This window comes from Pituophis catenifer, unplaced genomic scaffold (assembly GCF_029215685.1).
Source record: "Pituophis catenifer annectens isolate HBS135680 unplaced genomic scaffold, rPitCat1.0.hap2 SCAF_1, whole genome shotgun sequence".
Classification (NCBI taxonomy): Eukaryota; Metazoa; Chordata; class Lepidosauria; order Squamata; family Colubridae; genus Pituophis; species Pituophis catenifer.
The window spans coordinates 215426490-215498578 of NW_027256881.1; the positions used below are offsets into that span (position 1 = coordinate 215426490).

Consider the following 72089-nt stretch of genomic DNA (forward strand, 5'->3'; position numbering starts at 1 on the left):
TATTTCTACATGTTTTACTTTTTATAATGTAGAAATTCTATAATAGGTTTTCAGTGTGTGGTGCATGCCTTGGGCTTTCCTTTTCAATGAAATCACTAGACTATTTTTGTCACTTGTAGTATTTGAATTTATTTACAAATGTACACAATCAGATAAGGTGGACAGTTAGATGGAAAATGTATATTTCTAATAGAAATTGCAAAATTCACTATCTCATTTTCTGATTCTTCCACAGGCAAATATCACAGATGGCAATTAGTCCTGGTAGTAAAGCTCCTATAAGCATGTATATTCAATGTGGACATAGTTTTACTATAGTTTGATCGTTTCTACTACCACATTAAGCTTTATGATCCCAGAATGAAGGAAGCAACTTATAAGTCTATAAAAATGCAGCAGGAGAGAATTACACCCTGAAACCAGCCATGGAGGAAGGAGAGCCACTGAAAAAAAATGCCTGCCACTCCTAAATCTCTACCAATTCAGAAGGATAAATGACTGAGTGTATTGAAGGCCACCGAAAAATCAAGCGGGGTCAGGATCAGGGGTGAAATCCAGCAGGTTCTGACTGGTTCTGGAGAACCGGTAGCGGAAATTTTGAGCAGTTCGGAGAACCGGAAAATACCACCTCTGGCTGGCCCCAGAGTGGGGTGGGAATGGAGATTTTGCAATATCCTTCCCCCAGGAGTACGGAGGGAATGGAGATTTTGCAGTATCCTTCCCCTGCCATGCCCACCAAGTCACACCCACCAAGTCACACCACACCCACCAAGCCACGCCCACAGAACTGGTAATAAAATAATTTGGATTTCACCACTGATCAGGATGGATATCTATCCTAAAGCCAACACAGACCACTAACAAGTGCAATCAATACTGCCTCAAAGCTACAAACAGAATGTGACTGAAAGAAATCCAGATTCCTCAAGGGGTCTTTGGAACTGCAAGTCTATGAGTTTCTCAACAAGCTTTCCTAAAAGGAGAAGATTGGAGACTGGGCAAAAAGTATCCAGTACTTTTGAATCTAGTACTAATTTCTTGAAGAGAGGATGAACCATCACTTCCTCCAGAGGAAGCAGAAATATTCTGTCCTTCAAAGAAGCATTCTCCATGACTTGAATTCAAATCCATGCCATCTAAAACATAGAGAAGCAGAACTCAAAACCCCATGTATCCTGTCCACTTTCTTAATACAATACTTAAATAAATTTGGTATTTTTATTGATTAGCATTTTTTAGAAGTTATATAAAAAGCGATTGAACTCAAACTGTCCTCATATTGCTACTAATATTAATTTGTAGTTTATTATATACAGGATATACCAAAAACAGACACTGTAGGACAATCACAGTATGTTTTCTTAAGGAAATATTTAGAGAAAAATAGCAAGCCATTAACATTTAAGGGAAATTACTTGATACAGTTTCTACAGGACCTGACTTTTGATACTTCTTCTATATTTATTTCTAACTGTCCGTTTCAAATATATCTACATCTAAGTACATGTGAAGTTATGAAGTTATGAATGCTGTTTATTAGAACTGTACCCCACCTTTCCTCGAGGTGGCTTTCATGGAAATGTCCCCTTAAATTTATCCCACAACAACTCTATGAGATAGGATGGGTTGGGAGTGACTGCTCCAATATAATCTAATGATTTGAGGAGGACTTAAATTTGGAACTCCCCAATCCAAGTCTACCGTCTTAATCATTAAACCACAGGGGACACGTATAAAAAAATGGAAAACACAAGTCCCATCCAACATGAGTCCATCATGGTATAAGAACTTGTTTTAGAAGATTTCAGCTTATCATGTCTAAAAATGCCAGAATAAAGACTTGTCTAAGACAACACAAGAGATTGATCTCAAAACACAGAGTGGTTCTCAGAACAAGACAGAGTTTACATGTTAACTAGATGAGGCATTTCAATAGAAAAGTTACAAGTCAGAACCCATCAAGCTATGATAGACATCTGCCTCAATTTGTCTGGAGCGCACACCTGGTCTGACCAACTAATTTTGAATTGGATACGTATGCATGGATATATGTGTGTGTGTGTGTGTGTGTGTGTGTGTGTGTGTAAAATATATAGTGAAACTATATTTAGTGAATTAGTGAAACTTTTAATTCAGAAAGTATGAACAATAGCAATTGTTCATTGTATTTGTTTGTTTCTATGTAACTTGAGTCACTGAATAAATAAGAATTAACAACTTTGGAAGTGTTATGAAGATTCTCTATGTGACAGTGCTATGGTAATACAGTCTGTCTCGCTTCTCCAAAATGACAGACGGTGTGTTATTATACAAATTGCTGTCTAACACGTCCTTGAAAAGAGAAGATGGAAAGAAAAAAGGCATGATCTTTTACAATCTAATTAACAAAATGGAACCTGTGCTAAGGTAAATTTGTCCAGCCAGTCTGTCCTGCTTCATCAGCTCTTACAGCAATCAGGTTTTCTTTCTTTGGGAGCTGAGACATGTATACATATGTCCATTTGCATAAAACCCATAACACAGCTGTCAGAAACAAGGTTAATATGGTAGACAAAATAAACTATACTGTGTTTTGGATTATGGAGAAGGAGGACTTTCTTCCTACAATATAACTCTCCTTGTTATAACATATCCCGCAGCATGGTCCAAGAGGCCTTCCTGAGTTAAGTCACAGTGAATCCAAATTTTAAAAGAGACACTGAGAAGCATACAACCATTTAAATCATCTTTTTCATTTCTACTTATGTATGATCTTAGCACTTTATATTTTTCTGCCTCCCTGGATTGCTCACAGGTAGTATGAGGCAGGGAAACTACCTGCTATAAAAAGGCACATAATGGTCTTGAAACACACACATTCTAATTTCTTTGACATTACTCCTTAGATACGTTTAGGCCTGTGGCCAAAAAAGGAAATCTTGTGTATAATGGGATAATAAATAACACAATAGGGCCAAAATAAAACAAAACATATTAGATTGGATGTTAACCCTAACCTTAACCCTAACCCACTCCTACACCCAAAGTAGCAAAATGGGACATATTTATTACGTAGAAATATTTTCCTTCCATATTCTCAGAGAAATAAGCCCCAATGTATTTAAAAGATTTGTCAGAGGTATGCTATGCATGAAGCTTTAATCCTTTCCTTAAGGAAAATAGTCATTCTGTATAGCATTACTATAGTAGGATCCATTACTTTTTCACATGTCATGCCAACATGAGCAGCACTTCCCAAGAGGAGTCTCGGGAGTGCACACTGATATCAGATAGAGTCGAGGAGCAGCAGGTGACTGGAAGAATGTGCTTCAAATAACAATTGCAATATTTTCTGACTTATTTGAACAAGGGGATACTGCATCAATGGGTTTTTCTTCCTTCACTCTGTGGCCAGTATTTCCTATGACCTTGGCCAAAGGTTAAGGAAGGAAAAAAAGAAGAGACACAGGAAAAGCACAATGGCCACTCCTTGCAGTTACCTGTATACTATTAAAACTTTTGTGTCTGTTTGATGCTTTGCAACCTTCAACTGGGAGAAATGCTGCCTTGCAGAGCAAATCTTTGCCAAAAAAGGTAACTCAAGGCACCTTATAGAATGCCGAGTCCCATTAGTCTTGAGGAAATGAAATGTGGGAGAAAATTTTTTTGCTACTTTAGTGCCAACTCCACTGCTATTGTTCAGTGCCTCAGGCAGCAGTGACATGATCCTCATTTTCACCATTCCATGGTAGCTTCCTATAAGTCAATAGGAAATCAGGAAGGAACTGATGTAATTGCTGATCTTCCTACACTCCCTGCCACCTTCTCACTGGCAAAGTCTTTGTCTTGAGGAAGCTTGCAGGAAGAAAGTCAATGGAGGGATGGTCTAATCAATGTGTTGGCAACCCACGGCTCCGGAGCCACATGTGGCTCTTTCACCCCTCTGCTGTTGCTCCCTGTCGCAACAGAGGGATGAAAGTGCTGTTGCCTTGTCATGGCCACCAACAAAGAGGGCTGGGAGAGAATGGCGGGGGTGGATCTTGCGGGGTGGGGGCCATCTCCCAAGCCTGACCTTCTTCCTCCGTTGTTGGCTGGGCCAAGAGAAAGAAGGTGGCGGTGTGGGGAAGATCTCCCCTCCATTGGCCAAGCACCAAGCACCGAGCACAAAAGCCCAGCATGGGGGGGGGGCTGGCCCAGCAGAAGCACCCCCATTGACAAGTTGGGACAGTGGAGAGGCCTGGCCCGGCTCTTGCAGCTGTCCCGCTATTCAGCACCTCCAACACAAGCTGCCACCTTTGAAATGTGCCACGCCTTTGAGGAAGCCGGGCAGCGATTGCTGGGGCTGTGCTTGCTGAGGACGGGGGCAGTGGAGGCATCAGGGCTCTCCCCCACTCCTTGACAAGCCGGGCCTGGAGTAGCATGGAGAGTTGCAGGCCGAGCACCAGAGGGTCAGAAGGTGTGCTCCGACATCGCCCCAACACATGTTTCCAGAGCATGCTCCTCTGTCCCGAACTGGGATCGAGTAGGGGGTAGGTGGAAAGGAGCAGGGAACTGGGAGCAGGGTAGGGGGGGCTTCTAGGAGGAAAAGACCAGCTGGCTTTCCTTTTGATGTGTGGCAGGGAAGACCCAATATCCCCTCCATGGCCTGCCCACTGCTCTTGCAGCGCCTTGCACAGCACAGTGAAGGTGAACTTCACAATGGGGGAGACTATATTTTCCAGCCACTTTGGACCGAATTGCAGGATGTGTATGCATGCCTGTGTGAGTGTGCAGCTGCTTGGGATGATGCTTGTTTTAAGTGTGTGTGGTGATCTAAGGCAGCAACTTCGTGGCACTGTGATGTAACAGCCTGACTCCTTTTGCAACCCAAGGTTTATTTTTGTATCTTTCCAGAGACAGATAGAATGTGGCCGAATTTCCTTACAGTTATTCCCTGGGTGTGTGGGTTGGAAAGTGGGGGTGGGGGATGGGGGAGAGGGAGGGAGGAAGAGAGAGGAAGAGAAAGAAAGAAAGAAAAGAGAGAGATAAAGAGGAAGAGATGGGAGAGACGAGAGGGAGATAGAGAAAGAGGTAAGAGAAAGATATGAGAGGGATAGGGAGAAAGAGAGACAAAGAGAGAGAAACAGAGAAAGACAGAGATACCTGTTTCCCATAGAAAAGAAAACATGGGGAGCCACAAAACCTGGGTAGGTATGGCTGGGGACATCATGTGACTGGGTGGGAGTGAGTGATGTTGAGTTGGCCATGCCCACCCAGGTTTTGTGGTTCCCGGTGTTTTGTTTTCTGTGGGAAACAGGTCCAAACACTCTTTGAGTGTTTAAGGTTGCAGACCCCTGGTTCTAGTCCATCCGCACTCAGTTCCCATAGCCTACTTGATACTTCTCTCACTCCAGCAGCCACTTACCTGCATACTGGGAAGTGAAGGGGAGGGGAGGAAGAGGAAAGAAGAGAGGGGAGGATGGGAGGGAGGGAGGAAAAAAGGAAGTTACAGGGAGGGAGGGAGGAAAATTTCTGATGTTCACTGCCAGCTTCCCACAGTAGGGAAGCCAACAGGAAGATTCATGGTCATTCTGTTTCCCTGTTTAGTAAAGAAATATCTCCAAAACAAACATGGGTCATGGGTTGTGTACTGCATTCTAAAAGAGAAAAAATTATGCGTGGCCAGTATGTCTTTGTTCAAGGAGGCAGTCATGCTTTATTGAAAAGGACCAACAGGACCTAAATGCTTAATTTTGCAAAACCCACAATGACTGGCTATGCATTGTTGACTACTGATCAACAATGGCAGTAGTTGCTTCCTGCATCCAATCTTGGGGCTCCATTGGGAAAACAAGATGTTGGTTGGCCCCTGGATCAACATGACTCCTAATTGTTTCCCTCTAGGAGCAATCCTTGCTCTCAGCAATAATGCTGAAATGAAGAAAATGTGGAATTACCAAAAGCAAATCTTGTGGGCCAAATTCAGCTTCCAGGCTCAAACGTCCAGGCTTAAAACTCTCGCTGCACATTTCTGTCCTTTGAACGTGTACATCTTAACAGTCTACTAGAAGAAGAAAAAAGGAAGCGCCTGAGGATAGGCAATTCTGCTTTAAACTGAGCTAGGGAATTCAATTATATTTCCAAGGTGCCCAGAGCCACCTTTTCTCAAGTCTCGATTCCAGCCCATCCCAGAAAAAGGCTGCGGAGCACAGTCCACAGTCAGGGAGCAAAGCTTCCTCACGTCCAAGCTCCGCTTCTAAAGCATGCGCCGAAGGTGGACCAGTCAGACCTAGCTCCGGTTCCTCGCCGCATTTTCCCGCCAAGGGCGAACGAGCCTCTCAGCACCTACCTCCTCCTTCCCTCTCCGAGAGAGAGAGAGAGAGAGAGAGAGAGACGTCCAGCACTCACCGCGGCATTGCGCGCGACTCCCCTTCCCCTCCCGCCCTCTCCCGCCTCCCCACGGGGAATCTTCCCAAGCTTTCGCCTTTATAATCCAGACAACCTGCACGCCGCGTCTTTCCTAACTCTGCCTCCCTCCCATTCCCCAGACAGCCAGGCAGCCAGCTCACCACCCACCCCTCCTCTCCAGGGGACGCCAGCGCGAAAGAAAGTCGCACCCCAGCGCCGCCTGACTGCGGTGGAGGAGTCAGCTCTACAGACGGTCGCTTGGGGGTGCGGTGTTCTTTTCTGGCCGGGCCGGCCAGCTTCTTGCTCGTTCGCTCGTCCGTCCGCTGCTCCCCTATAGTCTTTCCCTCGCTTTGCGGGCGGGCGTGCGCGCGTGCGGGGCAGGTTCCCGAAGCGGGCGCAAAAAAAAAAAAAAAAAGGAAAAAAAAAAAGAGAGAGAGAGAGAGGCGGCTGCTGCGGCGTCGTGGAATGTCCCTGCGCTCTCCGCCCTGCCTTCCGAAGTGGAGATGAGCCACAGCCAAGGCAAAGGACGCCTCTCTTAAAAGACTCCGGAGCCAGGATGATGGTGCACCTGCCGCAGCCTTTCCCTCTGGTTGTGGTGGCGCAGAGTTTCTTCCTCCCGCTCGTAAGTCCACTTTGCCCGGAGGCGACTCCCTGTTCTTCTTCCTCCCCTTTCCCCTCCTCGTTTCGGCACCATCTGCAGAGGCTGCGAAGCGCTGTGGCGTCCGGATTTTGCGGGTGGGGTGGGGAGAGGTCCGGATTTTGCGGTCGCCTCTTTTACCTTGCCGTTTGATGCGAGTTTATAGGCGTTCCGCGTTAAGTTTTGCTACCCGGTCTGGTTGAATATTAACGCGACGGCTTTGCCTTGAGAACGGGTCTCGCGGCTGTTCCCCGGCCCTTTCCTCTCGCCGCGAGGGAGCCGGGATCGCCCAATGGGGGGGAGGTTCGGCGGGGTGGCGGGAATCCGGGGCTGAAAACTTTCTTCGACGGCCACGGGAGAGCCGCTCGTTCCTGAGCCGGACTTGGGGGGGGGGGGCGTTCTCTGAATACCGCGGGCCTTTTCGGTTCGGGAACCGGGCGGTGCGCTTCCTGAGGCTGTGTGTTGAGGGGAAATAGGGGGCAGCCCTGGCTGCTTTTCCTCCGAGGGAAGCGCTGGGCTTTTGAAGGAGGCAAAACGGGGGTCCCTTCCGCGTTTTTCACTGGGAACCCCGGAGGAGCACCTGTGTTGTCTGACCTCTGAATATAGTCGGAGTTTGGGGTCTAACGGTTTAGAATGGAGGCGCATTCACGACGGAATTACTGTCACTGTGGCGGCAGGATTTAGAAACTTGGATAGGAACTTTTTATTTTTCAATTACCTCGATAAGTAATGGTTTCCCGGGCAGGAACGTGCGATTTTCTTTGGCCAATGCTTAGATTGATAAGAGTTAGTTTACTTCTTGAGTGAATGATCTGTAGTGACAAAATCTCTTTTCTGCACAGGAGGGCTCTGGAGTGATAGGCAAATCTAGGCATTTGGTGATTATGAAGGAGGATTTTGAAAAGTGTTCATATATACAAGCACTTTCTTATTGAAGAATCTTAAGAGCTAAAGACAACTGGATTTTTTAAAGTTCAGCCTAGAAAATGACTAATATAGATACTGTATTGTTTCCTTTGATATAAGACTTACTGTAAACTTGAACTAGTTCGATTTTAGTTAATTGTTTGGATATTAAAACATCCTTCTGTAATTGTTATTCATGCAAATGGGTGCAATGTGCATTTATAATGATGTGACTGAGTTTAATTGGCTTCAGTGCTTTTAGGAAGCAGCTTTGGGTGGAAGTAAATCATTTTTATACAGCCCAGTCAGGCTAAAGGGACAAGTAAACCAGATTGTAGTCTAAAATAAAGAGAAAAAAACTTTATAACTAAGGTATAGAGAGTCTTGAAGGTGGTTGTAGCATTGTATTTTAGAGAACAAATAAAAAAAAACTTCGGATGTTAAATATATGGCATAGAGTCAAAAGAAGAAAATAGCACTGAAATATCCCCTTTTTCCTAAAGAAAAGCATTAAAAAGTTGTATTGCAATTAAAACTTTTGCTTTAAAAAAAGTCAATGTCCCTTTTCAGGAAAATGTTAACTGCTTGCACGCAGCAGGATGCAAAGTTTTATTTTCATCCCAGCTGTATGCAACCTGAAATGGTATGTGTATGGGAGTTTGTGTTACTGTAGTCAATAATGGAATATGTAATAAACCTTGAAGGGATTAAATAGCCTTCTTAAGAGCTGATTCTAATATTACAGTAGGAGTTGATTGATTAGTTTTTGAAAAAGCTTATTTCAAATTCTAATCCCTTTCTAAGACTGTGCTGGTCTTGTAAGATTGTGGGTTTTTTTCTTTCTTTCGCTTTGGTGTTTTATCAGAGCAATGAAATGCAAAGCTGCAGCCTTGTGATAAGGCACATATTTTCTTTCACAGTGGTTTCCTTTAAAAAAAAATACCCAATAAAACCTGGGTAAATGCTTAGAATAGTTACCAGCTAAACATCACATAGTGGTTAAGGATATGAATGGGAAATAGTGAATGAAGCAGGAAAATGAAATTTCCCTGCAAAAAAATCCAGTGGATACATTAGGGACTGATTAAAATTTCCAGCGGGCATTGGTTTTATTTCACATATGATTGAAGCAGTAATATTTTACTGCTTTACATCCTTTCCCTTGTATATGAGTGGTACATTGAAGAATCAAGACATTTAAAATAGAGAAAATTGTCTTCAGATGGTACTATGTATAAGCTATTTATTAGAACTAGTTCATTTTTATGTTTAGGTAATTTGAATCTCACTGAGGAGCATCCTTTTCTTATGCATTTTACTTTAATCAGTTGTCATTCAATCCCATATGTGCATTAGGAATTAAGTTCTAATAAACTCTACATCTAGTCCCAAGTAAATGAATGTAGGATTATGTTGCTCTGTCCAACTCTACCATGAGTTAGCTGTAGTAAATATATTAGATATCTTTGAATATAGTGAAAATATTGTATTGTCAGATAAATAGCTTTGCATAGATTTTGGCAACTCTATTAAAAAAATGCACTAGGTTCCCCCCCCCAGATTTTTCAATGATTAAATGTCTTCCAAATATTGTCAGTATTCAAACATATTGTGAAAACTGGCAAATATAAACATAGAAAATAGCCTGCACATGCTAACCAGCATTACCCTAATGAAATAAATGCTATTTAAATAGTAAACTGAAATTTACTTTATAAATATGATTAAGACTTCTATCAGTAATCTTCATCAAGTGCAGAATTAAAAATAGAATGGTTAAATGTAGTATTTTATAGTCAGTAGAACAAATCACAATCCCATTTCATTTTGTGCATTCTATTTAAGTTTGCAATCCTGATTGCTGATTTAACATACCCTGATTTTTTTTACCACAATTAAGTGGCAGTCTTATCCCTTACTGAACATTAACCCTGTTAGTAATTAATTCTGAGGGAAACAGAAGAAACTTTTAAAGAAATTTATATCATATTATGTTATTGATGTGTCTAAAACACAGAGGCTGTATTTAAAGTAAATAGTAAAACGTGTGCTACAAATTGCATGGAAAAATAAAATTGTACATCTTGCATTTTTCCTCTATGCTGTGAATAGCCACCAAAAGATAATTTTTCATATAAATCGCCATTTGCTAACATGGTGGTCAATATACACCTAGCTATCACCTAAATAGTGACAGAAAGAGATTTGTCCAGAATTAATGTCAGTGACTGCTATTTTTTAAATCTAATATTAATAGTCATTACATTTCCTTTTGTAACAAAATATTCAGTGCCATGTTAATAACTAGAACACAGGAGCAAGACAATTGAAGTCACTATCTACAGGAAAATATCTTATAAAGGAGATTTTTATGACCCATTCTGCAGTTCTGTTGAAATTGAATCAAGCATGTTTATAATTTTCTTAAAAAACACATTATTTTCTTAGTATCTCATTTTCCTACTTATTGTATTTACAAATAAAAAAATATACAAGTGCATATCTCTGGAAAATTAATATTACAAAATGAACTTTAAATAAAGGTTTCTGTTTTAAAAAAATGGCAAGAACAACATTATATGCTACTTCTTGATTTTTCTGTTCAAAGTATATTTTGTTATAAAAATGAATATCAACACGGTTACAATGAATGCAGTTCATTATACTGTAAAGTCCACTAACATTTTAAAATCTTGTATATAATAAAGCTGTGAAAAAGAAACTTATATGTTCTTAAATATTCAGTTCATGGAATGGAACTGCTGATATCTCTATAAGATATAAACATAATTTGGAAATAAGTATTACTTTTCTTTGTTTTGAGTCTTTTCTATAATGGGAAGAAAGGGAGGCTTTGTAAACATTAATATAGTAAATATGCTACTTACTTCTCTCATTTATATTTTATTTGATATTTTGTAATTAAAAACTATTTGTGTTTCAGTTTTGATTTAAAAGGAGAAAGAAATGTGATGCCCAAGATTGATTTTAAAAAAAATATTGCTTTTCTTGTTGTAAATGTAGTTTAGGGTGCTTTATTATTCAGATATTTCTTATCCAAATATATGCATACATTCATGCAAGAAACACCATTTTATAAAAGGAAAATTAGATGTCTCACGTACAAAAGATTAGCCCAGTATTAACCAAGAACATTTTAAAATAGAATATGAAGAATGTGTTACCTAAATATGGACAAAATATTTAATTGTGTTATTAAGCACTTCTGAGGTGTTAATATTCTGAAGATATTGTGAAGAATTAGAAGGAAGTGTATTTAAAATAGAAATTGACAATTAGCATATATGACAATCCAAAACGCAGTTTTCTGTTCCTAGTCATTTCTCTTAGTCCGTTGCCATCTCTTCTTGTTCCTTGACTACACACAGTTCTTCTATGCTGTAATAATCTGCAATTATCCTCCCCAGTTATCACCAGATAGGAATGGCACTATTAATGTTTCCACAGTGCTAATGGAATCTGATATTTGTCTTATATGAAAGAGCTAAAATATTTCAACCATGACAAACAGGTTACCAAAAAAAGATGATTTCTAACATTTTCCCTTAGAAATCATAGAAGCTCTACCACCCATTCTTTTGGTCCCAGGTTTAGTCAAATCTCATTGTGCCAATGCTAAGTGAACACTGCTAACATCTTCATTTGTAGGCCTAAATTCTCCTCCTTAGTGGTTTAATGCCAGTAAGACAAATATGTAGATGTTTGTTAACCATATATTATTTACAATAAAAAAAGTCAACACTCTAAAAAAGAGAGATGGAAAGTGTAATTTTTATTACACTTGACAGTATTAAAAAGAAAACCTGACTACTAAAAGGGGGAAAAAATAGTACCATACAGAGAATCCTTGACAGAGATGATGGTAGAAGAACTCCCTACAAACTAGAATAAAGTCAGAAGTTGCATGAAAATATGATATACAGTGTCATTAGCTATCTGGAGGAATTCTCTAGGGTAGAAGAAGACTCTGATGAATCTTCCCTTTACCCACCAAATCAAGTCTTTCAGAAGAGAAATTATCAAACTGATATTTGCCAGCATCAGCAGCAACTACTGATCTATAGCTGGAAGCTACACATAGTAAAATCTGTAAATTACGGGTTAGTTAGGACTTGAAGCCCTTTTTCTTCTTGTCATGACTGGGAGCAACAAGTCATGTCTGGAGATGTCAGACAGCCTACAATGCTTTTTTTAAAAAAACAAAAATACTCCAGAATTATATGGGAAATTGGGATCGAGGAAATTGGAAGAAAAACACACTTTTCCTGCAACATAACTGGCATCCTCATGTAAACTGCTTTAGACAGTCTTTCTTCTGAAAAAGTGAAAAACTGCAAAGTGGTTAAAGATGTGGAAGTCCTATATGCGAGAAAGTATAAAACCACATAAAATAAGCTAAACACTAATTATTCATAGAATGTAAATCTTAGTCCCAACTCCTTAACCACCACCGATATTGCCTCCCTATGGCACATCAATGATTTCAACTTGAAAGACAGGAAGATTATATGGAAAAGAAATGAAAGAAAGAAAATCAGACTTGTGAGTTTTTTTGTTTGTTTTTGGTCAAACTAAGAAAAAAGAGAAGGATCTAACAGAGCTATATGAGGTAGCCTTGTCTTCATTGCAATTGATGAATACAAGTAGTCCTCAACTTACAACTGCAATTGAGCCCAAAATTTATGTTGCTAAATGAGAAATTTGTTCAGTGCCCCATTTTAAGACTTTTCTTGCCACGTTTGTTAAGTGAATCGCTGCAATTGTTAAATTAGTAACACAGTTCTTAAGTGAATCTGATTTCCCATTGACTTTGCTTGTCAGAAGGTTGTGAAAGGGGGATCACATGACCCTAGGACACTGCCACCGTGCATAAATATGAGTCAGTTGTCAAGCATCCAAATGCAAATCACATGACCATGGGGATGCGGCAGCAGTCATAAGTGTGAAAAATGGTCATAAATCACTTTTTTCAGTGGCGTAAATTTGAAGGGTCACTAAGTGAATGAGGACTACCTATATATTGTACGTAGGGAACTGTAAATTTGATTATGAGTAGAAGCCTAAAATGCATGTCTGACTTGTGCAGTACTGTGTGAAACTAGAAATTTGTACTGTGGTGATAATTGCATGTTGAGCTCCAGTGAGTGATGATAAAGAATTAGGGACAAATGATGGTGGTTTTTTTTTAGGAGATAGGGATATTGCATGATTTTGCATGAGTGCAGCCTAGGGGGAAAACTTTATTAAATAACAAGAATGGATGGGTAGGGATGAATTCAGAGAATACAGAAAAAATCATTGAATTATTTGATGACCCAAGAATGAAAGAAAATGATGGTTGGTGATTATTTTAGGAAAAAGGTTCAAATCTTTCTTTAATACAAATATTAAATAAATGGATGTAAAAGCATAATTAAGTTATTTATGGTGAAAAACCAAGTTACAGTATTTAAACCGAATCTAAATACTGTAACTCCGTTTTTCACCATAAATAATTTAATCAAGTTAAGAGAGGGAGGAAAGAAAAACAAATACTAAAGAGACTCCAGAAGATTGAATGGAATTAAAAATAAGAAAGATGAAAAGATCTGGGATGAAACTGAAGTGAGGAAGTAATGAAAGGACAGTTTTAGAGATTTGTATGGGAATTTTAACAATGTGTCAAAAGTGGAACTGAAACAAATGCTACAAAGGTTAGTGCTAAAATTAATAAAAAATAAAGTAATGCTAGGGAATACTTAAAAATGGTAATGGTGTGGATGGAGACACTGTAACTAGAGAAATGTTTTAAAATAGATGTAAATTTATGGAAAATAATGTCACATGTTTGTTTATAACTTTTGGGGTTTGTTGTACCCACTCAGACTCACTATTGTGAGATAGGCAGTCATATGAATTACGTCAGTAAATAAATAAATCTATATAGAGTACATTTCTTCATGACAATTAGAAAAATGCCATATTGACCTCTTATATAAGATAAAAAGTAATAAAAATGCAAAATGTGTATGGGGATTAGTTTGTTAAATGTGCTTGAGAGGTGTTTGACATAATGCTGACTGAAATTGTACAAGAAATTATAGTGAACAATATTTGCTAAATGTAGTGTGACTTTATGTCAAGTAGGAGATATGTTGAGCTGAGTTTTTGCTGGTCAGCAGATCATTGAATGAATAAGTGGAAAACTGTTTTCTGTATGTTTGTTCGTTTAGAGAAGTTCATGATAAAACATGCGATAAAATAAATAAGCTTGGAGTATGTAATATTTTTCATATAGTTGAAAGTTAGTTGCTGAATATGATAAGCAGCTATGATGGAAATTGGGAATGCATAAAAATGGAATGCTTAGCAAAAAGTTCAGCACTCTGCAGTAAAATATGTGGTATCATTGTTTATTCCTTGACTTATGGTACTCCTCGACTTATGAGCAACCATTAGAAGTTACAATGACGCTGTAAAAATGGACTTTCCAACTGTGCTCAAAGTTATTTACATTGCAGTGTCCTCATATGGTCATGTGATCAAAATTGAGGTGCTTGGCAGCCCTTTTACAATTGCAACCACAGAGGTGCTACAAATCCCCCTCTTGAAATCACTTGAATGAAGCCAATTTTCTATTGCTAGAATGTTGCCTATTGATCAGGGATTTAGGGGTTCCAGGACTTCTTTTTTGTTAATTAACAGGCTCTACAGCCTGTGTGGGCTCCACAGTGAGGCCTTAGCCCAAAGACGACATAGTAAGATCCAATTGAGTCTAATTCTTTTATTTGCTTACACCTGATAGAATCTTGCCAGACTAAAGCTATAACTTTTAAACTTAATGTGTGGCTATCATGAATCTTTTCCTCCCTCTTCCATCCAGTTCAGGACTGGGCATTCTCTTGTTGTGTTCAGAATGTGCTGTCTCCTCTCTGAGAAACTACAGTGCTACTGCCAACATCCTCCCCCCTCCTCAAAATCAGAATCAGAATAGAGCTGGAAGGGACCTTGAAGGTCTTCTAGTCCGACCCCCTGCCGATCAGCTAGGAGAGGCCAGAACGAGGGGTAGCACCAATGAGAATTCTCCCTGCTTGAGCATCATTGGTCTCCGGGCAGAGTACTTTGGGACTTCACCTGAAGGAGGAGAGATATTTCTGTGGAGAAAGAGAAGCAGAGAAAGTGGGAGGGGGGATTTTGGCCTAAATAACCAACTTAGGCTTCTTCTCTGTGCGAAACTCTCTCCTCCAGTGGGTGAAGTCAAGGGAGACTCTGCCCGGAGACCGATGATGCTGCAGAAGGGACAATTCCCATTGTTCCTCCTTCTTTCTGGACACTCGAAGTTCAAAGAAGCCCCATTCCCGGCTCACAGACCAGCTCTTCCAGTTTCCGGCACTTCTGCACGCACAAAGGTCAGCTGATCATCACATGCACATGCGCACCAGAAACCCAGAAAAGGAACTGGCAAAGCTGTGCGTGCCAGGCGACACGGCTTCGTGTACCACTTCAGGCATGTGTGCCATAGATTCGCCATCATGGTCCTATACCATTTCAGACAAGTGACTGTCCAGTATCTTCTTAAAAACCTCCAGTGATGAAGCACCCACAACTTCTGAAGGCAAGCTGTTCCACTGGGTAATTGCCTTCACTGTTAGGATGTTTCTCCTTAATTCCTCTTTCAGCTGCACATTCCATCACGGTATTCCATCAGTGCATCTGTCCTTTTCCATCTTCCACAAAAAGTTACTACTGAGAGAATTCTCCTACAGTCTTTCTTTTAAAAAAATTACTTAAAAAAAAAACAAATTATTCCACTGTGCGTAGGAGTTAAACACTGAAACTGCAAAATATTTCTCTTGCAAAACTTCATATGGGGCCAGGTTACTTGTGGGATCATCCCTTTCCACCTATATCTACTCATCCTATTTTCAGAGGAGAGGTATCTTCTGGGTCCCATCTATTAAGGATTCCCATTTGGCAGGACCCAGGAAGAGCGTATTTTCTGTCATGACACTAGCCCTCTGGAAAGCTTCATTCCTACAGAAATCAAACTTACCCCAACTTTTCCATAAAGTCTTAAAACCTGGTTGTGTTACTGCACATGAGCCCAGAATGTGTAATTGAGCTCATAACCTGATAATATTAACTGCTGATAGGGTTTTTTTTTATCTTGGCTGCTATATATGTTGTTATTTTGTTGTAAAGATTTTATCTTGATTTTATTTATTACCCTGTTTCCCCGAAAATAAGACATCCCCTGATAATAAGCCCAATTGGGCTTTTGAGCGCATGCACTAAAATAAGCCTCCCCCTGAAAATAAGCCCTCCTCGAAAATATTTAAACGCAGAGCTGGAAATCAGGTAAGACGGCACAAGAAGCCCCATCTTGCTCCACGTGCCCCAAAATAATAAGACCTCCCCGAAAATAAGGCCAAGCGCTTATTTCAGGGTTCAAAAAAATATAAGACAGGGTCTTATTTTCGGGAAAACACAATATTAGCCACCCAGAGTCATACATTTGGGATAAAAAAGTTGTAGAAATGAATGAACAAGTGAATGATGGTGATACAATGACACAATGGTGTATCATAGATATTGTTATCCATGCAACAATAAATGGGAATTGCATTAACTCTACTCATAAATAATGGGTATTGTATATTGTACTTTTCTCTTAGCCGTTCCCTCTAAGTTTTTGTTATTTAGGACAACCTTTAATGCAGCAGATGGAAGTACTTTTTCCAGTTTTGACAACCTTGTGCCTATTCAAGCAGAGGAGTCACACTTGAGGGAATGTTGCCTCCCTATAAAACAGAATGCAATTACTTTTAAGTATTTTAACATTCCAAAGTTGCCAGCTGTAAACTTCAAAAAGAGTCCTGTTCTGCAACCATAAACCAACTTACTCAAAATATTTGATATAGAATTTGGCAATTTCTGCCCCAGACCTTTTTCTTTTAATATTGAACAGTATAAAGTTTTTTTTTAATTATTTTTTTAAATTTGTGTATTGTATAAGTTTGTGTATTGTATAATAAAGAAGTAGGGATCAAAATGAGAATGAAATTTAGCTACTTTTTTTCTATTTTTAAATTTAAAATTTCTGAAATACTCTATACTGCAATTAGAAAATACTTATTCGGTGACCCATGAATGGACAGTTATTTAAATACTAAATGTTTGGTATAGTGGTTAAGGCACTATGCTAGAACCTGGGAGGCTTAGCTGGATGACCTTGTGCCAGTCACCCTCTCTCAGACTTAAAAAATAAGGCAATGGCAACCACTTCCAAAACTCTTGTCAAAAAAGAAAACCTGAAGGGATATGCCCAGACAGCCACCTGGAGTCAACACTCTTGAAGGCATACACACACACTATATAAAAGCAGTCTTAGAGCTAGTACATGTAATTGCTACTCTTTATGAGAAAGCTATTGTGTACTTGTGTGGTTTCTTTATTCCAATTAGAAGCTTAATTGCACTATATCATTGATGGCTAACCTTTTTGCCATCATGTGCCAGGAAGGGGGGGGCGGGGGAAGTTTGTGCGTGTGCCCACACCCATAATTCTATGCGCCCTGCACATGCATGTGCAAACCCCCCCTCCCCCCCCCCACTCCTGGCATGTGATGGCCCGGTAGGCCCATTTTTCTTTCTCACCTGGCTCCAGATCCTCTCTATGCATCTGGGGAGGGCAAAAACAGCCTTCCCCACCCCCTCGGAGGTTCTCCAGAGGCCCAAAATGGCCCATTTTCCAACTCTCAGTTGGACAGGAAGTGGCTTTTTTTGCTGTCCCCAGCCTCCAGAGACTCCTAGAGACACTAACTCTTCTCCACCACCACCCCAGGCCCTCCGGAGGCAGGAAACAGCCTGTTTCCCTACTTCTGGTGGACCCAGAAGTCTCAAAAAGGAGCTGAGCTGGCGTGCCAGGCGACATGGCTCTATGTGCCACCTGTGGCACACGTGCCATAGGTTCGCCATCATGGGACTATATAGAAGTCCAGAACAAGACTTAATAACAACAATTACAAGAATAATGATAATATGGCAACAGTGAGATTGAGTATTATAACCCACAATATATGTTATATTGCATATCCCTAAACAGTTGTGAATTCTGCCTCAGAATTCTAGTCATACTAAAACAATGTATTTGGGAACTACTAGTTTGCAGTAAGTGAAATCGAAATATAGGGCTAGAAATTAAAAAAAATACTAAAAATAGGCCCAAAAGTGTGCAGATTAGTGGATAAGGAATAAAAAAAATATTTATTTCCTTAGGGAAAAATGATTTGTAAAAGAAATGATAATCATCCGTTCCTAGTTTCATTAATGGCTAGCTCAAATTCTGCAGAGTGTTGTACTACTGATTGACTAATCAGTTTGGTTCTCCAGAGGTTTGGTTTATAAAATCATCAGTAGAAAATTGATAAATGTAAGAAGGCCTAGAGAGAATGGGAAAGGAGGAAAGGAGCTGGTGTAGTTAATTACTTCATGTCTTTTTGTAGAAACAATCCATTAATATGTGAATTGAGAAAAGAAGGGGACTTTTAATATTGAGGTAGAGTCATCAGACACATCTGCAAATATTATTAGCCCAAAGAGCAAAGATGTTGCAAATTATACAGAACTCATTTTGTCAATTGCATAACTGGTATTTTACAGTATCTGCTGATGTCTCCCATATATTCTAATAGTACAGTATAAAGAAGAGAATTTATCTAAGTGGATACTTTCAATCTACAAAATACTAAATTTATATACTGTTTAATCTACCTGGATATCCTCCATTTTTAACTAAATGTGATAACCAAATAGCACAAACTGAGTATATGAAGATTTGAAAAAGAATTTTAACATTACACTAGATTGTCAATCCAGAATCAAAGATTCCTTAGGCTAAGGCAAATTCAAAATCATGGCAGCTATCAGTAAAATGTTGTAGTCAAATTCTTTTATAAATGTTCTGGTGGCCTTTGGAAATCTGTTACGATTTAATTGTCCCACAGAACTATTGAGTACAGTTGTTTCCCTGTGTATAATATATAATATAATAGACCATCTTATTATAATTTTTATAATAAGCAAGTTTCTACTACAAATACAGCAAAGCATCATTTTCCAAATCAGTCCCTTGGTCTATCATTTGTTTTTTCACATTCTATATTTTCTCTATTTTATCAGATAAATTTTGTTTGTCATTCCTTCATTAACATATTTTAGAAATAATCTACCCCTAGAAACAAACATCGATGCTGGCAGTGTAAATAACTAACTTCTGGCTCCATTCTTCAAAGATTTTGTGTAATATTTCTCATGTTACAACATTTGTATCATTATATAAATCCCAGTATAAATCCCATCAGGTTTTGTATGCTTTTTTCCTTAAATTTTTTTTGTTCCCCTCTACAGTCCAATTTCTAAAATCATTTTTTTTTCTTATGACTTGCTATTATCAGGATAACCAAAATAAGTCTTATCTCCTATGAAAAACTTTATTTTTTTTTATAGTTGATTCCAAAAGCATATTGTAAAAGTCAATATTTGAAATTTATCTGGACCCTTAATTCTTTTTATAACTTTCATGGAACAGAATCTTATTTAGTTTTTTGCTGTTTATTCTTTAAATTCATAAACTTGTAATTACTTTTTCTTTTGTTCAGGATTAAAGATAAACTTACTCAATAAAGACTTCTCAAACTTTTAATTCCAAAGTTCTCTAATAGCTTTAGAATAGCTAATGTGCAATTTCCAAATGTGATTATAAGGTAAGGTTTGTGAATGTAGTGTATTTTAAAGTCTCTCCCACAGTTGCAAGCAAGGTAGCTGATCTCACCTTCTACCACTAAAATCCACTGTAATGTTATGTAAGACTATAGTATGTGATAAGAGGAAGAGAGCCTACGGAGTTGCTAGAGCTGCTTAGGAAACGCTCAGACAAGAGATGTGGAACTCCAGTGGCTTAACAGTCAGAGGAAGAAACTTAGTCCCTCAGGCAGGAGGTTTGTGCCTTCAAACTTGCAAGGTACTATTACTGTAATCTTACAGTAAAGTAGAATTAAGTCATCTGGATGTGCTTCTTATCTGGTTTACCTGAGAGTGCTGACATCAATCTTGCAAATCTAAATGTACAACTCTCCCACCATCACTTTTAACTGTTTGATCCATCAGAGCGAGTTGCTCCAAAGTTTATTCCTCTGACCATTAAGCTACTGGGAACTCCTCCTTTCTTGTCTGATTATTTCCTAGGCAGCATCTCTTCCTCTCCTCCCTCAAGATCATCCCCACATACTACCGGTATTACACTTCAGAAAACCACTGCTTCAGTCTCTTTTTGAGGAGCTGCTGTCTGCAACATATGTGGATGATCTCCTGTCCTCTCCTTATCTGGAAAGGTTCCTTGGTCTTTGCCACAGTTGTCTACTCCACCATACCTCCCCCTGAAGTCACAATACCCTGTATTAGTAAGAAAACAGCACAGAGTCAATTCTTCACATAGGTCCACTAACTCTGAGCCAAAAGTACATTGAGGAAGCTATGCTAAAAAACCTAAGTAACTGAAAGTACACTAAAAGTAAGAAGTAGCTTGGAAAGAACAGAAATTAAAGTAATTTAGGGAGAAGAGAAAAATAAATCTAGTTTAAGTCAAAAATGTTCACTGTAGTATTCTCTACCCTTACAAATTATATCCATACATCTTGCTTCTACCACTTCATTCTTTTACATTACTCTTGGAGGATCCCATCAACTCCATCCAACCATGACTTCCTTACACCTTTGTATTCAATCCACATTCATTTCTCACCCATTCATTCTGACTTTTTTCTTATTTTACCAGACATATTTTAGTACATTACAACTGCATTCAACTTTTCTGTTTCTCCTGACATACCAAACTCTCACTTTAATGGGCAGAAGTATATTATTATATTCAGCTGTGCATATCTTAACCTTTTCCTTCTATCTTTTGTAAACATTTCACCAAAATTCACAAATATATTTGTTAGAATGTTTGCTATATAAAATATAAATTTCAATTGATCACTCCATTTACCTTGTCAGACACAGAAACCTTGGCATTTGATGCATTAATTTTCTGAATCATATTTCCCGTTGCATCTGGCAATATATTAGCTGCTTAAAATCATTTGGGTACTCAGCACCATCTTAGAATTAGTACATTTACTTTATTGTGGCTGAAACAGTATAAATCTACGTGTTAGCTCATTTAAATAAATCAAATTATTTTGAACAGGGTGGATTTGATTTAAATCGAGTTGATTTAAATCACAATTTAAATCATGATTTAAATCACTAGTAAAAAGGCTTGATTTAAATCAACTCAATTTAAATCATAATTTTTAAAGAGCAACTGTCATCTCTGCTACTCCTTTGACCCACTGTTAACTCACCGATAGTCCCAATGTTGCAGAATATGCAGCCTCATGCTACATAACTAAGCTCCATTTCATGCTGAATAAACTAAATTATTTATGTATCTTAAATAGAAAACTATCTTATGATAGATTTTTACCCCAAAAGTTTTTTATTAAAATAAATTCGATAAAAATCAAAAAAATCCGATTTAAATAAAAAAAAATCCGATTTAAATAAAAAAAATCTGATTTTTTTGATTTTTTTTAAAAAAAAATCATTGATTTTTATCCACCCTGATTTTGAAGATATATCATAAATTTATTAAGCATTCAAACCATTACAATGTTCTGTGGGCCCCTAGAAAAATATTGGCAGCTTGCTGAGCAGCCCTGAACAAAAGCAGAATTACAGTTTATTTTATTTGTTTATTAAATTTATATGTGTCCATCTCACTCCAAAAAGCAACTCTAGGTAGCTTACAATTAAAATTATAAATATACAAAATATTAAATAGATTATATACTTTTGTTCTACTATGCTACAAAAACAAGACAAAGAAAATGACAAACGTAGTGTAAATTACAACATCAACTTGCAATGTTTTGATAAATCCATCTAGCTGACTTATTTATTTATTTATTTTTTCCTATCAGCGCCACATGGCAGTTATGCTATCTTTGAGATATGTTTAGTAAATATAAAACATGAGATTTGCTGCCCCATTGGTTCCTGTCTGGTTTTGCCCCGTTGCCATTCAGAGTTAATTCAGTTTGTTATGCATATTTTATTATAAGGGCACTTTAAGTGGTTCACTTGTATGGCGGGCATTATGTTATAGGATTGGTAGGGAGGGATGGGTGGCTCAGTGACTAAGATGCTGAGCTTGTCAATCGAAAGGTCGACAGTTCAGTGGTTCGAATCTCTAGTGACGCGTAACGGGGTGAGCTCCCGTTACTTGTCCCAGTTTCTGCCAATTTAGCACTTTGAAAGCACGTAAAAGATGCAAGTAGAAAAAATAGGGACTTTGGTGGGAAGATAACAGTGTTCTGTGCGCCTTTGGCATTTAGTCATGCCGGCCACATGACCACGGAGACATGTTTGGACAGTGCTGGCTCTTTGGCTTTGAAATGGAGATGAGCACTGCCCCCTAGAGTCAGGAACTAGCACATACGTGCAAGGGGAACCTTTACCTTTACCTTTAGTGATGTGTATGGAGGGTTACCCATAAAGACATTAAATAAAAGTACATCAAATTCCTTGTTCATTATGGAAACAGTTGCTATATAGTCCATCGATTCTTTGTGTTTATTACTTACTGGTGTTTTTCATTAATAGTAACCAACCTTGCACTCCATAATACAAAAAGTTTCATAAAATTCAAGTTTATTTACGTTATCATATACTTTCTCTAAATTAACATACGCTACTATTTTTTTTCTCATGCATTTTTCAGTGGCATGCTGAAGTGCAAATTATACATCTACGTGTTCCAGCTCAAGGCAGTGCCGCTGGATTTACCAAATTTTGTGCAATGTCTTTTTTTTTACACCCTTTCAATTTCTCAAACTCCTCAGGCACATTTAACAAACCTTCATGTGGATTTTCTGTTCACTTCTGTGGGGGTTTTTTTTTTCTTTTACTTTCTGTAAGGACATAATTATGGTATTCTTCCAATTGCCATGGACAGATGCACTCTTTGCATACACATTAAGCAAAACATGCACCCATGTTTTTAAGATTTTCCAGTTATATCACTTCCATCTGCAGCCATTTTTTAAAACTATACTACTCCTATTTCCTTGCAAAACTCCAAAATACCCTTCAAAGAGCCCTTCAGTTCAGTTGTAACCCAAATTGTTGAACCCTTTTTTTCTTAATTCCAGTCATGGTTTCAGGCACCATATTTAGATCTATTCACATATATCTTTGCTTGTCAACTTTATATCTGTTTTTCCAAAATTCAGTTTTTATTAAATAATGGTATATTCTACATTCAGAACCTTTCATTGCCCTTTATTGTTCACCATTTTTCATTTTAAGCAATAAACTCAGTCATGCTTTTATCTGCAATCTTTTACTATGTGCATTCATGGATAGATTTATTCTTAAACTACATACTTGAAATAGATCTTTTTATAAGAAGATACTTGCCAAATAAGCAGTATTCTCCTTCATTCCTTCAAGTACCTTTTCTATACTCCTTCATCTTATTTCCTCCCATCCATTCATGTCACTTGGTAGAATAATTTTTTTCCATGGATTTTCTTTATTCAGAACATTGGACATTTTTTTTTCAGAAGAACTACTTAATTCATTAATTAGCCCCATTGCCATTTATCAGTAAATTAGAAATTTCTATTTTCAGTAACAGTCTAGATTATGGGTATTCAACTCTTTGGCTTGCCTGGGCTGCATTGAGTGAAGAGGAATTATCTTGGACTGCATATAAAATATATAATATAATATATAGAGTGTGTGTGTGTATATAGAACATTAAACGTTTACAATCTTATGTTTACTAGCTGCCCAGGGCCACATGGGACCCATAGTCTGTGGGTTGGGCACACCTGCCCTGGATGATACTGTCAGAGTTTGTTGCAGCAATCAAATCCAGAAAGCACACACAGGTAACTGATTCAGCAGGATTCATTAACTTCTCTTTATATATAATAGAACACATGACAATAAATATACAATACCAATGTCTTCCAACATGGTAGAGAGTACAAGCAAACACAGGCAGAGGAGAGAACAGGTTTCAGTTCAGAGAGCAGACTAGTTTCAGTTTCAGTTCTCAGCACAGCACTCGGAGCTAAGCACAGCTAAGCCACACCCAGGCTCCTTGCTGTCTCAGCTCCCATTGGCTGACCTTATTACTAAGTCCTATTCATTGGCTGACCTTGATAAGTTTGCGCATGTCCAAGATGGCGGTGCCTGCCTGAACCACGTCTTGAGGATGGTGGCCTATTCGCCTTGTTGGTCCTTTGAGGGGTTGATTTGACAGTCTACGACACCGGGCCCAGCTAGGGGAGCTCTTTGCCAGCCGGTTGGGGGCTTTGCCCCCCCAGGACATTGCAGCTGGACGAGGATTGCGGCGGTGTCGGTGTCAGTGAGGTTTAGTATGGCAGATGGCAGATCACTTCGTTTTGCATCAGCTGGGTGGCGGCGGCGTTTTTGAGTCGGAGGCTTTTGGAGGCTGGAGCGGCAGCAGTGAACAGGTCCGCTGGGGCCGTTTGCAACTCGGCGATGCCTCTAGACCTGGGGGATTCTCCTGGTTGCCTTGGGGACTGCCAGATTCCCTGGTGAGCTTTGGGATGCTGCCAGAACTTTTTGTCTGACAGTGATAGTGGCAACGGCGGTTTCGGCTGCGGTTGTAATGGCGGCCGTCTGACGATGGCGAGGAGGAGAGTGCCCGCAGTTAGCCCTACTGATGTGGTCGATGGGATCAACGTGGCAGACAAACATCTACTGTCCGGGATTGGCTGGGATCTGCATGAGGGCTGCCCAGTTGATGGGTCAGTTCCTCGCAGACTTTGGGAGGCCCCTGTTTGGATTTTGTGGGCTGGGGGTTGGAGAACATCTCCCCCACCTATTTTCCATCGTTTCCCCTTCCTCTATCTCGGACTGGCTGCCGCTTTTACTGATTTACTGACACCGAGACCTGGCTTATTTCCATCTGAGCCCTTCCCCCTAGCCATTTGTCAAATTGTCAAGTACATTGGGATGCCATGTGAGCCGGTGTAATTCTTCCATCTCACCAGCAGAGGGGACTGACCATCAGACCAACCACCTTGAGAGGGTGGTTTGGCTTTGAGCCCCTCAGGCTGAGTCGTTATGGTATTTGCTCACTATTTGCATTTTGCCATCAGACCAACCACCGTGAGAAGGTGGTTGGATTGTATCCCCCTTGAACTGTGTCGACTTGGCAATAGATTTTGCCCACTGTTGTGAGGGGACAGTGGTCTTGGACCTTGGATTTTCGATGCTCCCATCTTATTTGCTCTCCCCTGGACCTTTTATCTTCCATCTGGACCCTTGGGACATGGTCACTTTATCCTCTTGTGGCAAGATGTATTCAGCAGCTGAGCTTCTTGTTCTGCGAGACTCCCCCCTCTCGCAGGATTGGCCCTCCACTCTATCGAGTGGAGGGCCAATCAAAACCCCTTGATGACGGGTTTTGGAACCCCGAGAGGTGGCATGTGGCGAAGAGGCGGCTGAGGGTTTTTTTAAAATTGTCACTAGCTAATCTTTTAAGGGTTTTTTTTTGGGGGGGTTGTTTGGTGAAGGAGAGGGAGGGTGATTTGTTAGGGAGGGGCAGGCCCAGCACAGGGTCGTGTTAGGGGAGGTGCGGAGTGGGGAGAGGAGGGGGTTAGTGTTGGTATGGAGGAAAGCAATTCCAACAGGACTGTCAGTGGGAGGGGCAGATATGATGGGAGCAGGGGGCCACATCGTGTTGTGGGGGCACATGCCTGCTGTCTCCAAGCAGTGACATGCTCCGGCCCCCAATGCTCACCTTGTTCCCTGGGTTGTCCAGAGTCTCAGAGCCCCGGTCTTAGGCTGGTGCTGTGCAATGCCAGGTCCGTGGTCAACAAAGCCCCACTCATCTGTGAGCTGATTCAGGAAAGGGAGCGGACCTGGCAGGTATTACAGAGACCTGGTTGGGCCAGGAGGGGGGGTCCCCCTCATTGAGATGTGCCCACCAGGTTTCTGCGCATTTCATCAGCCAAGGGCCCAGAGTAGGGGTGGGGGAGTGGCGGTTATTGTAAAGGAAGGCCTCGATCCTAGGGAGGCCACTGTACTTCAGATAGCCGGATGTGAGTCTCTCCTTGTGAAGTGAGGCCATGGGATGCAGTTGGGCTTGCTGATTGCGTACCTGGCTCCCTGCTGCATGGTAGCGGCCCTGCCCGAGCTCCTCAACGTCATAGCCGGGGTGGCAGTTGATACCCCCAGGCTTTTGGTCATGGGGGATTTCAACCTGCCGTCCATCGGTGAAACGTCGGAGGTGGCTCGGGAGTTCATGGCTTCCATGACAACCATGGACCTGACCCAGTTAATTCATGGCTCTACTCACACAGGAGGACACACTTTGGACTTGGTTTTTGTCTCTGGTCAGTGGTTGAATGGTCTAGATACAGGGGATATAGTCATCGGACCCTTGTCATAGTCAGACCATTCTCTCCTTAGACTTATTTCCTGACCGCTAGACCCCGCCACAGGGAGGCGGAACTGACTAGGTGGTTCCGCCCCAGGCGCCTGATGGATCCTGATAGATTCCAAATGGAGCTTGGGCCATTCCCTGAGACTCTGGCTCACGACTCGACTGAAGACCTGGTGGCCGCCTGGGATAGGGTGGCCGCTGGTGCTTTAGATTGGGTCGTGCCTTTGTGGCCTCTGACCCAGCGCCGAATTGGCCCAGCTCCTTGGTTCTCCGAAGAGCTGAGGGAGATGAAGCGCCGGAAAAGATGCCTAGAGAGTAGTTGGAGGGCTAGTCATTCTGGATCTGACCGAACACTAGTGAGGTCTTATATCAAGACCTACTTAGTGGAGATAAAAGCGGCAAAGTGTAACTACTTTTCCGTTCTTATCGTGTCGGCAGATAATCGCCCAGCTGCCCTGTTTAGGGTGACCCGCTCCCTTCTTCACCTGGGAGCGCGGGAAGGCCCCTTGCAAGAGCGTGCTGAGGATTTTGCGTATTATCTGCACGATAAAATCGCTCAGATTCGGGATGGCCTGGACTCTGACTGGGTGGGTTCAGGTGAGGTGTCCGAGGCGGGTCTTGGGAATGTTATCTGGGAGGAGTTTGATCCTGTGACTCCCGAGGATGTGGACAGGATGCTGGAGAGGTTGAACGCAATCACATGTTACACGAGGTTACACGAGGCTGGCTCCAGAGGATTATAAACGCTTCTTTGAGTGAAGGTTTCTTACCTCCCGCCTTGAAAGAGGCGTTGGTGAGGCCCCTCCTCAAGAAGCCCTCTCTGGATCCGGCTGTTTTGGCAAATTACCGTTCTGTCTCCAACCTTCACTTTGTGGCAAAGGTTGTTGAGAGTGTGGTTGCGCGACAGCTCCCACAGTACCTGGATGAAACTGTCTATCTGGATCCATTCCAGTCCAGCTTCAGGCCTGGTACAGCACGGAAACGGCATTGGTCGTGTTGGTTGATGATCTCTGGAGGGCTCGGGACAGGGGATGTTTCTCTGTTCTGGTCCTATTAGATCTCTCAGCGGCTTTTGATACCATCGACCATGGTATCATGCTGCGCCGGCTGGAGGGGTTGGGAGTGGGAGGCACCGTCCTACAGTGGTTTTCCTCCTATCTCTCCGACCAGTCGCAGTCCGTGTTGGCTGAGGGACAGAGGTCGACCTCAAGGCACCTTGTTTGTGGGGTGCCGCAAGGGTCAGTCCTCTCGCCTCTCCAGTTCAACATTTATGTGAAGGGTGAGATCGTCCGAGGATTTGGGGTGCGGTGCCATCTGTACGCTGATGACACTCAGCTGTACATCTCCACCCCAGACCACCCCAATGATGCCCTTGAAGTGATGTCCCGGCGCCTGGAGGCTGTGCGGGTCTGGATGGGGAGGAACAGACTCCGATTTAACCCCTCCAAGACCGAGTGGCTGTGGCTGTGGCTGCCTGTGTCCCGATATAGCCAGCTGGTGCCATTGCTGGCTATTGGGGGCGAGTCATTGACCCCCATGGAGAGGGCTCGCAACTTGGGCGTCCTTCTGGATGCACGGCTGTCTTTAGAAGAGCATATGATGGCCATGGCCAGGGGGGCTTTTTATCAGGTTCGCCTGATATACCAGTTGCGTCCCTTTCTGGATCGGGATTCCTTATGCATGGGCACTCATGCCCTCGTCACCTCTCACCTGGACTACTGCAATGCTCTCTACATGGGGCTCCCCTTGAGGAGCACCTGGAGGCTCCAGCTGGTCCAGAATGCAGCCGCGCGGGTAATTATGGGGGCAACATGGCGTTCCCATGTAACATCTCTCCTGCGCGAGCTGCACTGGCTCCTGGTGGTCTTCCGGGTACGCTTCAAGATATTGGTTCTCATCTTTAAAGCACTCCATGGCTTAGGGCCTGGGTATTTACGAGACCACCTTCTGCCACCGATAACCTCCCACCGGCCAATCCGCTCCCACAGAGAGAGTCTCCTCAGGGTGCCGTCGGTCAAGCAATGTCGACTGACGACCCCCAGGGGGAGAGCCTTCTCTGTGGGGGCACCTGCCCTCTGGAACAAGTTACCCCCAGGAATACGACTGATCCCGGACCTCCGTACTTTCCACCGAGCGTTGAAGACCTTCTTATTTCAGCAAGCCGGGCTGGCTTAAAATTTTAATGGGCTATTTTATGGGTAAAGGGTTTTAAAATTTGGGGAAGCCAAGATGATCTAATTCTGTTTTAATTTATGTTAATTTTTATATTGTATGTATTTTAATTTTGGCTGTTCACTGCCCTGAGTCCTTTGGGAGAATAGTCTCGTTGCAAGTTTCCTTAGGTTAAAATCATATGCAGGATTCCCTACTATTAGATAATCATCAGTTAATTTTAGCATTTTTGTGAAAATATTCCACACCACACACGTTCGGTTTTATTTCATGCATACGCAGATGAAGCGGCCCAGTTTCCTAAGAGGCCACAGACCACTACCAGTCTGCAGCCCCAGGGTTGGGGACCCATGAACTAAGAGATGTATACAAATATTGATTCAAGGTAGGAATGACATGGATGTTATTCATACAGCTGACATTATTGAATACATAATGAGCAGAAGTCATAGTGATGTGGAAAGAATGTTCTTATTCTGATTTGCAATGACCCTCTCATAACTCTCATTTCTAGGGAGCCTTTTCAAAACGATATCAGATAAATTTCTATCAGACTAATAAAATCGTCTTACAAGAATCTAAGATGACTTCCAAGTCGTTTTCTGTTTTGTGATTTGTGCTTCTTACTCACGTTCTAATGTTTTTCATGTTACCAATGTGTATCTTTTTGCTCCAGATCGAACTCAATATCCATTCCCATAAAATACATAATTCATTTGCATTCTTTATTAATGTTCCTCTTTACTGTATTTTATGGCCATTTTAAGTTACATATTTGTATTATATCCAATGTAATCAATCTGACAAGTTTTTCCAAATAATGTTAGGTGTTTCAAGATAATTTTCAATCATCCTGTATGTAAAAAACATTTAATAACTCAGATATAAAATTCAAAATAATGGTTTAGTGAAGTGAGCTAAAAATTTGGAATGAAATATGACACTTCAACCCTCTTCAATAAGGAAACATATCCAGTTGGATCTGCTTTGGTGTTTTAGGGAACGCTTTTTCTCTCAGTACTAAACTTTCATCAGAGTACTACTAAGTTTGGTTTAAGCAAGTTAAATCTCCTGACCATTTGTTTTGCAAACTGATACAATCAGCGGTCTCTATGCTGTTAGAATGCATGGAAGTCTCTTCCAAGATCTTTTAAAGATCTTCTGGGACTTGTTATTTTAATCCTTGGGTAGACTGATCTGTCACTTCAAACTTGTCAGCTGTGCTTTGTCTAGTAATGGGCGGTTGATAGTACTCTTGATTTTTTGGCAGCAGCTGTTAGAAGTTCATTAGTTATATTCTCAGAGGGGGCAGATGGCTGTAATACTTTCTTTCTTAATTATCTCTTATGTGTTACAATTATAGCAGTTCTGGAATTTATTCAGTTTCCTGCCTATCAAAGCTAGGATGTAAATTTTCAAGTTTTAATTAAATAATTACAAATTTCTATTCCTAGATTGAAAGAGCAAGGTACACGGGAAGAGAGAATAAAAACAAAAACAAACAAGAATACTTGTTTTTTTGAAAGTGAATAGCTATCATAACAAATAGGGGTCAGTACGTGTTGAAATTAAATTGCCAGATTATTCTTATATGCAGAAAACTTCAGAAGCACTAACAAATGAATATAATAGGACAACTGTTCATTCATGTAGCTATGAATGAAGGATTTATTCATGTAGCTTCCCTCTTATATGCTGTGCAGATGGCTTTGCAGGGGCAAGGAGTTGAAATGGTATAGAAGGGTAATGCAGATATAGGTAGTCCTTGACTTATGACCACAATTGAGCCCCAAATCTCAGTTGTTAAGTGAGACATTTGTTCAGTGAGTTTTGCTCCATTTTACAACCTTTCTTGTTAAGTGAACCACTGCAGTCAATAAGTTTGTAGCATGGTTGCTAAGTGAATTCCCCATTGATTTTGCTCATCAGAAGCGTGCAAAAGGTGATCACATGACCTTGGGATACAGCTATGGTCATAAGTATGAACCAGTTACCAAGCATCTGAATTTTGATGACATGATCATGGGGATGCTACAAAGGTCGTAAGTGTGAAAAATGATCATAAGTCCCTTTTTTTCAGTGCCGTTGTAACTTTCAACCATCACTAAATGAACTGTTGTAGGTTGAGGATTACCTGTACCCCCTAGTATCCGTATTTTAGATCCCCGCAAGGAAGGAAAATAGTATTCAGCAATCCTGTACTTTTTGTGGGTTTCAATATTACTGTTGTAGTATCAACTGGCCTTACATACTTGTGAAGACCCATTGAGTGCTACTTACCTTTAAATCAGTTTTTATTCCTAAGATTTTACTGTACCTGATTTTGATTTGCAACTCTTTCCTGCTTGTTTTATAGCCCATCTTAAAACTATGATGTGTGTTTTGGGCCCTTTGGTTTCTGGTTAGATTGCAATAGAATCAAGCCTCCAAATCACCCTGGAACTCAGGATTGTCTTTGAGCCTAGGCAAGGTCTAAAAATAGTACCTGCTTTCTTCCCTTCCTATGCTTCAGCTATTCTTTCTTATCTTTTTTCCAGTCCTTGAAATAAGAAATAAACTTTGATTTAGCATGACATTTGAGGCAAGGAGGTGTCTGCTAAATGCATATGTTTGGTGAATCTGAAATGAATATTTTCATTAACTGACCAAAATTGCTAACAAAAGCACACTAAAGATAAAAAAGAAAAGAAAAAGAAAACAACATAAAATATTACAATTTTGGTGAGTTCATCAGTGATGATAAAAGTATGCCTAATTTTATAGACAGTATAACAAAATTCAGCTTTACATTCAACGATACATTCACGATCAGAATTCCCCATGTATTTTTATCAGGTAAGGAATGATAAGACAACTCATTGAGTCCTTCTAGAGCAGGGGCGTCAAATGGTGTGGGTGTGGCCAACACGTGATGCATCTGGCCACAAGTTTGACAGCCCTGTTCTAGAGGCTACAGTATAGTGCAGCAGAACATGAGATGTAGTTTCAATAGCCCCTTGTCCACAGGGCCACAGTCTCAGCTCATAGGGGACTTCTTTGTATCGCCCCTCCAAAGCTGCTGTGGGGAGAACACTGAAGCGTGCTCAATGGAATTTGGAAACAGCTGTATGGGGTAAATATCTCTCACTAGTTGAAAAAAGGATATTGACAACAGAAAAAAATGTTCTTGGGTAAAGCAGACTGGTCCTGTTGGGCTTCCAAGTTTTTGGTATGTTGTTTAAATGTGCTGATCGTGATCTACCATTAGGAACACTTCCCTGGAAAGGTTTTTGTGAGGTTCTCCTGAATTTTGTAATTTTCCTCAACAAGGAAAGAACTCAAACCTGAGGGCAGGGTGGATTTGATTTAAATCGAGTCAATTTAAATCATGATTTAAATCATGATTTAAATCACTAGTAAAAAGACTTGATTTAAATCAACTCGATTTAAATCATAATTTTTAAAGAGCAACTGTCATCTCTGCTACTCCTTTGATCCGCTGTTAGTCCGATAGTCCCAGTGTTGCAGAATATACAGCCTTGTGCTACATAACTAAGCTCCATTTCATGCTGAAGAAACTAAATTATTTATGTATCTTAAATAGAAAACTATCTTACAATAGATTTTTACCCCAAAAGTTTTTTATTAAAATAAATTCAATAAAAATCAAAAAAATCTGATTTAAATAAAAAAAATCCGATTTTTTTGATTTTTTTAAAAAAAATCATTGATTTTTATCCACCCTGCCTGAGGGAAGGAACCAGGGGTGAAATTCAGCGGGTTCTGACAGGTTCTGGAGAACCGGTAGCAGAAATTTTGAGTAGTTCAGAGAACCGGCAAATAGCACCTCTGACTGGCCCCAGAATGAGGTGGGAATGGAGATTTTGCAATACCTTTCCCCCAGGAGGGGGGACAGAATGGGGATTTTGCAGTATCCTTCTTCTGGAGTGGGGTGGGAATAGAGATTTTGCATTATCCCTCCCCTGCCATGCCCACCAAGCCACACCATGCCTACCAAGCCATGCCCACAGAACCGGTAGTAAAAAAAATTTGAATTCCACCACTGGAAGGAACAATCAACCAATGTGCTATGATACAAGTCCATGCACCTGTTTTAACCTTAGATGACTCTTCCTCCCTCTTTAATATTTCAATATTTGGAATGCAAGGGGCTACCTGGAATATAGCTTTAGTAATTTAGATTGGTCATTTTCAAGAGAACTAAAGGAAGTGTAAGGTTCTAGACAGGCACCAAAAAGTACTTGTGCACAAGCATTAGCTGGACATAGCTTCAGTGCTACTGGAAGAGACATTGGTCCTACCTGAACGTTCTTTCTCATGGCGCTGGTAGAGGGAATCCAGGAATGGGTGTTGCTCTCTCTCTTCTGCCTGGAGGCTGAGCGTGTCATCATTTTTGGGGACACCTCCCTTGCCTGGTTAGTCCCCAGTTTGGCAAAGGCACAGCAATGATGAGGCTCAGAATCTGTGAAAACATAAGTCCCCCCCCAAGACTGTGGACCAGACAGGTGCAAGGTGGGACTGGATTCCCTCCACCAGCGCCATGAAAAAGAACATTCAGGTAGGAACAAGGTTTCTTCTCCATAGCATTGGGTGGAAGGAATCCAGGAGTGGGACTTAACAAAGCCGGGGCATTCTAAGAGCGGGAAGCAGCCTTGTCCCAAGTCACCCCTTCAGTGGGGACCCTCTGGAGAACTCGTTGTCCAAAGGCCACTTCTGCCGAAGCAAAGGTGTCCAACTTGTAATGACATTTGAAGGGGGATGGAGAAGACCAAGTAGCCGCTCGACAGACCTCCTCTATGGAAGCCTGCATCACCCATGCCACTGTTACGGCTGCGCTCCTGGTGGAATGGGCCATCACATTCCGGAGCACTGGTAGGGATTGAAGCTCATACCTTGGCAATGCATGCCCAAATCCACTGTCCCACAGTCGATGGAGTGACCTTCTGTCCCAGCATTAAAGGCTGGAAAGAAACAAACAGAGACTTCATCCTCCTCAGGGAGGAGAGCCATTTGATTTAAATGCGGAGGGCCTTCCTTACATTCAAGGTGTGCCATTTCTTCTCCAGGATATGTTTTGGCCCTGGACAGAAATTAGACAGGATCAATTCCTGGGCCCTGTGGAACCAGGAATTCACCTATGGAATGAAGGAGTGATCCAACCGCAGGACCACTCTGACAGTATGAAAGATGCATAAGTCTTTCCTCACTGAAAGGGCTGCCAGTTCCGAGATTCATCTGGCTAATGTGATTGCCACCAGGAAGGCCACCTTAAATGTGAGGAATCATAGGCTAGCTGATCTCAGTGGCTCAAAGAGATCCCCAGTGAGGATGTTCAGCACCTTCGTCGGGTCCCAGGTAGGGTACTTGTAGACCACAGGGGGCGCGAGTTAGTGGACCCCTGAGAAACCCGCGCATATTGGGATGTTGTGTGAGAGACTGCATACTCCCGCATGACAAGACTGAAGACAGTGCTCCCTGTCTCCGGATAGTATTAGGTGTCAAACCCTTGTCCAAGCCTTCCTGGAGAAACTCCAGGATTTGAGCCACTGATCCCGAAGAAGGATCAGTGTTCGTCCTGGAGCACCAAGTGCAAAAGGCCTTCCAGGTAACATCATACACTCTGTCAGTGGATGGCCTTCTAGAGACCTGAATGGTCTGGATGACCCTGAAGGAGAGGTTGTCTTGTCTCAGGACCCTCCGCTCAGTCACCAGACGGTCAGCTGGAGCCACTCTGGATCTGGATGGAGCAGTGCGGGAGATCTTGTCCCGAGGTATCCTCTAGGGCCTGGCCACCAACAGGTTGACCAGGTCGACAAGCCATGGTCTCCTGGGCCAATGGGGGGCCAACAACAAAATGTCCACCCTTTCCGTCAATACCTTCCTGATCACTGCTGGAATCAACGGAAGGGGAGGAAAGGCGTACAAGAACCCCTGGAGCCACAGAGTGCGAAGGGCATCGACCCCTTCCGCCCCTGGCGATGCAAACCTGCTGAAGAACCTTGACAGTTGTTCGTTGCAAGGGGTCGCAAATAGGTCTAGGATTGGGATGCCGAAGTGATCTACCAGTTCCTGAAACAGGGAGGGGTGCAGACACCATTCTGACTGATCTACTGTCACTCTACTTAGGCAATCTGCCTGCACATTCTGCACCCCCAATATATGTTCTGCCTATAGAAGACAGAAGATGACTCTCTGCCCAGATGCATGGCCTCTCTTCCATGAGGGACCTGGAATGAGTCCCCCCTTGGCAGTTGATGTGGGCCTTGGTGGCCACGTTGTCTGTCAAAATCAATACATATTGTCTGGTCACAATACTCTGGAATTGCCTGAGAGCCAGGTGTACTGCCCTGAGCTCCAGCCAATTGATATAGTGGCTCAGGTCCGTTTGAGTCCACCTGCCCTGAGCTATCAATGACTGGAGATGTGCCATCAGACTGAATAGGCTGGTGTCCATCATGATGGTCAGATGGGAGAGCTCTTTGAACAGGCATCCTCTATTGAGGGCCTGGGACAACCATTATTGGAAGGACTGAAGTACCTTCTGTGGGACCCGGACCCTGAGGTACGAGTTGCTCCTGCATAACCTCTGGTAAGGCAGGAGGAACCATTGTAGGGTCCTGGCACGAAGACATGCCCATGGTACAATGGAAATACAGGACACCATCTTCCCCAGTAGTTGTGACAGGAGAGCCAGAGATACTGTACCTTCTGTCTGGTCCGCAAGCTCTGTCAAAAGGGAGACCACGCACAGAGAAGTGTCTATGATCACCCCTGATGGAGCACCCTGGTTGTTGGAGAAAAATGTTTTTTCTTGGTGTTGATCGAAAAGCCATGGTCCTGTAGTACCTGGATCGTTGTCCTCAGGTCTTGTTCTACTTGAAGCTCAGAAGAGGACTGGATTAAGATATTGTCCAGGTAACACTGGACCCTGATTGGTAAAGTCCTTAGGTGGGCTGCTAGGGTGGCCAGCACCTTTGTGAATGCCCGAGGTGCCAATGACAGGCCGAAGGGCAAAGCGTTGTATTGGTAATGTTTGTCTGCATAAGAGAATTGGAGGTACTGCCAATGAGTGGGCAGAATAGGTACATGTAAGTACGCCTCCGTCAAGTCTGTGGAGATAAGGAAGTTGCCCCCACAGATTCTCTCCAGTATTAGCTGGAGTGACTGCATTTTGAATCATTTGTAGGTGAGGTATTGGTTGAGGCGTTTTAGATCTAGAATTACCCTCAACCCTCCTGAGTTCTTTGGGACCAGAAACAAGATTGAATAAAATCCCAGCCCCTGCTGGTCCGGAGGGACCGGTTGAATGGCTGAATGGCTGATTCTATCAGGCTTCTTTTCACTGTGTCCCGTGACAGAGGATAATGTATAAAGAACTCTGGCGGGGGGATAGAGAGAAACTTTAGAGCTAGGCCCAACCTCACTGTGTTGAGGATCCAGTTGTCCGATGTTGTAGCCTCCCAGTAATGGACATAGAGGCTGAGTCGGCCGCTGATGGGTGGGTTGGCCATGCAGTCACTTGGAGCACCTGTAGGGATGACTTCCTGCCCCACGAAAGGGCCGCTTGCTTAGAAATGCTTCACAGTTCCGAAAGCCCGTTCTGTCAGGCGACCTGTCCTGCCAACTAGGAAATGATCTCTGGGACTGATGGTACTCGAGTCCCGTATCAGGGGCCCGAAAGGGCTGCTTCCTGAAATAGGGGGCTCGGTGCCGATCCCCCTGCCTGGACATGGTAGGCATGACCTTGCCTCTGTCCTTGATATCAACAAGGATGGGCTCTAATGCCTCCCCGAACAAAGGGAGGAAATGCCAGCTTCCATTTATTCTTATTGTTGGCTTGCCAATGGCGGAGCCATAGTAAGTGACGGGCTGTTACAACAGAAGCAATAGACCGAGATGCAAACTTTGCCGCATTCAAGGTGGCATCAGCTGAAAATTCAGCTGCAGCCACCAACTTATTGATGTTTTGGTGAAACCTGACATCCTCTGGGGGCGAAGCCAGAGCAGGGAGGCTCAGTTAAAAAAAGAAACGGAGATGGCAGTCTTCACCGCTCAGGCCACTGCCTGGTGCGCCCTGCGGAGGCTCAATTCTGCCTTCTTATCTTCCATTTTAAGGCAGTCTATAACATCAGTGGGGATGAGGGCAGTAGAATGTAAGGCTGCCACTGGGCTATCTATCTTTGGCATTTGCAGAACCCGTGAAAAGTCTGCAGCCGCATTATACAGTTTTCTCTCCGTCTCAGTTGGAGGAGGCCCTGATCCAGGCTGGGCCCACTGCCTCTGGACAACATCCAAGAAGAGCTTGGGCGATGGAATCACTTCATGCTCCACAGTCAGCTCCGAAAAGAGTGTGTAACCAGAGTCCTTTGTACTGGGATCTGGCTCAGGGACAGGATCAGATCCCAATTTAATGATGGCCTTAGGCTTGTGGAGCAAAGACTGAAATAAATCAGGCTGAAAAAGGCCAGTGAAAGGCGACGGATCTGGAGCCATCCCTTCATTGCCTGACAAGGCCATGAAATCCTCTTCTTCCCCCGAGGAATCCCCACTCTGAATGGAGGGTGCCTGGGAGGGAAGTACCTGGGGTTTCAACCAGGGCCCTTGTGCCAAGGTTGGCAAATGCTGGGGTGAAGGATGCAAAATATCCTGAGGGAGCCCCACAGGGAGGGGAAATATCCTGAGGGAGTCCCAAATATCCTTTTGCTGGACCCCACAGCTATCCCCTGTGTAATTGCCTGGGAAATAATTAATTGCAATTGGTCAGAGAAGCCTGACCCAACATCCTCTCCTTGGCAAAGGCCAGCCGCCGTTGGCATAAAGGTCGCCTCTGGTGGTCTTGAACCTGATCTGGGATAATGGACCTCCACAGCTGAATTAGGTATCATTGAGGCTGCAGCAGAAAAACCTCATTACAAACTGAATCTTCCCTGTCAATAGGAAAATTCAGTTCACCAGTGACATCTGGTGACAAGGCGTGGTAATAAAGAGGCTGTGAGAGGCTTGTATTTTTAAAATTCCCCAAGGGTTCTTCTTCCGAAGGGAGGGGGAGGATGACAGGTCCTACTGAAGGAGGAGTTGCCTCACTCCTCTTATTTGCTGCCTTTTCTGCCTTGGCTAACTCTTTTTCGATGGCCTTTTGATGCCTCTGGACGTCTTTTTCGGCCACCTTGGTGCCTCTGGTGCTGGCAGCAGTTTTAATCTATTTGCTAGCCGAGGCTCGACTAGATGAGCTCTGGCTGCAGCTTGGGGAAGGCAGAGGAAACCCCCAAACCTCCCCCTCCTTTAGTACCTTGCTGAAGGAAGGCTCCAGAGATGCCATATTGCCTCATGGCAATGGCAGGCAGACCTCGCGGCAGTGGCAGGCAGACCCGGACTGTGTGACAGCTGCTGCGGCTCTACAACTGGCACGCTGAGCCCTCTGGCCGCAATCAGTGTGCCCAGGCTAAGCTGGGCAGGAACTGAGGTTCCACAAAGAAGGCAGGCAGACAGCTAAGGGTAACTGCTGCCATGGCTTCTCTCTCCCCTTCACGCAAATCACAGCCACAAGCAGTTTGCCCAGGCAAAACTGGGCAGGGACTGAGTCCCCTCCGCGATCCCACGGGCAAAGCCAAGGGTCTGTGCAAACCAGACCCACCTCCGCTCCTCAGGAGGCTCTCAAGGACCTCGGCTTTGACAGCCGGAAAGGCGTCTGACCAGCGGATTGGTCAGCTGATTTAAGCACGATCTGCGCTGTCAAAAAGGAGTCATCTCGCGCTTAGAGGGAATCCAGGAGTCAATGTAAAATTCCTCATTAATAAAAGCGTCTCTTTCTGGCTGAAGACTGAGCCGAACTGGGGACTAACCAGGCAAGGGAGGCGTTTCCAAAAATGATGACATGCTCAGTTGCCAGGCAGAAGAGAGAGATCAACACCCACTCCTGGATTCCCTCCACCCAGCACCATGGAGAATATGCTGTTCCCCTCTGGTGAAATGAAAAGATTTAATTGTGGCCACTAGTTTTTGAGTATTTTGTATGAAATCACAATAAATGCTATGTTATTTGCATAATATTGCTGTTTTTTTCATTGATTTGTGTCATTTACCAAATTGAAGAATTGAGTAAGCAACATGACATCATTGTGCAAATGATATAATTACCCAAATTACTTTCATTGATACAGATGACATAAAAAGGGTTGTTTATGTCATGACATAAATTGATGAAGATAATGTAAATTTCATTGTCTGAACTGGGTTTTTTTTATTGATGATGAAGTCCAAAATAAAAAGTAACAATTGTCCATCCAAGTCTACTGCATGGATTGAGATTTTAGAGTACATAAGAAATTTTGAAAAAAAGGTAGAAAAGATGGGATAATATAACTTGCAAATATGCTAGGTCTATTAAATTACATTTAATATTCTCCCTGCTTTTGTTTTTATGATTAATGAATGCATATGGCTTCATCTATTATAAATACATGTGACTTCCCCATTATCTATTTTGGCCCTTTCCTTAACGATAAAGTGGTTTTGCTCTTCTTTTCAATAATATCTGTATTTTGATCCCCTAATGAGTTAGCAATTTGACTAAATAACTGTCTTGATAGATGTGTGTGTGTGTGTGTGTGTGTGTGTGTGTGTGTGTGTTTCTGTGTTCCCATCATATATGGAAGAAATGGAAATAGTTATGCTGCAGAGTAAGTGTTGAAGCTGGCAATTTCTAGCTTCATCTTTTCTACTGCAAGTTAACATTATGCAGGCATTACACTGTTGATAAGGTAAAATCAAAAGGAAAATAAAATGGCAAAAAGTGGTATTATTATTATAGCTTTTTTTATATACAGACATCTTTCACATTAAAAAGAATATATACAATATAAACAGCTTCCATCACCAAGTAAAAGAGAGTTTCCATCACTAGACAAAAGAATTCATGCAATGCAGACAACCTGTATTTTAAATTATTCTTTTTTATATGGATATTACCTTATTGATTTTCAAAAGAATACTATCTTAAAAGATAAACAAATAAAAAAAAAGATTTTAAAAAAAGAAAAAGCTCAGGAATAAAGTGAAAATACAAGAAAGAAGATAAAGAAAGAACACAAAATAGAAAAAGAGTTCAACTCTCTTTAGAAAAGAGAAAACTAAAAATACATCAAACTCTTATTCTAACATTTATCTACATTTTTCCACAATCCCATATAATTCTCCATTTTATAATTCTTATTTAAAAATAATTTCCACAAGCTATTTTTGGCTGTCTGGTCAGCCTGATGGAAAAGTTTTTTTTTCTTCAGTTGACCATGTCCTTAAAAAGAAATAAGATCAGGGTCTTTCTAGGGAATATGGAGAAAACAGAAAGGCATTGCAGAAAACTTCTGCTGTCCTTGATAAAACCAGGATTATGTTTGCACCTTTTAAAAAGTGCCCTATTTTTTTTCAAGGTTAAATTAAAAATAATTATGTATTGCTTACTGCTTTTTCATATTCACATTTTGATGTGCGTTAATTTGAGCTGCAGATTTAAGGGAAGATAGAGAGGGACAGCAAAAGTATTTGGCAAGAAAAGACACATGGAAGATTGGTGTTGCACATGGTAACTGCAACAAGACTATTCTAAGTACAATGTTGGGAAAATACTAAAATACCTACAATGGAGGAAAGGATTGTGAAGGTAGTGGAATTTGCAGAAATGACATTTAAAAGGAAAAAACAAAAAGTACTTTTAATACTGGAAACCATTTATGGACTTTTTGCTGAAAATGGAAAAAATATATGACAGAGAGGAATTAAGCGACAGAGAGGGAAAAGAGGCAATAGGTTGGTTTGTAACTGCTGTAAATAAGATTGAAAGTCAATTCTTTTACTATCTTCTTTCTTTAATTTCTTTTTTTATTTGTACTTTTTCTCACCCTTTTTCATATCTCTCTGTGTATACACACACACACATATATGATAGATAGATAGATAGATAGATAGATAGATAGATAGATAGATAGATAGATAGATAGATAGATAGATGATAGATAGATTCTCCTTTTTATATACTGTATTTTTCGGACTATAAGACACACCTTAGTTTTTGGGGAGGAAAATAAGAAAAAAGCTGATTAGTGGGTAGATTGGCCTCCCGGAATACCCCCAATCAGCTGTTCCAAGAGGTGAATTTTAGCAACAGGTTCGTTGGTTGTGAGCTCTGTGCCTTGCTTGTTTTTCACCCTCTGAAACCTCCGTTTGAGAGGCTTTTTTTTTGGTAGGCTCCATTTCGGAGGCTTTTTTTCTGAAGCTCCGTTTCAGAGGCTGGGTGGGGCTACATTCAGAGTATAAGACACACCCAGATTTTCACCCTCTTTTTGAGGGGGGGAAGGTGTGTCTTATATTCCAAAAAACACATTATATTCTTATGTTGATATTTTTATTCATGTAAAAATCATAAATAAAAACTATATATTTAGATAGAGGTAGTTCTTGAGTTATGACCAGTCTTTCAGCATCTATTTGAAGTTATAACAATGCTGAATGAAGGGACATGACTGGTCCTCAAAATTCTGGCATGTTTGGCAACCAGTTTGACAGGTACAACATCTCATGGTCACCATTTGTAGCCTTCCCTGCCAGCTTCCCAAAAGGAAAATCAGTGAGTTAGCCAGCAGGGAAGGTCATAAGCCACTCGGGTAAGTTTCCACGCCCTTCCAGCCTTTCTTTACTCACATGCACCAGGTTCCCTTTCTCCCCCTTACTGGCATGCATGCCATGTCCTCCTTCGCTGGCCTCCTTGTGCTTGCACACATGCAGAGACGCACCAGCACCCTTCTTCGTGGGCTGATGTACACTTGTATACAAATATGCACACATCCTGTTCTCTCTTTCACAGTCTCCCTGTGCTCACACTCACAGACTGTCCTGTCCCAGTACACACACACACACACACACATATCCACACAAACAGCACAAGTGGAGTAAGTCTATTTATTTCACACAACCAACCCTGAGTCATTCCCCAAGTCCCAGTTCCATGTGAGCAGTCATTTAAAGTCCATTCCAAGCAGCCTAGACATAGCGAAGACGATGCTGGCAAATTAAGCCACAGTCTGTCTGCACCTAAGGCATAGTAACAGCGCTGGCAGGATAACAGCCCCATAATGCTCAGGGTAAGGCCCAGCCAAGGCAAACACAGTTTTAATGTGTTGAAGGCACAACAAAGGCAACACGACTCCAGCAGGTTCCAGACACAACAAAGGCAACTTGAGTTCAAGGCACAATGATGGCAAATGGTCCCAGTGAGTACAAGGCAATGAGTGAAGAACATTCATAGATGGACGGATTATGAAAGATTGTCTCTGACAACCCCCAGATTCTAAGTGCTGAGGTAAATTAAGCATTGACCAGTACTCCCCATTAGGAGAGATGAGACTGCACCTCTCAGGCAGGGACGGCAACTCCTCTTCTGCACTAACTGGCTGCAGCTGTGCCTCCGGCTGCTCTTTCTTTCTCAGATTCCTCTGACATTCCTAGTATGGCTTTGCCCCGACCATCCAATTCTGCCATAGAGCCTTCCATGTCCCCCTTGTGCTCCCCATAGTCTCTGTCAGATGCCCCCAGAGCTTCATCCTCATCATCCAAGCCAGCACCTGAGGGAGCCATTACACACACTCTCTCTCTCACACACACAAGCTCATTCCTTCCTGCACTCACATGCACCCTGCACTTTCCTTCACCAACCTCCCTGAGTTCACACCCCAGCAACAGCCCTCTCCCCCAACTGAAGTGTGATTTGCACCAGGCCTCCCCTACCTACCTGGAGCATACCTGTACTTCTTATCTGGGATTCCCTCCACTTTCCACTTAATGACCCATGAGTCTTGGTGACAACTGGGACTGCCTAGATTGCTGTCACTAAGTGAAGTGGTCATGTGTCACTGCACTTTATGACTGCATAACTTAGCAACAACAATTTCAATTGCAGTCATAACTTGTTAAACTTTTGCGCCCAGCAAAATTTTTCCACTCCGTCTTAAGTTAATTAGAAAATACAGGCTTTTGAGCATCAATAGTTTCTTTCCATTTTTGTTGTCTCTCTGCTCCCATTTTCTGTTTTTTTTAAAAAAATCCAACCTGCAAACTCCTAGAGAACTCAAAAACTCACATTATAAAATTTCAGTTACTCCCCAAAGAAGTATTAACCTTCTCTGACCTTTTTTATTCTTTCTTTCATGGTCGATGGCATTTTTGAAGGTTTAAATTTCTGGAAACACATTAAGCTGCTGAGAGCTTGTTGGTTGTATAAATGAATATAGTAAACCTTAATTTCAATTGAACTTCATTTAGTGGACTTCATATATACCAGGCATTATATGCAAACATAAAAACGTACTTGGTTTTAATTTTATATATTTGTAAAAAGGTAAACTATGTACACATAAAATCTTACTACATTCCAGACATTAAGCTTTAAAACAATGATGGTGAACCTTTTAGACACCGAGTGCCCAAACTGCACACATGTGCATACCCAAACTGAAAGGTGCTCAGACATGTGCACACGCATGCATGGACATGCATGAACGCATGCATATGTGGACATGCACAAACATGGACATGTGTGCATGCGCAGCAGAGACCCGAATACCAGCTGGCTGATGGGAGGCGGGGCATCACAACACTGGCAGTGCGGAAAGAGGTAAGATCTTTTTCTTTCATGAGCTTCTATTTCATCATTTGCAGGGAAACAGAAGCTCATAAAAGAAATGCCACAGAGATCTGACTTGGGATGATGGTGCGCATGCCAGCAGAGAGGGCTCTGCGTGCCACCTCTGGCACATTTGCCACAGGTTCTCCATCACAGCTTTAGAAGACATCCCTTCCTCACACTAAACAATCCAGTCAAAGGTTTACTGTACTTACATCATATTCTAATTTATTATTTTAAGTCTTAACTGATTAAACTCTTCCTGCTGTCTAAACAGAAACCTCATTTGTTCAGTAAAATATGCTTTGCTTATCCAGATTATAAAGATTTAAGAATATTTAAAACTGAGTAGAGAGCACAAGAGCTGATTTAGAACAATTTTAATTTAAACGATTAAACAAAGCTAGGTGGCATTTAGATTAGAAATTATTTAATATATTTATTTCTTGTTAGTTTCTCTCTTATTGCCCACAATTCTTCTGATTACAATCACTTAAAAATTGCTTTATTCTTAAAAGCCCATTTTCTAAATCTTTTTGAAGACTGCCTCTAAGCACAGTGGTGTCTCCTGGGGAGTAAAACATCTGTGAACTTGCAGTTTGGCAGCTATCTGCACTATAGGTTTTTCAGCCAACAGAGCTAACCAACATATAATTACAATTTGAAATTAGTATTTTAATGAACTGATTTTAGTAAAGGTAAAATGAAATCCACGGGTATTAAAGAAATACTCAGGAAGGGAGGACATTAAACAGTAAAACTCAGTAGAAGTGGTCAGCTGATGCCATTTGGAAACAAATGCTAGCTGTGCTTGTTTCAATCAGCAACCCAAAAAAAACCCCTAATTTGGGGGCTATCCAGGAAGTTTTGAAGCACTGGCATGTGGATTGGCATTTCCAGAAAAATGAGAATCTTTGGCGCTTCTTAAAAGATAAATAAAAAATGTTTTCAATGCACTGATCAGTAACACTTAGTTCAGTTGCTTTTAAAAAAAAGCTTATACAAAATGCATATAATTTTAAATATTTTTTTAAAAGCAGGAATGAAAAAGGAACAACCATTGGAAGTCTACTTCCAACACTCTACTACAGGAGTCTCCAAACTTGGCAACTTTAAGACTCATGGTCTTCAACTCCCAGAATTGCCCAGCCAGCATGGAATTGTGGGAGTTGAATTCCACAAGTCTTAAAAGTTGCCAAGTTTGGAGATCCCGGCTCTACTATTACATTTTACCTATCTTCATTTTATGATGAAAAAGCACTCTATGTGATTTCTTCATCGTAGCTTTCTACCGTTTCCCCCAAAATAAGACATCCCTTGATAATAAGCCCAATTGGGCTTTTGAGCACAGGGCAATAAGGCCAAGTGCTTATTCCAGGATTCAAAAAAATATAAGACAGGGTCTTATTTTCGGGGAAACACAATATGATGGTCTGTCTCAGATGAATCCTGAGTCTAACATAGGATCAGGGATTTTGTTACAGAAGCATAAACCCACTGAATAGTACCAAAGTGTATTTAAGGATTTTAAAGCTCTATTACAGATTTTGAGCCTTTCCCTTCCAATGGTACTTTCTGTGCTTTCTGTACTGAATAGTACCAAAGTGTATTTAAGGATTTTAAAGCTCTATTACAGATTTTGAGCCTTTCCCTTCCAATGGTACTTTCTGTGCAAAAACTCTCGATAAATTTATGCCAAGTAGAAAAAAAAGGAAACTATTGTGAGCAATTATTATATTATTATGTTATTCACCATATTAATATGGTTAGCCAACCAGATGTTTAGACTAGATTTGAAATTTTTGTCCACTTATTGAATCCTTCCTAGCCAAGAACTTGGAAAGGCAGATATTGTTTTTCAACAAATGTTACCCAACACTATTTGAATCATTATTACGAGCCTTTGTAAGACCTACAATTTGCTTTTGGAAAATATCATCTACTTGTTCTGGGTTGGCTGGTCAACAGTTGAGTGTAGATACTCTCAACAGACAGTGAAGGCAATGTTCTTTATAGCTCCCAATTACATCTGTGCTGAAATTACAGGTTTCAGTCAGGCAATAACTCTGTCAAAATTCCTTCATTCTAATCTTTTGCTTTTGCAAGTAGTATGGAAGATACTTAAAGGTGGGTTTTTTTCCCCCAAAGAGGCTGTTTGTGTGATTTTATTACCTTTGTGAATATATACTTAGAACAGGAGTACTCATGGCTTAGCAAATGAGGTGAGAAATCAAGTGCTACCTCCTGCTTATTCAGTAGGAAGCTTCTGTAACTATAGTTTATGCAAACTACTGCTAAGTCCCCATAACTGGAGCAGGATGGCAAGACATTATTTTTAAATTCCCAAAATGTTAAAGTATTTGCACCTTCATATACTTCCTGAAGCTAGTCTTCTTTTCCAAATAAACCTTTGTGTTTGTAGAGGTAGTCCTCACCTAGTGACCACATTTGGGGATGTCAATTTGACTGCCATGGTCTCAAAAGACAAAATCACATGGCCATGACAGGCTTATGATTTTACTTCTCCTTCAGTCATTAAGCGAAGTAATGCATTCACTGTGAAAAATCACATGACCCTGACTATCAGCCTTCTCTGTTAACTTTGCAAATTTCACCCACTTTTATCAAAAAGTAAAACAAATGTTACTGTTCATAGGTATCCCAATGTGGAGGCAGAACAAATCATGTTTTCTTAATAAGATTTGCATCAAAGCCAGATGAGTAGCCTGTGAAATTCTTGAAGTTCAATCAAGCTATTTCCAAATGTTCTAATTGGTCTTCATAATAATCACGAAATATTATGTTTTATAAGAGGAAAAACATGGAAATAATTTCAAACCTAAAATGCACTTGATGTTCTCACTGTAATTCTATGCACATCTAGATAGTTTTCAGGCATTGAAATTAGTGCAGTCATTAGTCTTCTGTCAACAAGTTTGTATAATTTGCTGCTACTTACTATAAAATCAGTATTACTTCACTTAAAAGAAAAAGGACACTTTTTTGAGGACCATAATGCTCAGATTTTCAACAGGGAAGATAGATGGTTTGAGAGGGAAATGAAGGAATCTGTTTATTCTAAAGTGGAAAACCTTTCTCTCAAGAGAGGTGGAGGCCTCAGGCCTAACCTGTCCCCCATTTTTTTATGCTGCTCTTTCATCAGTCTTCAAGAAGATCAAGACCACTTCACATGATCACCAGGGAGGCCACATTTAACCACTCACCTAAGAGAAGGATTAGGAGAGTAAATGACCCTTATTGACTTTCCGGTTACATACCATATTATTCGGAGTATAAGATGCACTTTCTCTCCCCCCTCCCCTTAAGAGGGTGGAAATGTTGGTGCATTTTATACACCAAATACAGCCATTTTTGGCCTTCTGAAACCCCACCCCGTGCATCCCGTTTTTTGCAAAAATGGGACGTGCAGAGGGTTTAGGAGGCCTGCAGAGTGCTCCTGGGGGCTGCGGAGTGCAAAACTGTGACACGTGGGGCAGGGGTGGTATTCACCTACCTTCACTACCAGTTCACAAATGTGCAGGGTGCACAAATGTGCGCACCCTGCGGGGATGCTCCTGGGGGCCAGGGAGGGCAAAAACTTTTTTTTCTTGTTTACCTCTTCAAAATCTTGGTGTGTCTTATACTCCAGTACATCTTATAGTCTGAAAAATACAGTATGTATGTATGTATGTATGTATGTATGTATATATATATGTCAAATCTTCATCGACATAAAGAATAAGCTTTGTCATGAGTCAGAAATGAAAATGTAAGCTCAGAAGCAGAATGCATAGGGAAGGTAACAAAATGGCAGGCAAACAATATTGAAACTTGGTAGAAGTTATTGAAAAGCGAGGGTAAGCACAGAAACTTTCAATAGCATTGGAAGGAGATGACACATTTCCCTAAAAGCTTCGAGGATGGGAGGCAGATTCAAGAAATCATGAAAAAAGAATGGAAAATAAATAAATAATATCAAAATCACATGAGATGGTTAAATTCTCACAAAAGTTTGTTGCTATCATCTGTGAAACTTCATGAAACAATACTGGAATTTTAACCAAATAAACAAATTGAATTAGGATTCTGTGTGAGCCATATAGGGATGTTGCAAGGTTAATTTCAGCTGAGCACTGTTGTACTTCACTGGATCATGCTTTTATGGTTTTATAACCTTGCTGAGGAAAACAGAAATTTAGTTCTCTCTCTCTTATCTATCTATCTTATCTATCTATCTATCTATCTATCTATCTATCTATCTATCTATCTATCTATCTACCTATCTACCTATCTACCATCTATCTACCATGTATCACACAGACTATTATATATATTAGTTCTATCTCTCAGCTATCTATTATCTGTCATGTGTGTGTATTTAAATTGAGTTGGAGGACAACGGATTTTTCTCTAGGTTGCTTCTCCCTCATTTTGCACAATTTTTGACTCTTTTTATTAATATTTATGCCATTGTTTTAGATCAGATTCAGGACATTCATACCAGAATTGGAAATCAGAAGAAGGAAAAAATGCAGCTGGAATCTTCTAAAATTATTAGTTAAGGATTTGATGAATACCCTAAAGTTAAGTGGCACCATTTACTTAAGTCTCCCACAGTTTTGCTGTACATCTAGAAATTATTCCCAATATACTGACAGATAAGAAAAGGAAAAGAGGGCCCTTTTATATCCATTATCCTGTATAGATTTTATCTGACTTCCATTTATGCTTTCTAGATGTTCTCTCTTCCATCTGTTGGATGGTGTTTTGAGTAACAATTTTTAAAAAGGCCATAAAAGAAAAAAAAAGCTTTTAGGAAAACTGAGCACAATTTATAATTATCTTCCTTTTTCTACCCTCATGTTTAAAGTTGCTACTAACATTTATCAGCTCTGCTACCTTTTCAGAAAATGATATATTACATTGGAAAATATTAATATCTACAATTAGTATATTGATATATAGCTCACTTCTGTCATTCCTCACCCACTTTCTATCATTTTCCTATTATGCTGCTCTGACAATTTCCTAAAGATTCAGAAGATATATGGTTTTGGTAGAAGCTTTATCACTGATTTTTTATGGAGTAGGGTCTGCATTCAGTATTTTTAGCAGAGATTTTGATGTACCTAAGCTTCTAAAGATAGTTGTTTTTAAAGATTTATTTACAAGCAGAATATTTAATGTGCTGCTAAATTTGTTCATGAAAGGATTCCCTCCCTGCTATTTTCCTGCTTTGAGGTAGCTTGTCATTTTGGTAAACTAAACAGGACAGGACAGAATTAACACAATCCAATTATCTAAACTATTGAACAAGGGATTTTTAGCCACTTTTCATTAGTGAAGTAAAACTGTAAATACCTGAAGGTGCTTTATCAATTTGTAGGTGGGAACCAAAATTTGAAATCTCAAATGCTGTAGGGAGTTGACTCGTGTAACTTATTAGACCTATTTGTAAATTCAAATTCCTACTTGGATTTTGGATATACCTCTACTGAAAACTCAAACACAACGCTATTTTTTTAAAAAAGCCTTTATTAAATTTCAAAAACAAACATTAAAATATAAGCTAACATAAATGGGTTATGATCTGAAAACATTTTTTGGTAAAATCTCTACTTTTACTATCTTTACTTCTTTGAGAGCCATATCATACACATTCTTGGAAAAGATGTGTTAAAATAAAGATGTGTTGTGGCCCACTAGCAGCCTGCATGGATCATGGCTGATCCCGGCGACGAGGAGGCTGGTATGGGGTTGTGCTAGCAGCCGGCGCAGCCGGCGCTCGCATTGGACAGCGAGGAGGCAGAAAAGGATGTGGTGTCAGAGGCAGAGACTCAGCCAGGGCCTTCAGAACCTCCAGAGGCTCCTTCAAGTGGAGAGAGTGAAGTGGAGGAGCCTCTCCTCAATGCTCGAGCACGCGGGGCTGCCAAAAGGCAGGAGTGGCAACTCAGGAGGAGGAGGTCAGGAGCATCAGGAGAGTAAGGTTTAAGGATAATTGGCCATTTCCTTAGCCTATTTAAGTCGCATGCAGATAGTAATTTCTTGCTGGAAACAATGTGTAATTATTACAGAGCATTTTGGAGAGTGAGTATCTTATCGTATCTTGTTTTCTGGGCTGGATGCCAACCTTTGCTGGACTTTGTTTATTCTTGATATGTTATGACTTTGATAAGGACCCTTGGTGTGTGTCACAATCCTTGGAAATCTGGAGCTGGGGCAGAACAAGATGTGGCCTCCATCTCCACAGCCAACTTTGTGTTCTGTATCTCCCGTTTCATTTTTTTCTAAAATTTGTGTATTGGTTGAAGCTTGTCCTGATCTAGTGGAAACTTGTATCGATGGAAACTATAAGGAAAACACTCTTAAAATTATTACTTCCAAGAAAAGAAGGATGAGAATATGCACCTCTAAAATTTTCACTCAAAAGGATTTAAGTTTAGGATTTAGGTATAAATTAAATTAAGCTATTGAATGTGGACAATTTAATTACTCATAAACAATTGAAAAGGTGTCCTTTTTTTTAGCAATAAACAATATCTTTTTTGTCAAACCTTTGATGCAGTTCCTGGCATTTCCTGTTTTAAAAAAATAGGTAATAATGATGTTGGAAAGACCCCTTGTGGATATGCCCAGAGGACTTGAGTAATGCCTAACTGCAATATCCTCTGCCATCTTTTTTCAAATAAATCCTAATCTCCAAGCAGAAAAATCAGATGAGTTAGAACATAAAAAAACAGAATTGGAGGGGACTTTAGAGGTCTTCTAGTCCAATTGTCATAATTTTCGCTGCTCTCATTGTGTCTGCAGAAAATCGCCCAGCATCCTTGTTCCAAGTGACCCGCTCTATTCTTAATCAGGGAGCGAGGGAGGACCCCTTGCAGGGCAGTGCTGAGGATTTTGCTCAATTTCTGCAAGACAAAATCGCTCAGATCCGGATGGGTTTAGACTCTGACTGGGCAGGATCTGACGAGGAGATGGGAGCAAGTCTTGAAGGCAACATCTGGGTTGACTTTGACCCAGTATCCATAGATGAAGTGGACAGGATTGTTGACGTGTTTGTTGGACCCGTGTCCCTCCTGGCTTGTTGCGGCAACCAGAGAGGTGACCGGAGACTGGATCCAGGCGATTGTCAATGCTTCGTTGAGGGATGAGGTCTTCCCGCCACCTTGAAGGAGGCGGTGGTTCGACCCCTTCTCAAGAAGCCTGCCCTGGATCCGGCCTTCCTAAACTTTCGTCCCGTTTCCAACCTTCGCTTTATAGTGAAGGTTGTTGAGTCCGTGGTGGCACACCTACAATTCCTGGAGGAAATGGATTACCTAGACCCGTATCAATCGGGCTTCAAGCGCGGACACAGCACGGAAACAGCATTGGTCGCCCTGATGAATTATCTCTGGCGGGCCCGGGACAGGGGTTACTCCTCTGTCCTGGTCCTACTTGACCTCTCAGAGGCTTTTGATACCATCGACCATGGTATCCTATTGTGACAACTCGGGGGGTTGGGGGTGGAGGGCACAGTTCTACAGTGGTTCTCCTCCTACCTCTCGGGCCGTATGCAGTTTGTCTGGGCAGGGGGACAGAGAACCTCCCAGGGCCCCTCATTTGTGGGGTGCCTCAGGGATCGGTTCTCTCCCCCTTGCTCTTTAACATCTATATGAAGCCGCTGGGTGAGATCATTCGCAGTTTCGGGGTGAGGTATTTTACATCAGTATGCTGATGATACCCAGCTTTACTTCTCCATCCCGGACCAACCCAGGGATGCCCTTTCCATGATGTCTAAGTGCCTGGAGGCGGTGCAGGTCTGGATGGGTAGGAACAGGCTCAAACTCAAACCCTCCAAGACGGAGTGGCTGTGGATGCCGGCATCCCATCATCTAGTGGCCCCACCACTTTTGATGGGAGGGGAGTTGCTTACTCCCTCTGAAAGGGCTCGCAATCTTGGCATCCTCCTGGATTCGCGGCTTGACCATCTGACGGCCGTGACCATGGGGGCCTTTGCACAGGTTCGCCTGGTGCGCCAGTTGCGACTTTTCCTAGCTAGAGATGCCCTCCGTACAGTCACTCATGTTCTCGTTATCTCCCGTCTGGACTACTGCAATGACCTCTACATGGGGCTGCCCTTGTGATGCACCCGGAGGCTCCAGCTGGTCCAGAATGCAGCCGCGCGGGTTGTTACGGGAGCCTCCCGTTACTCCCGTGTTACACCTCTCCTGCGTGAGCTGCACTGGCTACTGGTGGTTCTTCGGATCCGCTTCAAGGTGCTGGTACTTACCTATAAAGCCCTTCATGGCATGAGCCCGGGGTACTTGCAGGACCACATCCTACCGGCCTCCCACCACCCAGTGTGCTCACATAGGACTGCCCTCTTCCGGGTGCCATCGGCCAGACAATGTCAGCTGGTGGCGCCGAGGACAAGGGCGTTCTCTGTGGCCGCACCAACCCTCTGGAACGAATTACCCACTGGACTCCAGACGGCCCCCCGACCTCCGCTCTTTCTGCGGTGACCTGAAGACATGGCTTTTCCAACAAATCTCCTGATCTGCTGGGAGTTGTTAGTTTTAACCTGTTGGGGATTTTAATTGGATTATTTTAGTGCTAATTTTTATTGTTCTGTTGTTTTATTGTTGTGAGCCGCCCCGAGTCCTTCAGGAGAAGGGCGGCATATAAGTATGAATAAACTAAACTAAACTAAACTATGTGCCAGTTATGCCCTTTCCTGGACCAACAATTCATACTCACAGTCACTCATGCCCTAGTCACTTCCTGTTTTGACTATTGCAACAGTCTAGATGGGGATGCCTCTACATGGGGCTGCCCTTGAAGAGCATCCAGAAGCTCCAGTTGGTGCAAAATGTAGCGGCCCGCATGGTTTTGTGCAGACCCCGGTGTGCACATGTATCACCTCTCCTGCGGGATCTGCATTGGCTGCCGATTTACCGGGTGCAATTCAAGGTGCTGGTTGTCACCTTTAAAGCCCTTCATGGCTTGGGACCAGGTTATCTAAGGGACCGTCTCTTACCGGTCACATTTACTCGACCCATCAGAGTGGGGAGGCAGGGAATATTGTGGTTCCCATCCCCTAGGGAGATACACCTGGTGGGACCCAGAAGAAGGGCCTTCTCCGTGGTGGCTCCCTCTCTCTTCTCCTAGATATTAGAATGGCCCCCACTCTAACCAGGAAAGAAGGGCAATGCAGTGGTTTCAGTATAGCATCATCATGGATCATGATATCATTGCTGGTGGAGGGGGATACTATTTCTATTTGTCACAACATCTGGGAAGATAGTGTAGACGAAATAAACTACATGTGATTCATTTTGTAAGATGAAGAACATGGAAGTTGTTTTCATTATACCTGGCTATTAATGTGCCTAGGTCCCAGTATGTTTTGGGTCCTGTCAAAAGTTTGTCATTTTACGAGACCCAGAAATGGGTCTTTTCTTTTACATTGCCTGCCCTTTGACACCAAAATCCATTTTGCCCCAACTTTGTTGGTCTTTTGGAAGGCTTTAGAGATATTGATGTGTTCTCATGCTTGAGGTCTGGGAAATTAGTTGAAACCCATTCATAATCCTGAATATATGATACCTTGTTTTTTGTACCACTACTGCCTTTTTGTATTATGCTATTATATGTTAATTAGCCATATAAAGTTGCTATAGTGAGATGGGCAGTCATATTAAATACATAAATTGTTTTGAGACATTTACCGTGTTTCCCCGAAAATAAGACCCTATCTTATATTTTTTGGATATAAGCGCTTGGCCTTATTGCCATGCGTTCAAATGCCCGATTGGGCTTATTTTCAGGGGATGTCTTATTTTGGGTGAAACGGGGGTACCTATAGTTTAGTTTAGTTTATTTGATTTGTATACCGCCCTACTCCCGAAGGACTCAGGGCGGTGAACAGCCAACAATAAAATACATAAATACACAAAATTTAAAAACCCGATAAAATCAAATTAAATTATTTGGCCCAGACAAATTAAAATACCCCAATAATTTAAAAACAGATTAAAATTTACATATTTAAAAAGGGAAGAGATTAGGCCAAGCCCGCTTGATGGAATAAAAAGGTCTTCACAGCACGGCGGAAGGAGCGCAGATCCGAGATCCTCCGTATCTCCGGGGGGAGCTCATTCCAGATGGTAGGTGCCCCCACAGAGAAGGCTCTCCCCCTAGGGGCCGCCAGTCGACACTGTTTGGCTGACGGCACCCGGAGGAGTCCCTCTCTATGAGAGCGTATTGGCCGGTGGGAGGCTATTGGTGGTAGTAGGCGGTCCCGTAAATAGAAGGGGAGATAGTGTAAGTGTACATTATATGCCAAGAATATACTTTGAAAGTGTTTTGCTTACTTCTTAACACAGATGCCTTGAGAGAAATAAGGGCTGGGTCATTTTCCAGCCAGACTATACTTTTGGTTTTTGTACTAATGTCACTCCAAGTAGAATTTGATACCATATTGGTGTTTATTTAAGGCAAGACAGCATTGTAAACAAAGAAAGAAAAATAAATATATTTGAATATCTTCTTTCAACATCAGGTGTCAACCTAATTTTGTAATTTGCTTGTGTCATGGGGCAGAAATAGGGGGGAGGGAGCGCTATAAAATATATATTGAAACATTGAAAAATGTAAATTATTGAGGACTCTAAGTAAAAAGCCTTATAGAAACTGAAATATTTTTCACATGCCTTCTAAAGGCTGGAAGATAGTAATAAACCAAAGTTGTATGAAAGAAGGATTTTTAATTAAGGAATATGGACAATTCCATGGGAATATTGCTTTGTATTATTTAATTGCAAATAAAATATGTATTTGGATATTATGCAGACACACATAATATACTAGTTTTATATAAGAATACATTGTGATAACAATTACAATCATTTTAATAAGAGATGAAACAGTAATCAAAATATTCTTATACATATTCACAGTTAGATTAACCTAGAATAAGCATTAATTAAATCACAAAATCCATTAATATTTTAAAATAATGTACTTTCCAAATACAATAATTCTGAAAATGCTGCAGTTCACATACAAAAAAAAAGATTAATCCAATACTCATAAAACAGAAAATTAGCCCACTTTTAGGACAAGTTGACTAGTAAAACAATTTAAGTCTGCTGTATTTCACTATTAATCATCTCTCAGTTCAGAGTAGAGGCATTTCTAGTTTTCTGGAAGGATTCAATAATATAGTATCCCTCCTTCATTGCATATCATTTCACTACCAAAGTTTGATGGGCCTTATCTCTTACATTTAAATGTGATTGGATAAATATACAAGGTATGTTGTCATATAGAAACAATAACAAAATTATACAGAAACAATAAACAAATAATATTTAGTAACTGTTAAGCAATGTTAAGTAAGTATTGTTTAATCCCTGCTCACAGTCGCTCACAGCCCTAGACACCTCCCATATTGATTATTGCAACACGCTCTACATGGAGTTGCCCTTGAAAAGTATCCAGAATTGGTTCAAAATACAGCAATCCATGTGGTTTTGTGCCGGCCTAGATGTGCACGTCTCCTGTGGGAGTTGCATTGGCTGCTGATTTGCTTCTGGGTCCAATACAAGGTGCTGATTGTCACCTTCAAAGCTCTACATGGTTTGGGACCAGGTTACTTGAAGGATCATCTTTATCCGATCACATCTACTAAACCCAGTAGATGGGAAGGTAGGGAAGGTTACAGGTCCTCTCTCCTAAAGAGGTACATCTTAGCGGGACCAAGAAGAAGGGCCTTCTCTGTGGTGGCTCCCTCCCTATGGAATATTTTTCCTGTGGAGATAAGATTGCCCCCTGCTTTGACACTGTTTTGCAAGGCCTTGAAGACCTGGCTTTGCCAATAGAACTGGGCAACCCAGAGTGGGATGGAGCCCATCAAGTGGCTTATGGATTGATTGATGGATTGATTGATTGATTGATTGATGTCACGGGGGTGGGGGATGGTATTCATATTATTGTTTTTATATTAGGTTTTTATATTTGTAAGCTGCCTGGAATCACTGAGAGTGAATTGGGCAGCCATATAAATTTTCTTAAATAAATAAATAAATAATTTTACAACATATTTTTTGAAAAAAGAAAGCTTTTTATACTAGTACAATTATACTAGCACAACTTATCAAAAATTTGTGATGCACTTTGCATGTAAAACTGCTGTGTTTAACATTATGATTCTTAAAATATTCATGAATGAATAATTCACGAGTGCTATCACTTATTCATGAAGTACTTCCAATTTAGATATTTATTTTATTTACAATGTGTATATATAGTCCTCCTGTAAAACAATTCAAGGAGTTATCTGTTTTATAGTAATGCCTTATAATCTAAAATACATGATACAAAAAGAAAACGAATAGTCTCACACGTTTACATCATAAGATTATATAAAGAGAAGGTGAAATAGTTCTTAATGAGAGTTTGAGAAGGAAACATAAATAATTTGATTCATTATCAAGCCAGTTGTAGAAAATTCACAGCTCTGACAGTAATAAGAGAGGAATAACTTCTGAATAGAATACAACAAGAATGAGCTCAGTTAATCCGAACATTGTACAATAGCTCAGCAATGTTGTAAACTTTTGTGTACTTTCTTTCTGAAAAGAAAGCAATGATTAAAAAAACCACTGTATTTCTGATTCTTAAATTATTTTCTCTTTCTCTTTTGAAACAGATATTCTGTGATGCTAAGCAAATCATCCAGGCCACAGACTTATTGGACTGGGAGGATAAAGATGCTGTGGATACTTTGGTTGCTAATGTAGTTCATTCTCGGATCATCAATCCTTTACGCCTTTTTGTGAAGCCCTCTCCAACAATGAAACATGGACGGATGCCATATTCAGACAACACAGACAACTTTTGGGATTGGCTATCCAATATCACTGAAGTTCAGGAATCTCTTGCGCGAACTAAACGCAGACCAATTGTGAAAACTGGAAAGTTTAAAAAAATGTTTGGATGGGGCGACTTCCATTCTAACATCAAAACTGTGAAGTTGAATCTTCTGATAACAGGGAAGATTGTCGATCATGGCAATGGAACCTTTAGTGTTTATTTCCGGCACAATTCAACAGGCCTTGGAAATGTTTCTGTAAGCCTGGTGCCACCTTCCAAGGTGGTGGAATTTGAATCTTCCCCTCAGTCAACTCTAGAGACTAAGGAATCCAAGTCTTTCAACTGCCGAATTGAGTATGAGAAAACTGACAGGGCTAAGAAAACCGCGTTGTGTAACTTTGACCCTTCAAAAATCTGCTACCAAGAGCAGACTCAAAGCCATGTGTCCTGGTTATGTTCTAAACCATTTAAGGTCATCTGTATTTACATTGCTTTCTACAGTGTTGATTACAAACTAGTGCAGAAGGTCTGCCCTGATTACAACTATCACAGTGAGACACCATATTTATCCTCCGGATGATGTACTCTCTCTTCATCAGTGACTGTTATATCAGGAAAAAAAATCTGTCTGAAATTCTAGTTTTAAATTTCTTAAGGCATTGTTCTTAATCAGGTTAACTAAGCAGCTTGCTTCTCCCTAAAGGAAAGTTACCACTTGTGGGCTGGTTCACCCATGCATGTTCTTCACTTGGTGACTAGAACATCATGTAGCAACTTGCATATGTCAATGAGCCATCATGATCGAGCACCACGTAACATTTTCATAAGACTTCAGATCTGAGTCCCTATTTGGCCATGCAGTTGTAATTTCATGATGAATCACTGAATGAGTGGACCAGCCTGAAGGGTTTGCTGTTATCATAAATATTTCAATATCCAAAAATCAAAATATCACTTTTTCACAATACAGTATTTGTATTTAATTTCTCATTGTGTCAGATCTTATCAAATATTAATAGTATATAGATAAGTGCGAAAAGCCAAATTCTTTGCAAGGAAGAGACACAAATGATCTCTTACTAAGACTTGCTGCAACAGCAGATTCAGCTGGTAGTATTGGAAAAAACATTCTTCGTTAGCATTTTAGGAATGTTAAACTGCCAGTGCCAGCAAATTTGTCAAAGGTAATATTCAGGCTCTCTAACATGTAGAGATGTTATCAAAATGGATTCTGAAAGTAGCTAAACTTTTTTTTTATGAGATTAGGGAGAAACATTCAGAGAAAGAAATCTCTCAGATGTGCTGCCATGAATTTTGCTTAAAACTTAGGCAAAAATTCTATAGGAATTTAAAATTAGAAGAATTTCTATGAGATTTGCATAATTTGTTCGTGAATGAATCATTCACAAGCAATATTCTTTGCTTATTAAATACCTACAACAATTCTAGCTATAATCTGACAAAACTGTGCCCTTCATGTAACAATTGGGTAAATTAGTTGCACACTTCTAAAGCCATGTTTATATCGGTAAAGTACATGTTGTAATAGGAGCAGAGAACTGGATAAAAATGTGTCTGTGGATATGTTGCCCACTATACAGATTTGCAGACATTTTCAAGCTTGAAAAGTAGTAAACACAGGGATTTTGTTTTCAAAATCAGTGGGTAGAAAAAACCGGTAGTTTGATAGGACAGAATTCTACTGAAATGTCCATTTAATGCAAAAATATTGAGAAAATGTGTTCTGTATTGAAACTGCTTTGTCCTCAATCTATTTGTGTAATTCAGAAATTGGGGTCTCTACCAATTTTGCCATTCTGAAAGCTTACTAAAATTAAAATCACAAGGTCTTTAAAGGGGGCTGTTTTCATTCAGTGCAATAAAGTATAACTCTGATTTCATTGAGATAATGAAGCAGGCATGATAATCTCCCTCTGCAGTGGAATCATTGAAATACAAATGGAATTTGCTTTTTAGTATCATAAACCCTTGCCAGGACCATTATAGAAAAACCCGTGAAGAGGAAACCTAACATAAAATTATAATGAGATTTTTACCACCTTGCTTTCATTGACTAAATTTCCAGATGACGTACATTTGTTTAATTTTTCAAAGCAGTGAATCTTTTCAAAATGAATCTTTTACGTAAGACTTGCTTATGTAAATACTTTCATTTTCCGTTGGATATGAATCAATTGGCTGAAATCAGGTAGCTTCCAGGTGACCTAGGCATTAACTTATCTCAAACCCGGTAGGCTTCATGTATCATCTCAATCCTCCAATCACTTTAAAAAAAAAATTGTTAAAAATTTTCCAAGAACTATTGCTTCAGAGAAAATTCAATTATATCCATCATTTTTTTCCCCAGCGATAGAAATAGATTCTTTTTTCTCCTTGCGTCTACCCATTCACAAATCTGTTCCACATTTTCTGGAGCTTAGTTGAAGAGAGAGAAGAAGATACATGGAAATTGTCCCTCTCACTAAAGCTTCTGAGAACTTCATTCTCCTCATCCCCAAGAGAATCAAAATGAAAGAGGCATATAAACTGTGAAACCTTTGTGCATTTTGGGATTGTCATATGTGATGATATATCACCCAAGTATTTATACAGCAGATTCTAGCATGTCTACCTATAGAAAGAGATAGAAGTTATTTATTGTTGCAACAAAAGTAATAACCAAACATTCTCACATTGCATGAAACCCCCCTCAGCTTCATTTGGGATTCAAAGGTTTTCTGTGCATAGAAGATAGGAGAATGCTCTGTTAGCCACCTACAGAGCAGCTATGTTTCATTATGCTATGAGTATAATGCATTTTTTGCAAAATGAATGACAAACTCTTAACAGCTTGATAATAAGATACTCAATAAATTTACCATCATATTTGAGGGATAAGATTAAAGATTCAAAACAGTTTTTGGAATAAATTCAGGATGGCAGTGGCATCTGCAATCAAAGTATGTAAAGTGAAATTTCTGCCTGTGAAGGGGGGGGGGGAAACCGTCTCTGCCCAAAAGATCAAGGACCAGTAAGGAAAGAAAATAGCTGAATGTAAGGACCAGACCATTAGATTTGCTTTTGTTATGATCAGCCCTTTAAGAAGAGGAAAATTGAAATGTAATTTGGCATGTAGTGAGAAAGTAGCCCATTCCATATTATTTGATATTAATATTAGCAGCTATCTCACCTACATGTCTGACACAGAGGGCTTCCTGTCCAGGATCTGGGGGAAATTGACATTTTTCCATGATATTCAGCAAGGAGGAACTCCAGATTGCATTATAAGCACCTCCCAACCAGCATATCCCAGGCATTTATATATCTAGTTGGTTCCTATCTCTATCCATACTGTTCAGCAGGAACATGTTTGCTCAAAATCATTTCGTTAAAAGAAATAAATGGTCTTAGAAATTTAAGAGTTTGGAAATGTATATGTTTTCATTTATGTGATCAAAAACCTGATCATTTCCCTATTTTGTCTTGAAGAGATTTGCCAAATTAATTTTTCCCCAGCTTTTTCTTCTCAAATAAGAAAATTACTAAACTAAAAATTTAACTAAAACTTCTAGTTCACATTTGTATCATGTGGCCTAGATCTGGCTGTATATAAGCTAGGATTTCTTGCTAAAATTTATGAGTTCGTTATTGGGTGATTTTGTAATTTAGTTGTAAGCTGTTATTTTTGAACTTGTATTTTTACCCAATTCTGTAGCTACTTTAAATACAAATGAGATTGTTTATTGTAGAGTTTGTGGAAATTATACATGTATATATACTTAGAAATGTATGTGTACAAATACAGAATATATGTGTACACATATTTCTATGTAAATAAAGAGAGTTGATAAAATCTGTCATTTGTTTAAAATAGATTTCCTTTTGAAGTACAGTACATTTTCTCAATGTAGATGTCCAAATATATTTGCTTTAGATACAGGAGATTTATAACATCAGAATTTAGACTAGAAGTATGTCTAAACTGATGTGTGAAATTACCCTGATGCCTTACAAAGTATTTATAGAAATAAATGTATGCTAGGAAATTTAATTAAATTTACTACCAACGTAACAAATACAAGCATCCTCATTTTGCAGCCATAGTTGGGAGTAGCAACTCAGTTCTTAAGTGAAACATCACTAAATAAAACTGCAACTGTGCTTATGGTCTTACTTAAGCTTTGCTTTACATACCTGCAAACGCTGTAAATGTGATGATTGGTTATAACATTTTTTTCATAACCCTCCTAACTATGAACAGTTGCTAAATGAGGCAATTACTTAGCAAGGAACACCTAATGCAATCCTATATAGCCGTGATGGCGAACCTATGGCACGTGTACCAGAGGTGGCACACAGCGCCCTCTCTGGGCATGCAAGCGTCACCCCAGTTCAGTTCTGTCGCACATGCACGCATGCCTCCCATCGGCCAGCTGGGCTTCAGGTCTGCTGCACGTGCGCAGGGGCAGGGGAGCGTATGCACGGGGGTGTGCATGTATGCGCAGGAGTGGGGTGCATGGGGACACATGCACATGAGCTACACATGCATTGCATTTTGGGGGTTTGGACATGCACACATGCATGCACATGCCTGTGCTTTGGGCACTTGGTCCAGAAAAGGTTAGCCATCACTGCTATATAGAGAAGAAACTGTTAAGTTTAATGAAGATGAATTGGGTTTTTTTCTGCTTTTAATAAAACAGTCCATTATTCTTTGATGCTTTCTCACATAATACTTTAAAGGCAATGTATGAAGTACTGTATGGATGTAATGGAAGTAAGTGTAATGACTTGCAAGGATAGACAAGAGCCTGGTGGCGCAGTGGACTAAGTGCTGTTAAAGTAGCACTTAAGTTGCCAGCTGCCTACAATTACTGCAAGTTCAAATCTCACCAGGCTCAAGGTTGACTCAGACTTCCATCCTTTCGAGGTAGTTAAAATGAGGACCCGGATTGTGGGGGCAATAAGATGACTTTGTATAAAAAAAGAACACCGCTTAGGGGGGCCCGAAAGCCCTACTAAGCAGGTATATACAAAAGTATGAAGGCTATTGCTTAATGCATTGTAAGCTGCCCTGAGTCTCTGGAGAAGTGCGGCATATAAATCGAACTAATAAAATGAATAAATTAAATAAATAAAAGTACAGAGAGGTATAGTGAGTACTGTAGTATTGGTCCCAAAGGTGCTTTTTCAAGAGGCAACTGGTTGCCTCTTTAAAAAGCACCTTTTGGACAACTATGACCTGGATGACTAGAATCTCCATAGACTGTAGTATTGGCATAAATTAAACTTAGTTGTGCAGGCTTTTTTTAAATATCATCTAACTTCCAAATAAAAATAGAATACAATTAAAGTACAATTAAAATTTCAAAGTAAACTGATATCGCTGTCTGCCCTCAGAGAATTTCAGAATAATGATAATGATTAAACTTTATGCCACCCAATTTTCAATGACTCTGGATGACTTGCAACAAGTAGAAAGCACACTATGAAATGAAAATGAAAATTAAGGGAAAAGATGGCAAGGGTGATGAACTGTGGAGTCTCACTCTCCCTCAGCCAAGGCCAGAGTGAAGAGCAGGACTTCACAGCTCTTCGAAACAATAGTAGAGTGATGGCCATCCAGATCTCAGGGGGCACCATGTTCCAGAGGCAGCCACTGCTGTAAGGAGACACACTTCTGGGATCCTGAGAGTTGGCATTGTTTAATGGAAGGCAACTGTAGCTCACTAGCCCTGCAGGATTGAAACAGCCAGGCCAATGTTACAAGAGAAAATAAGGTGGTCTAAACCAAGGGTTTCTTTGAGGGCCGGATCAACACTCTAATTCTCCACGGGCTGGGGGAGAGATGGGATGGACACCTCCTGTAGCACCTTGCTGGCAAAAATGGTACAGGCAGGCGTGCAGCCCCCCAGCCCATTTTTGGCCTGGACAACCTCCTGCAGCACTTTGCCAGCCAAAACGGGGGGCAAAGCACAGCCCCCTGTAGCCTGTTTTTGGTCTGGATGACCTCCTGCAACACTTTACCAGCCAAAATGGGGCATCAGGGGCAGCATGTGCCCCCCCTCCCCATGCCCCCAGTTTGGCTGCCAGAGGCACCCCAGGCCGGTCCTTTCCAGGCCAGCCCTGCCGGCCAGATTTAAGCACCCGGATCCGGTCCATGGGCCTTGAGTTTGACACCCTGGTCTAGGCAGTATCCTTATTTCTGTGCGTATGTTGTTCCACAATGTGACCATAACTGAGAAGATCTGTCTCTGGCCTGGGAACACAAGTTGAACACCAGTCTTGCTAATTCTGGTTAAGTATGCAGGCATCAAGACATCTAGAGCTTTAAAAGTTTAAACTAAACCATTGAGTTGGCTGGAATTCTGCTGGTAATTAATGTAGTAAATATGTCAACATATTTAATGTTCTTTGTCTTGTCTCAGATCCTTAATTTCTTTGACTTACCATTTCTTACTTCCTTTCTGCATTTTGCATATCCCAAAAGGGAACATAGGTAGTCCTCGACTTATGACCATAATTGGAACCAGAATTTTGGTTGTGAAGTCAAAGCATTCATGTGACCAATCCAATTTTATGATCATTTTTACAGTAGTCTTTGAATCATGGGTCTAAGTCCGAATTTATTTTACCCAAAAGGCATTTTTTTTTTGCCAGAAACTAGCAAAAAGTGCCAAATTGCAGTCACATGACCATGGGATGCTGGAACCAGTCCTACATGTGAGCCAGTTCCCAATAGCTCACATGCATGATCGGTTCATGCATGAGGCATACAAACCCAAATGTAGTCATATGACCGGGGAGGGAGACATTTTATGACAGCCAGAACTGCTTTACAAATCATAAAGCACCTTTTCTGAGGCCATTGTAACTCTAAATAGTGGTTAAATGACCATTTGTAAGTCAAGGTTTACCTGTAATGTACTACGGAAGTGGCAAAGAATTTCCCATTTGAAATATCTGTTGGTTTTAAGAAAGGAAAGCACTCTTTATATTACCCAATTACTGCACAAAAACCATTTCCATGTAGAAGTTAATTGAACACTCCTATATAAATCCAAAATACATTTCTAGCTGTGCAGAGTAATGAATAATTAAAGCATCGTACATATCTGGTAAGAAACATCTGTGTAAAGAGTCTGCAATTGATATTCTGTATCCTAGTAACTTATCATAGGAGGAGGCAGAATTGAAGATGGTGAAGGAATGCAGGAACTCTTCACAGATAACAGAGACTATAAATAAAATCTCAGCCATGGAAATGAAGTAAGCATAAGAAAATTAAAAAAGAAATTAAAATAATCCTGTCCTGATTCTACGTAATATAAGGGAGTGCAGAAGGAAACTGCAGCAAGCTTTCAAGATATTATTACAATGGTAGGGTTCCAGTAGTCTTTGTGAAAGCTGTTTCTTAACCCAGTCTACCTTGACAAGCTGACCTCTATAGGATGTATTAATATAAAGGTAAAGCTTCCCCTGTCCAGTTGTACTTGACTCTAAGGGAAAGTGTTTGTCTCCATTTCTTAGCCAAGGGAGCCAGCCTTGTCCAAAGACATTTCCATGATCATGTTACCAGCATGACTATACACCAAACTCTGTTACTTTCCCACCAAAATGGTACCTATTTATCTACTCACGTTTGCATACTTTCAAACTGCTAGGTAGGCAGGAGCTGGGGCGAGTAACAGGAGCTCACCCCATTGCATGGCATTCAGCTCACGAACCCGGGCTGTCAATTTTCCAGATGACAAATTCAGCTGCTTAATTTTTAACCTTTCATACATTTTGGGAGAATAATAATTTTCTTCCATATCTGACTTTTGAATGTCATATCAAAGCACTCCAAAAATGGGTAGCAGGACTTGAGTCTATGGCAAATGGTCACTTAGGGCACCAAAGCTCATGTTTGATGAGAGTTGTTCAAAAAAAATTTCAAGAGCCCCAAATTAGGAATGACTAGAGTGATCTTATATTTCTTTTTGCTTAGATGTATCCATAGAGATTATTGTATGATACAGATTATGTGTTTCATTGAATCCTGAGTGAAGAGAAGCTGACATCTCTATATGATACAAAGTTAAACATACTTATGCAATTATTAATGCATATTTACTATTTTTGTGCGGTTGCTGGCAGATTCAAAACAGAAAAGAATGAATGTGATAGGTGCTAAAGTTTGGAATGCTTTCAGGAGATACTACAAAGCACTTACTTTGGCCAAAACATTTCCTGTGGCGAATTGTCTTTCTATTCTTTGGACATTTTTACCACTGTCCCTTGTAGAACTCTTCTTGTTCAAAAATATTTTCAGACTTCTTTCCATCCCTGCATGTTTCAAAGCTCTCTGAAGATTTTCAATAATACACAAGTTTGAGGATTGTGAGTTCCATTCTAAAGCTTTTATTCTTTCTTGTGTTTCAAAGTTGATTTGAAAATACTGTATGTTTTGGATTGATGCCTTGGCGAACTATTCAACCTCTTTTCAATTTTGCACAACTTCACAAAAGTAGCAATTACACTATTTGCAGAAACATGTTCTGTTTAATTTTATATTATAGAGGTTACATCAGCTATTTGCCTAAGGATTAATTGAAAAATGTCATTTTGTTAACATTTCCTGTACTAAAAAAATAATCCAAAATTTTATTTTTCTTTGTTCCTTTTGCTCCCTGGCCCCAATCCATTGTATATTACATGATTTAGTTTAGATTTTTAGTTATCATGTCCAAATGTACTGTCTTTAATTACATAGCATCCTTCCTCCTCTAAATTATTAAGAGAAGTGATTTAATTAAATGGCTCTTAGTAGTATTTGGTATTTAATTTCCCATGCTATGGCTAAGATTTCAGTTTTGTTTAATAAATTTTATGTTATTTTAGAAAGGCATAATCCCAAAACCAGAATTCTCCTTATAGAAGCCGTCCATCAAATTTATTTCCACTTGGTATTTATATAGCCTTCAGCTAATATCCCCTGATATTTAGGACCATTATATCTTGATATAAGAGCTTTTGAGGTCTCTCCTTCTGGAAGAGATGGCAAGGAGACAGGCTCTAGCAGTTCAGGACTTTACTTTGAGATTCATTTGCAGAATTAGTTTTTTAAACTTGTCTTTCTATAAGTGTCAATCAATAAAGCTAGTCTGCCTTTTATCATAAAAAATGAGAAAGGCACTACATTAACCCATAGTTTATAGAACCCCCCAAAATAATGTAGTTCACGTACAGTATATCACAGAAGTGAGTACACCCCTTACATTTTGTAAATATTTAAGTATATCTTTTCATGTGACAACATGAAGAAATGACACTTGGCTACAATGTAAAGTAGTGTGTGTACAGCTTGTATAACAGTGTAAATGTTTAGACATTAATGGCTATGTGTTGCGTTATTTTGAGGGGACAGCACATTTACACTGTTATAGAAGGCTGTATACTCACTACTTTACATTGTAGCCAAGTGTCATTTCTTCAGTGTTGTCACATGAAAAGATATGCTTAAATATTTACAAAATGTGAGGGGGTGTACTCACTTCTGTGATATACTGTATAATGCTAAGCTTGGAGTCCCAACTGGTTTTGGCAGATGGGCATATTTGGGATTTGGGGAGCATGTTATAGGTATTCTTACAAAATGATAGCATGAGCACAGCCAGTCTCACAATCCCATGTATTAGATAGATTCATTTTCCTGTAGAAGAAATTAGTATTGAAATTTCCACCAATTCTTACAATACTTTGCTTTGGACCGTGTTTCTAGGTATCCATGGGGGTTGGAGCAGGGAGGACTGGTGACCAAATATACATTGTGACATTGTGATACCGTCAGGGCCTTTTATGTATTTTAGTGAGAATTGTAACAAAAATACTAAAGGGCAGGACTTGTACAGTTTATTAGATTTATAGCCTGCTTTTGTCTCGTATAATTCAGAATGGCATACATAATGCTCCAGCCCCCTATTTTTTTCATGGCAACAAATCTATGACATGGATTGGGCTGAGAGAGACCTACTGGTTCAAAATTACCACAGCTGGCTTTCATATTTCATCTTGCTGTAGAACCTTATTATGTGCAAATTCCATTTTTAATTAAAAATAAAATTAAATAAAATAAAAGCAAGTGGGAAAGCTGATGAGTGCCAAGGAAATATGAGTTTACATCCAAGTACCTGAGTATACCACTTTAATAGCAATAGCATTTGAGGCTTATATACTCCCCATAGTGCTTTACAGTACTCTCTGGACAATTTAGTGTCAGCATATTGTCCTCCAAAATCTAGGTCCTCATTTTATTGACCTCGGAAGGATGGAAGGCTGTATCAATGTTAAGCCCCATTAGGATCAAACTCCAGGCTGTGGACAGAGTTTGCCTACAATACTAATATTCTAACTATTGCACCACCAAGGCTCCTTTAACACACAAATCATACCGTAAATCTTGGTTTGCAAAGCACGGTGGTTAGGTTCATATGTCATACTAAGCCAAAGCCAAACTAACAAAAAGCTCAGGTAACCATCTTCATTTCCACATTGCCATATGCTGCATTCTAACAAAGTTGTTTGCTCACACAAGCCTGGAACAATCAGCATTTGAGGTTTCTGGGATCTGGGTCAATTATGCATAATAGGCTTTGATTTATATATACAAATGCAAAATCCTTGGATAACTTCTCTCAACACCCAGACCCTTTCTCTCATTTGATTAACACTGTATCCTTTTTATCAACTGAATCTGCATTCTCACAGTAGTTATCAGGAAAATCCTTACTCCAATGCACACATTAACTCTACAAAAATTAAATGAAACTGTATCACCACAGGGAATATCTGCCTTTTTGTCACTGCTGAATAATTTCTTTCAGCTCAGGCATAGTTTCCTCCCAGAAGAAAAATAACTTGTATTTTTTTTATACTGCATAACTAATTACAATATGTGTTCCTACTCCAAGACTTACTGTCTACATAAAATATCAGTCCGTAATGAAGATAATTGAAAGTATGACTTTCATCAATATTTAATTAGCATTTGGTGCTAACTCATTATTTTGGTACAAATTTGACATCCTGCCGTCCTGCTCGCCACATATCTCATTCCATACAGTTCTTTTATTAGTGTGGCCAAATCAGAACTAGGCACACAGAAACCTTCCCGGAGGCGTAGAGCACAGACTGTTTGAACTATGGAAAATATGACTGACATTTTAATTGAGTCCAGAATGTGATAGCATAATTTACACTCAAAAAAAAAAAAAATACACTCATTTCTTCTTGGGGAAGGAATATCCTTTGTCCAATGAAGATTCTTGAAACACGTGCATATTTTCATAATTATCTCCTTGATTAGCTATTGAAACAACGGATAATTTATACAATTTTTGGATGGCTCAGCGAATTAGGATATAAATACACTGACAGAGATAGCAATCAATAGAAGTCACATATACTGGGCCAACTTGGAGATTAGAGTGGCTGTCAGAGTAAGAATCTTTATTGTAAGAAAAAGGAGGAACCACAGAGTGGAAGGGGAGAACATTAGATATGGACAACATTAAAGAGAGGGATGATAATGCACGCTATATTTATTGGATTGATTTGATTTTTTAACTGTCTTACTTTCAAAGGATTCTAGGTGGTATTCAAGATATGGAAGTAATAAGCCACATAAAATCAACTATTCTGGCACGGAATGGGACCTTTAGGCTCCTACCCTTGGCCTGTAAATACAGTATCTTCCAAAAGCTTCTTGAAAGACTTAGCCTTTAGGAAGCCATAATAGTGGGGACCATCTTGCCTTGGCGATTAGCTGTTCTAGAAGAAGTCTCTGCAGAGAATACCCATCAGCCTTTTCTGGTAAACCCAATAAGACAAGAAGCTCTTCAACAGTTGTCCTGAATTTATCAGGAATTTATCTAAGAAACATGGTATCTTAGAAAACTAGGCTCTGGCAAATTCTATGCGAAATAAAGCTTGGGCCTCCACAAAGATTTTTACAGAACATTTTAGATAACACTATGTTCTGTGTAGTTTACCTTCGCAAATGTAAAAAAAGTGGAAATATATGTGAAATATTTATAAATCCATTGAAAGGTAAATGTTTCAAAATTCTTCAGATGAAGGAAGTTATATATCTGTCCCAAACCACCCCAAATTCCAGGCAGTGTTGACCATTTCAGTACAGTTTGCCTCCACAAATATAATAACCAGGATGTGATTTCTGGTTAGGTCTATGGTGTCAGCTTCTTTGAGGGAGAGGGTGATGCCTCCAGGCTTGAAAGAGATGTACCACTTCCTTGGATTTAACCTATATCTATCATCCTTTCTCTTTTTAGGGAAGGTTGTTGACAAAGCAGTTGGACTGCAGCTGTTAAGAAACCTGAAGGAAGCAGATTATCTCAGCCAGCTTCAGTCAGATTGGTATTCTGTGTGGAGACAACCTTGGATGTGCCTGTGGCAGAGTTGAGCTGGAAGTGGCCATCCATTCTTGGGTTTCTCGACCTATTGATGGCCTTCAAGATCATTGATCATGGTATTTTTCTGGACAAGCTCTGGGTGCTGGGAAATGGGAGTACCTTCTTGCCCCGGATCTCTTCCTTCCTTCAGGACCAGTTCCAGTTGGCATTGGTTGTGAAGAAGAGATTATTCCCTAGGCACATTGCTTTGTGGATTGCCAAGGAGTTCAGTCATCACTCCTTTCTTATTGAATGTCTATGTAAAACCTCTGGGGCAGGTCAGTTTGTGCTTCAATAATCATCGGCCTGTGAATTTGGCTAAATCAATAGGGATGTTTGAACTGCCTCTATTTTACAGTAACTACTTATGTCACTGCTGTATTTTTGCAGCCAGACATTGGAAAAGGGGAGATGACTGTAATTCAACAGAAATATAATTCAATTATAATATGAAGTTTCATAATTCTATTGAAATAAAACTTATACATAGTAACTTATAGATTTTATAACACATAATAATCTTAAATTTTGAGATATTTGTTTGAACTAAAATGATGGAAATAAGGAACATTGGATTTGAATATTACTTCTGTAGAGTGAGTCTGCACACCATACTGAGTCATGGCTTGTTAAGACACAATTGGCTAAATTCACACATAACTCTAAAATAGTCTTCCTTCATCTGACACTCACCAGATATGTTTGCAAAACATTTCCATTACCCCATTACTATGGGTAATTTCCAGGTTAGACTAGTATTAAAAAAATTACTACGTGTAATTTCCAGGTTAGCTTGCAACCAGCACTCCCCCAATCAGTTTCTACATCCATATCAAAACAAGCATACCAGTGGTGGGTTCCTCCCGGTTCCGCCAAGCCAGTAGCGGTGACGATATGACGTCACTGAACCGGTTCTGCCCCCCCGCCACCCCCACCCACCCCCGCATTATTCTTACCTTTTATTTGGCCTCACCACCAATCTATTGCTGCCTCCTGAGTCTAGCTGATGGCTAGAGGGAAAAAAACTGTTTAAACTCTTGCCGCCGGGCTTCAAAGGGCTGTCCTACAGCTGATCAGTGTTAAAAGAAAACAAATGAGTAGACCGGTGCCTGCAAAAATAAATGGATAGATCGGTACAGCTCTGCAAGCAGTTAAAAACCTGGTAGACCAGTACCTCTGCTAAATCCTAAATAATTGTCACATGGCCATCAAGCCACACCCACAAAATAAGCCACGCCCACAGGACCAGTAGTAAAAAAAATTTAGAACCCACCCCTGAAGCATACACCAATCATCTAACATAAAATGTAGTGTAATATTTATTTATTAAACCTCCGCAAACAACAAAAGCAGCTGGTAAAAAATGAGACAAAAGACAAAGAAAAGCAGGCAGAGAGAGACATGAACACCCAGTAAGAATTTACACTAATTATAAATCTCTAGCAATATGTCAAAAGACAGGGAACTTTCAAAAACACTGGAAGCAAGACTGTGAATAATGAACATGGAGAGAGAGGGGGAGGGAAGGAGGGAGAGGGAGAGGGAGGAAGAGAGAAAGAGGGAGGGGGGAGAGGGAGAGACCCCTTTGGTTATTCCAATCTTAAACTTTTTATGTGCAGAATAACCTCAGAATAGGGAGGGATACTGGGACATCAGGTGATTCCTCCTCTATTCTGCACCATAATGGGAACAATTTGGTGGATGAGGAGGATCTATCCAATAACCACTAGTCAAATATAAAACTTGATATTATTTACATTATCCTCAATGTAATGCAACTGCCTGGAAGATATGTAGATGGAGAAAGTGGATTTAAAATACCTTGCTGAAGAAAGAAGTAGCAATGCTGAGTAACTGAATAGTAGTTTTTTTTTAAAAAAAAAAAACTTCTCCATTCCCTCAGCCCCTTTTCTCCATTGCAAATTGCTTTTGAAGTGGCTTCTGGTATATGTTACACTAAACTTGTGGACTCACATTGTTGAATATGATAATGAGGAGGGAAACCTTGGGCGAAGGTTTCCCTCTGGTCCGCCTGTCAGGTGGGAAAACTGGTGTTTTAAATTGATTGGTTCACACTACAGGCGGGAAATTCAAGAGTTCTCAGTGGCTGAGCTGTCAGGCAGCTCTCTTTAAAAGAGAGCTGCTGGACAGCCACTTCACTTCTTTGTACTGGTCTACCAAATAAAGAGTTGTTTGACTTAGCTGACCATCCTGCCTCTTCACTCGACCCACACATAACACACGTGAAAGAAGTTAAACAAATACATAAGCTGGCATCATACTCCTTGACTTACAACCTTTCTTTTAATTAACATTCGAAGTTTAGTGAAAAAAGTAACTGATGATCATTTTTTACACTTTTTTACACATTGCAGCATCCCCATGGTCACGTGATCAAAATTCAGATACTTGGCAACTAACTCATATTTATGACTGTTGCAATGTCCTGGGGTTATGGGATCACATTTCAAGACCTTCTGACAAGCAAAATCAACGGAGAAGCCAGATTCACTTAACAAACATTTTGCTAACTTTTTTTCATTTATTATTATTATAGATTACCCCTTGGGCCATATCAAAGTGCAGAATTCCAGACACAAATTATTACTAAAGTCTGATTAAAAACAATTTAAAATGAAATTGGAATAAAATATGATTTAAAATGAAATTGGAATAAAATACAGTTTAAAATGAAATTGGAATAAAATACAATAATTTAATATATAAATAAAATATGATAAAATTATATTTCAGCGTCACCCCTACAATCTATCCCAGTCCCACATATGCTGATCTCAACTGAACCATTTTGCTTAAGAACTATGCTGTGTTAAATGTTATTTTCAGATTCTGGCCGCACATAAGGTAAGTTGTTTTGATATGGGGATCCCAATAGGTCATTTGTTTGGTATATAGACCAAGGTACCTGTCTCTCACCCTCTTATACAGGCAACAATCAAATAGGATGTGAGCCAGGTCTTCTACCTCTGCCGTTCCACAAATGTAGAGACATCCATTGTAGAGTATAGAATGGAATCTCTCATATTTGACCATTGTGTCAGGCTGTTCAAATCTCACTCACGTAAATAACTCCCTATGATGTTTTGGCAGTTATAACTTTAAATAGATGTCTATTTGAAAAGTATGTTTGTATTTGCTCAGCCATTTCAAGTTATCCACCTTACTAAGGATAGCTATGTCATTTTGTGCTTCTATATACTTAATTCTTTGGGCAGCTCTTTTTTTAAATTGTTCTCTTGTTACACAAGAGACAGGAAGGCCACAGCTTCTTATAAAATTTGTTAGTTTGGTGATCCAGGAGATTTGTGATTGTGATTTTATCTGCTCTAGTAGACATAACTTGGGGAGTAGTAGACACTACTACTAGTAGACACTACTACTAGTAGTAGACACTACTACTAGTAGTAGACACTAGTAGACATAACTTGGGGAGTCTATCAGTCTCTATTTCATTGACTTTGTGCCAGTAGTT

The 72089-nt window shown here is 40.5% G+C and overlaps 1 protein-coding gene across 1 annotated transcript; it reads left to right on the forward strand.

The window, feature by feature from the left end:
* Window positions 1-6551: 6551 nt before the first annotated feature.
* On the forward strand, window positions 6552-56951 carry NXPH2 (neurexophilin 2). Its single transcript, XM_070957017.1, has 2 exons — window positions 6552-6988; window positions 55981-56951. Exons 1-2 carry the CDS (start codon window positions 6923-6925, stop codon window positions 56722-56724), a joined length of 810 nt encoding a protein of 269 aa, XP_070813118.1. The 5' UTR covers window positions 6552-6922; the 3' UTR covers window positions 56725-56951.
* The last annotated feature ends 15138 nt before the right edge of the window (window positions 56952-72089 follow it).

What these genes read in the sequence shown, in the direction of transcription:
- NXPH2 (XM_070957017.1), top strand. Translation starts at nt 6,923, where the DNA reads ATGATGGTGCACCTGCCGCAGCCTTTCCCTCTGGTTGTGGTGGCGCAG. An exon ending in AGAGTTTCTTCCTCCCGCTC is followed by an intron (nt 6,989 to 55,980) that starts GTAAGTCCACTT and finishes CTTTTGAAACAG; the next exon opens with ATATTCTGTGATGCTAAGCA.